Source organism: Lytechinus pictus, chromosome 14, assembly GCF_037042905.1.
Source record: "Lytechinus pictus isolate F3 Inbred chromosome 14, Lp3.0, whole genome shotgun sequence".
NCBI classification, from domain to species: domain Eukaryota; kingdom Metazoa; phylum Echinodermata; class Echinoidea; order Temnopleuroida; family Toxopneustidae; genus Lytechinus; species Lytechinus pictus.
Genome location: NC_087258.1, coordinates 20,854,617 through 20,926,705, shown reverse-complemented (window position 1 = coordinate 20,926,705; position 72,089 = coordinate 20,854,617). Strand labels below are relative to the sequence as shown.

The 72,089-nt window shown below is 36.2% G+C and overlaps 3 protein-coding genes and 1 pseudogene across 4 annotated transcripts; 1 reads left to right on the top strand and 3 right to left on the bottom strand.

Annotated features, from left to right (window-relative positions):
- Nucleotides 1-14,424: 14,424 nt before the first annotated feature.
- Nucleotides 14,425-28,287, bottom strand: LOC135156631 (uncharacterized; annotated as a pseudogene).
- A 2,708-nt stretch (nucleotides 28,288-30,995) lies between these two features.
- On the bottom strand, nucleotides 30,996-41,863 carry LOC135156691 (uncharacterized). 2 transcript variants are annotated; one of them, XM_064109670.1, is made up of 2 exons: nucleotides 41,762-41,863; nucleotides 30,996-37,609 (listed from the first exon to the last, which is right to left on the bottom strand). In XM_064109670.1, exon 2 carries the CDS (start codon nucleotides 37,479-37,481, stop codon nucleotides 33,582-33,584), a length of 3,900 nt encoding a protein of 1,299 aa, XP_063965740.1. In that variant the 5' UTR covers nucleotides 37,482-37,609; nucleotides 41,762-41,863; the 3' UTR covers nucleotides 30,996-33,581. The 2 variants fall into 2 exon arrangements, with proteins under 2 accessions (XP_063965740.1, XP_063965741.1); XM_064109671.1 differs by lacking the exon at nucleotides 41,762-41,863 and adding an exon at nucleotides 38,507-38,564 and having other exon boundaries at nucleotides 30,997-37,609.
- On the bottom strand, nucleotides 32,489-33,553 carry LOC135156592 (uncharacterized). The gene has a single exon (XM_064109157.1). It carries the CDS (start codon nucleotides 33,551-33,553, stop codon nucleotides 32,489-32,491), a length of 1,065 nt encoding a protein of 354 aa, XP_063965227.1.
- Nucleotides 41,864-47,604: 5,741 nt separating the features above from the next.
- On the top strand, nucleotides 47,605-68,694 carry LOC135156591 (uncharacterized). The gene is made up of 11 exons (XM_064109156.1): nucleotides 47,605-47,870; nucleotides 49,148-49,199; nucleotides 56,391-56,582; nucleotides 59,581-59,733; nucleotides 60,098-60,240; nucleotides 61,528-61,615; nucleotides 62,146-62,323; nucleotides 62,775-62,983; nucleotides 63,665-63,824; nucleotides 64,181-64,296; nucleotides 65,480-68,694. Exons 1-11 carry the CDS (start codon nucleotides 47,605-47,607, stop codon nucleotides 65,804-65,806), a joined length of 1,884 nt encoding a protein of 627 aa, XP_063965226.1. The 3' UTR covers nucleotides 65,807-68,694.
- Nucleotides 68,695-72,089: the final 3,395 nt, after the last annotated feature.

Here is a 72,089-nt window from a genome sequence, read left to right as displayed (position 1 = left end):
GCCATGAATTTCACTTAAAAGGGATCTTTTATCAAAGCATGTTTGATAATTTCCTCTTGTAAAATGAATATTTGTTCCTTTTCTCGATCCGTTTTCAGATTGATACTCGAATCCCTTCCCAAAGTAATACAAAGCAATGACATTGGTAGCTAAGCGAATAACAAGTATGTGACAATCATATTGATAAATGGAAACATAATTCAAAACAATTGTTACTAAGAAATGCAATTAGCGTATCATTTCATTTGGGGATTCTCAATTTAGACTGCTGCTCTCTTTGTGCCAAGTTCCTTAATTCTAAAGGCATAAGTTAACGTTATAGACTTGAATTAAAAAAAAAAAAAAAGGAGAGATGAAATATGTACATGGATGCATTTCTATCAACTTAAAAACTCTGAAACCAACAAAAAATCAAAAGAAATGCTTTTGATAAATTTAAAATGAAGATTTTGTGTAATTTCTATCATGCCGATAATAATAGAACACATACGTGTATGTGTTGAAATAAAGATGGTGTTTCCGTTCACTTTATATTTCACTTGTTTGAAGCACAAAATAATGATTTTTGGACGCTATTTATCTCTATTTATTTTTTATTATTTATTTATTTATTTTTATTTTTATTTTTTATTTACTTATTTTTTCATTTTTTTTTTTTTTTGGGGGGGGGGGGTGGCTTCAATTTTGTAACATATCACAGACACAGGTGATAAGTGGGACCTCGCAGCTCAGTTTTTTTTTTTTTTGAAGTCAATACAATGTTAGCGAATGCCTTTCACACAAACCAATGTTTATACCATGGATATGAATCATCAGTGTTTGCTCAGGCATGAGCAAATAAAAAATCAAATATCTGGTGTCACCTGATGGGGAGAACGTTATAATGCCAACCATTATATTTCTAAAAAAAACTGATTTATACTTAGAAATATAAATTTGACACCTTTTCTGAAATGTGACTTTTTGGCATATAAATACACAAATTAAGCAAATCTTCAGACATTACAGGAGAGGAGGGCATCATAGAATTGAACATATATTAAGTTTTAAATCATTTATCTGAAGATTAAATATTCTCCCAATTTCCTTACTACATAATGTTCAATTATCTGTTGTTATGCATTCCTATTGTAACAACCTTTTGCCTAATAATAACAAACCAACATAGATGAACATAATACTAGAAATTTAGCTGATACTCGTGCAATATATGGTCATTATTCTTTCTCAAACAATATATTTTTATGTAGGGGTCCCATTATTATTTGGAATAAGCTCCCTCAAAATATCAAACAGTGCAAAACTGTACAAAGCCTTAAAAGACATTTGGAAATCCATTTAATGCAGAAACTATATTACTAATAGTATACTGATATAGAATCAATTATATTCATGTTATGTTTGTTTGATATGTATTTCCAGTATGCATTTATTTTTATTGTGTTGTTTTGTGTTAATTTCATGATCATTAATTTAAAAGTTTGTTGTCACTTTCTGTGATCCATCGACTATTCTCAAATATTCTTACTTATGTTAAAATGTATTTTATTTGAAATATCCATATATCTTAATTTGTATGTTTTTATGAAGATTTTGGTAAATAAAGTTTCCATTTAAAGTGAATACTAAAGCGTGACTGATATTTTGATATCATCATGTTCATATTGAAGAAAAAAACACATAATGTGACATAGTGTGAACATGAAAATGAAAATGTACAAATTTTATGTTAAAGGTATTGTTTAACTTTGTGAGCAGCCGATTTAAAAAATTCTTAAACCAAGATGAAACATGTGTACAAGTGCATGTATTAGAACTAATAAACCCTGAAAACAACCATTACTGATAACGAAAAGCTAAAACTACAAGGCAAACCCCGATTTTGTAAATAGGCGTCTTATAGACGCCTAAATAGTACACGTAAGTGTATGGGATGAAATTAGGATGGTGTTTCCGGTCACTTTATATTTCAATTTTTGAAGCACTAAATAATTATTTTCGAATGCATTTCTTTCTGGGCTTCACTTTTGTAACATATCACAGACACAAGTGACAAGTGTGACCTTCTAGCTGAGATTTTTTTAAAGTCAAACCAATGTTAACCAATCACTTTAAGCAAAGTGATTTTATATTTTGATCTTCCTCATAGGAAGAAAAAAAAAATAATAATAATGATCTATACTTACAAACAAGTGAATATATCCGAATCTAAAGGCAAATCAACTCAACGAATAGCAGCAGACGATATGCACCGACGATAAACTTCACGTGGCTGGGATAAATTGTCACTCGTTCTGTTAGATATAATTTCTACCTCATTATTTTGACAAAATTACGAAACTCGGGGAATTATTTATCTATATAAAAATATAATAACACCTCGTACTATTTTTAGATTACGATAAAATCTTTTTTGAAGCAAAAAGTTGAGGTAAATTAAAATTAGATGTAAAAGATCATCCCCAACATGCGTAGCTCGTATGTGATTGTAAACAAACCATCACAAACACACATTGCTTGCTCGCCTTGTCTGAGAGAGTAGATGCACGTGTTGCACAGCTCTCAATTGGCATTTTGGATTACAGTTATATCATTATTTTCCTTCTTTAGAGTAAATTTTATTGACAGAAGGAAGAGACTCTGTCTGGATGGTCAGGCTGGAATTCATTTTCATGGATTTATTTTGGCCCGCGGTACATGCAGCTAGCACTAGCAGCTGCATGAGTTGGTAGCGAACCGGCATGCAAGTTGAATTGTCCGACTCATCATCATAGGCGTAATTCCCCTAATTTACCTCCATCCACGTCACTAGAGCTAGAAACTTCATCAATTTTCTCTTCATCTTCAAAATCATCAATTTGAAAATCCAAAATCTAGATTAACTTCTGGGTTTTCTTTCATTTCGTGATCGAAGTATTCAGTGACAGTGTGGAGAAAACGTACCCACGCAACAGGTTTTGCATGCAAGTGGAGCTTGACGTGGGAGAGCCAATCACGTCTCTCGTACACTTATATACGTCATCAAAAAACCCCAATTTCGCGGACGTAATTGTGCGTGTTTGAAGAAGAACTTTAAACTATCAATTAAGTGAGTTTCATCGGTCTCCATTATAAATGATGTACACCATCGTGTTCTTCTTATTTTCCCCTTTAATTTGATATATAATTCTTCATTTTTATGATTTTCAATATATTTCTACTTTAATACTATGGATTTATTGGTTGCTTCATGTTGTTTTTGTTTTGTTTTGTTTATTTGTTCAAATACAGATAGTTATACCAGAGCAGGATGCATCATGTGTGGGTTTACGTGTGTAGATGGATGTGTGAGTTTTGTGACGGGGAAGAGTGGGGGGGGGGGGGGTTGGGGCTGTGGGTGGTGTTGAGTTGAAGTGAGCTTGTGTGAGTGTCTGGGGAGAGAGATGAGGGGGGAGGGGGTATGGGGGTAAGGTGAGTGTGTAGGGACGTTTTAGGATAATAACCTTCCTCTAATTAACCTTTAAAATAATATTTTATCCTTTTTTATTCTTGTACAATTAATACGTTCAAAAGAGATTATTTCTATTCTATTCAGGGGAAAAAGCCATCTCTTACAAAGTATGGGTTTTTTTCCCGATTGATATGGGTCTTCCCCCTCTGTTTTCACATTGTAATAGAAGAGAAATTTGGCAGTTTAACTTCATTTGTAATCATTTTTAAAATATTTGTAATCTCATTGATATTGATATATTTATTTGTTTGATTGTTTATTTATTGTATACATGCAAAGAATCTTTATTTATATGAATTGTGATTGTAAACTTATTGATTTGAAAGAGGAAGAAAAAAAAAATAATAATGATCTAAAAAGCATCGTATCACTTTTTTGTATTACAAACACTGGTAAAAGCACACTATTGTGCAGTAGAAACTTCCTATAAATAGAAGTGGGTATAATAATTATATATTAATAGCATGTGTGGTGCTGGCTCCATGTGATTAGCTGATGACTATGTCATCAGAATTGTTCTTCCACTACAAACTCTTGGCAGTTTTATCTATTACAAAGGTTGATTAGCCAGAATGTAGATATTCCTATTTTCAATTGGTTATCTAAATATTCGAGATTTATCGATCCATGCTGGCCTTGACATTGTTTGACTGAAGCAACACAGCCAAAAAGCTGTTTAAAACCTTTATACATACCACGCTGTTTGCTATATCAACTTTACAGTAGTTGTTTAAACGTTGTTTAAAGTCTTAAACAACAATAATAAAATCAAGCATGTATCTTTAAACCGTTTAACACCTACTGTGAGATTCATAAAGTAAACAGCGTTGTATTAAAAAAAAACCAAACTTTTGATTGGATCGTAGTGTTAGATACTGCACTCTAAAAACAAATCAGTAAAAAATGACTAGTTAATAGGGTCAGCTGGGTTTCAACTGTTATTGTAGTCATATTTGACTATTGTCAAGTCACGTTTTACGATAATATAGTCGATTTTTACTAGAATATATGTCAGAAATGTGACTATCAGCACAACCGCGTAAACAAGATTTCATTTTGGAGGGGGCGGTAAATGCACGCGAAGCGTGCCAACACTTACAAAGCGCACGAAGCGCGCTCCCTAGGGGCTGGGTGCAGAAAGGGGGAGTTTCCCCCTCCCACCAGAGGCGCAAAACTTTTGGTGTTTCATAAATTGAAATGAGAAGGAGCCGTCTCTCTTGTCTCTAATACCCATATCAGCTCCAATTATGTTGACTATATTGTGATTTTAAACCTTGTTTTCAAAAGTGATTGTGAACGTACAAAAAAAAATGGAGGAAATTAAAATGACAATAACCCCGCGCGAATCGCGGAAGCTAAAACGTTTTATCATTTTTTGCCATGAAAAGGGTCCCGAGAAAAGGGCATTCTCAAAGATATATTGAATACTTCCCTTGGAAAGATCAGATTTAAATTACAAAGTATTTAGCGACAGCGCATATCTTTAACTCGCAAAACAGAGGAGAAGAAGACAGTGTAGATGCCGGGATGAAGATATTCCTCCCCGCGCAGAGCAATGAAACTCTGAAATTTCAAAGGGTGGACGTTTCATCAAATTCAGATATCTCTTATACCCCATCGGCTCTCATTCAATTGATTTTCTAGGTTTATTGAACTTCATTACAATTAAATGGTGCGCAAAAGGTTGAAACTTCTGTGACTTATTGAAATTATATTTTAAAAAAGGATGCCTATATTCTTTGACTTATCCTGAAGTGCTTCATTTTGAATTACAAAGAACATAAGTGTCATTCAAAGTTTCAAACTGAGGGTGCAAAACAGGACAGGAGATGAATGTGCGGGGGAATAACATGAAGTTATTTGATAAACAATTCTGTACTTTTTTAATTTAATACGACACGAATTTTATACCTTCCTCTTTTAAAAATAGGAACCCATTTGCCCCAAAACTATGGTTGTTTAGTAATGAGCTGAAAAGAGGGAAAAGTTGACTTTATGGAGATGACGGCAGAAATTGATATAAAAATTTTACCTGCCCGCAGCCGACCCGACCAGAAGTTGCGCGATCAATTAAAAAAAGATAACTTATTATACGAATGTATACATTTGAACTTTAACTGGCAAGAAACACATATACACTCTAAAAAAGGTATACCCAATATTGGGTAAAATGGGAACATGCATGTTGGTTGGGTAGAAGGATACCCAATATGTTGTAAATTTTACGGAATGTTGCTTTGAAATATAGTATCCCGTAATTAGTAACCAACTGGAATAAAATTATTGGAAATGGTTTTTTGACTGATTTGAGTAGGTATGGGTGTCAACATTTACCAAAAAAAAGTTAGGAGGAATACGGGTTGGGGAAAGTGCTTATTTTCCAGGTCAAAGGTCAATGACCTTTTTAAATATACTGTATCATGGTATCTCCCAGATAAAATATTACAGGTTGGTGATCATGGTGTCAAAATGCACAGATTCTTACAAGAAGATCAAATAAAATCAAATCAAGTACCTACAATGCTCATTCATCCATGAAGTTCAAGGTCAAAGCCTTTCAAAGTTCAATGACCATTATTACATTATATACCATATACGGTATAATGGTATCTCTGAGATGAAAAGGTGCAGGTTGGTGATCTAGGTGTCAAAATGCAGAGGTTCTTACAGGAAGATCAAATAAAATAAAATTAATTACCCAGAATGCACATTAAACAATAAAATTCAAGGTCAAAGCCTTTCAAAGGTCAATGACCTTTTTTCTACATTATATACCATATACGGTATAATGCTATCTCTCAGATGAAAAGGCGCAGGTTGGTGATCTTGGTGTCAAAATGCACAGATTCTTACAAGAAGATCAAATGAAATTTAATCAAGTACCTACAATGCTCATTCACCAAATGAATGAAATTCAAGGTCAAAGCTTTCAAAGCTCAATGACCTTTTTTACATTATGTATCATTCTGTATAATAGTATCTCTGAGATGAAACGGCACAGGTTGGTGATCGTTGTATCAAAATTCCCAGATTCTTACAGGAAGGTCAAATAAGATAAAGTTAATCACCTAGAATGCATACTAACCCATAAAGTTCAAGGTCAAAGGTCAGTGACCTTTTTTACATAGGCTATATATCGTATAAAGGTATATCTCTGAGATAAAACGCTGCATGTTGGTGATGTAGATGTCAAAAAGAAATTTTTGCAAGAAGATAAAAAAGACTCAAAATAATCATACAGAATAATCCAATATCCAAAGTCAAAGGTCAAAAGTTGATGAATATTTAAATATCCATGCATGATTCCCCCAAAAAAGAAATTAATCCCTTATATTCACATTTTATTTGTGAATAATAGAAAGAAAGATAACTATTTGTAAATGAACACTTGGAAGTCTAATAATTTCACTCTCAAAGAAACAAGGATAAAAAATGGCCATGGAAAATATATTTAGGAGTTAAAGGTCAATCAACTATGTCAATAGCGTCAGGGAATTTAAGTAAATAGGTCGATATAACGTGATTGTGGCATGTAGGTATAGTGATTCTGATGGGAAAAAGACTGACCTGCGTGGAAAAAGAAGACAAATTTAATAGTTGAATCCTTGACCAATGATGATGTCAAAATACAAGTTCGAGGTAAAATTGGATCAAATAGCACTTTTTCTTATAATATACTGTAATGCATTGACAAAAGTGTTTAAAAAAATCATGTGTGATATAATTTGAAATGGTGACAATGGTGAAGTTACCTAAAGTAGCAGCATTTAGATATGCATTTTATAAATCTAAATCAAGGTACTAATTTCTCTGTAGCAATAGGTCACTAACCTCAAATGCTACAATCAATACTATAACACTATAACTTAATCTGTAAATGAAAAGGATAGGCCCAAGTCTTATGGCAAGCATCATCCGAGAACATTTTCATATAGCCAGGGACAATGACGAAGAATTAAAATAAGGCAATCATTAGAGCTGCAGCTTTTTTTGTCATAGATGAAGTTAAGTGTCTCAACTTCAGCAAAGAGTAATTGAACTCTTGAAAACCTGAAATTTTCAAGACTTTGATCTGGCCCATTCAATGAAAGCCTAACGTTCTGTCAAGGGATATCAGACCAGGATCTATATTATTACTGATAATTGCACAGCTTGATTCTCAAGAACTGGAAGTGGTGCTGTAGGAGTTTTGTTAGGTCGATGGATGTGTACTTGTAAGCTATTATCTCCTTTTGAATTTCATTGTTATATGCCTAATTTGTGCATGATAACAATCAGTTGTTCTGGACCAAAAACATGATCCTTGTACAAACTGATACCTAGTAGAAATAGCATCATGGGTGACGTACGGCAGAGAGCAGATATGAAGTTTTGTCTTGCAGCATTAGCATCACAAGAGATTCTGGCAGCTCGCAATGAACTGATGAAAGGTACTAATAATACGGGAATTCACCTTTGTTGAAGTTGATATATATATATATATATAATTTACTACATGTATATGACAGAAGCTGCAGCTCTAATGATGGCCTTCATTTCAACATCATCATCATCCCTCTGCTGTTTGGAAATACTCTCAGATGATGCTAGCTGTGACATGAGAGTTAGACCTGTCCTATTCATTTTCAGAAGATTAAGCTAATAGTTTATAGTATTTATTATAGCATTGAGGTGAGTGGCCTATCGCTGGAGAGAAAAGACACGACAACCTTGATTTAGATATAATGATGCATTAAATGCTGCTACTTAAGATAAAAATCATTTCAAATTATATACTTGATTTCATTTATTTTTTCAGTGCTTTTGGCAATGCATCGCAGTATATGAAAAAGTGTTATTTGGTTATCAACTTTTTAAACTTAATTTCCACTGATATTTTGGAAAGGGCTCATTGACCTCTGACCCCTAAATACATTCTCCATGGCCTTCATTATTTCAGACCGAAATTATGAAACCTCCATGTTTTCATTACAAATTAGCCATGGTTATTTACATTATTCAGATATAGAATATGAACACAAAAGATATTGTTTTTGGTTATTTTTATATCATATAGATTATATATTTCCTCTGATCTAGGATTTCAAGGGTGAAAGTTTATTCTTTATACTTATTTTAGTGTTGTTTAATCTTCTTGTACAAGTCTTTGGATTTTGGCACCAAGATCACCAACCTGCGGTGTTTTATCTGAGAGATACCATTATTATTATCTAATGTTAAAAAGGACATTGACCTTTGTCCTTGAATTTTATGGGTGAATGTGCATTCTCGATGCTTAATTTTATTTTATCTTCCTGTAAGAATATGCCTGTTTTGACACCAAGAACACCAACCTGCACCGTTTTATCTTTGAGATACAATTATATAATATGGTATATGTAGTATAAAAAGTCATTGACCTTTGACCTTGAATTTTATTGGTGAATGTGCATTCTAGGTACTTAAGTTTATTTTATTTGATCTTCTTGTAAGAATCTGTACATTTTGACACCATGATCACCAGCATGTACCTTATCATCTCAGAGATACCATTATACGGTATGGTATATAATGTAAAAAAAGGTCATTGACCTTTTGAAAAGCTTTGACCTTGAATTTTATAGGTGAATGTGCATTCTAGGTCATTAATTTTATTCTATTTGATATTCTGGTAAGAATTTGTGCATTTTGACACCATTATCATCAACCTGCGCCTTTCCATCTCAAAGATACCATTATACAGTATGTACGAAAAGGTCATTGACCTTTGACCTTGAAAAAAGCACTTTCCCCAACCCGTATTCCTCCTAACTTTTTTTTGGTAAATGTTGACACCCATACCTACTCAAATCAGTCAAAAAACCATTTCCAATAATTTTATTCCAGATTAGCTCTTTTGGGGTCTAATTTAGGGATACTAATAGCCCAATTTCGGGTAAAAAAAATACCCAGCAAACATGCATGTTCCCTTTCTACCCAATTTGGGTAAAATTTTACTCATTGTTTTTAGAGTGTAGCTGAGGTGAAAAAACAGGGTTAGAGAAAGGGTAGGGGAAACAATGGAGAACTTCAATATTGTCATTTGCAGCGCGGAAGCAAAATTCATATATAAATTTAGAGCAGGAGGGAAAAGGTTTCTCTTTTGAGAAAAAAAAAAGAATAAAAAGAAAAAAGCACAAAGCTACCTTTCTTCCTTTTCCTTTTCTCCTCTCTTTTTTCCTTCTTTTTTTTTCTTTTTGGGGACTTTTTTTTGGGGGCGACCGCCCCCACTACCCCCCACCCCCTGGCTACGCGCCTGCATCAGCACGGATCTAATACTAGTAGGTCCATGCGATCAGTGACTGCCATATCAGTGGCACCCAGCGGAATACTGGTCTAGCCAATTTGACTGATTTGTTTTAAGAGTGTGTGTTGGCGCTTTAATTTGTAGTTGAAATCAAACAATATTTCAATATGTAGGGAGTGATCTGGAAAATTGGTAACGTGATAATACCTAGAAAAGACAATCGTTTAAAGGACTGTTTTGGTTAAAAGGTTTTTTTATAGTTTCAATGAGAAAAGGGTAGATTTAAAGAAAGATTTAGCAATTGAAAATGACAGATTCAAAGAAGGCTATAATCTACTTAGTCTTTAAAGCACATAACGTGATATGTAGGAGCTTCGTAAAGAGAGTTACTTGTAGATTAAGGCCCTGGGGTGGCCACGTATATTGGAAGTACGGGGTATTTGCGGCACTTACGGCCTCCTTTTCTTACCTTGTTAGTAGACCCCAAGGGATATCATTATCACCCTTTTTCATTCACCAACCAGCCCCCCCCCCCTCCCTGTTCCTAATCCCCTCATTTCAGGCGTCAGTTAAATGTTAAATTCCAGTTCCCTAGCACCCCCATTTGAAGACGGCAATCTATAGTTCTTAAATCCTTTCCTTTTCGTAATTTCAGTTCTTAATTGCTTAGAGGCGTGTTTTCAGATTTTGCCCCCCCCCCCCGCCCCCGTTGGGGATATTTAGGACGTAAATCATGTATTATTAGTATTAATATTATTATTATTATTATTAATATTATATTGTCATCATTATTATTATCATTATTATTAGTAGTAGTAGTAGTATTTATTATCATTATTATTATTATGAAAATCCATATATCATTGTTCGAAATGGACATGAAATAAAATACTCCGAAAATTTGATTTGCCCAATAAATAGTGGACCCGGCAGCCGCTGTGCAGCGCCAGATCGACGAGACTCCATCTCTTAAATTGTTGAACGCCAAACAGGGTAGCAGCAACTCCCATCTTTAAACTTCTTTTGGTCTGACACGGTCGGGGTTTGAACTCCCGACCTCCCGGTTGTGAGACGGACGCTCTACCAACTGAGCCAACACACCGGTTATTACTATTATTATATATTGTCACACCCAAGTCAACCCAAGAGGACATACAATCAATTCTCGCAACCAATTGTCACACCCAAGTAACTCAAGAGGACATAAAATGAAATAATTACATGAACAATAAAAATACAGTTTAAAGAATTTATTAAAACTGTATTCAGGTTCTTGTAGAACGATAATTCAATGGCTTTGTTTCAGCATACAAATAAAATATAAAATTCAAGTCTTTGGAATAACATACAAAGTAACCCACTTTGAGGTGAAATAATCACTCCAGTTCAATGTTCATTGATACTGACGAATCGTATAACTAGTTACATCATTCAATGATGGATCTGTCTTCCCTCTCTGATTATTGTCCATAGCGGGATTTGACAGTCATAATCATGGTGAAGCCGGAGCCGGGAATGGGACCGGAACGGCTACTGGAACGGCAGTTGGAACCAGACTCAGAACCAGAATTGGAACAACGAGTGGAACGACCAGTGGAACCACGAGTGGAACGCATAGTTTGACATCTGTGATTAAAGGCAGGAAATCATCAGGAAGGCCTCAATTCTCAGCAGTAATGTTCTTGATGCTTTGAAATGGAAAATGCAGCGCTATCTGCCCTAAATTCAAGCCTAAAAACTTCAATTTTCCAACAGCATTTCTGAACCAATAAGATCCATAGGTCCTCCCTGTTTGACTTCTGAGCAGATAGTGAAGCCTAAGTGCTTGGTAAGGCAACACACCCAATTAAAAAATGTTCCACCTGTTAAGCCAGGGAGAGTGCACTGGAGCCTAACAATGCAGTCCCAGGCCTTAATTGTGCATAACAATGGGGATAGCATAGGGGAAGAAGGTTGAATCATTAACAGATGAATTTTGTTGAATTTATTTTCATATTCTGCCCAGGACATCTGAATGATTTAGTACTATTTAGCTATAGATAAAAAACAGTTCCAATTATGTCTCTCATGAAATGAATGATACAAGTGGTTAGTCAACTAAGAGACAAACTTTTTTATATATTATTTTTTTTGCCTCGCCTGCATAGCAGAGCGAAATTATCAATATCAAAATCTTAACTTAAGGTACAGTTTTGAAATGTCATCATAGCTTAAAAAGTACATGTATATAAACCAAGTTAATGAAGCTTAAACAAAAGGGAAAGCAAGTATAACTGAATATCCTGCCCGAGTTTGAGGTCACATTACCAGGGTCAAAGGTCATTTAGGGTCAATGAAAATTGGCCATGTTTGGGTATTTGTTGAAATGCCATCATTTAAAAGTTTATGGATCTAATTCTTGAAACTTGACCATAAGAGTTACCTAGTATCAGTAAACATCCTCCATGAGGTTCAAGTCACATGACCAAGGCCAACGGTCATTTAGGGTCAATGAACTCTGGCCATATTGGGGGCGTTGGTTGATTTGCCATCATAACTATGAAAGTTTATTGGTATATTTCATTAAATGTGGACATATTAATGGTTATCAAGTACCACTGATCATCCTGCACAAGTCTTAGGTGATATGATCAAAATCAGATGTCCGATTTGGGTCAATAAACATAGCATTTTATTGTCATATGAATGGTGTTTTTATGAATAATTATTCTATAGTCGTTTTCAAAGTCAGCATGCATGGTGCTATATTGAACGGCGTACTAATGTAGGCGAGACACTGACAGAGGCGTACTATATTTGTATATTTGTTTAAGTATTACTGTTTTTATGATTCCATAGACATGCCATATCATTCATAAATACTTCCATACAATATACTTACTTTCTCTCTCCTCTCTCCCCCTCTCTCTTTCTTTATATACCCCCCCTCTCTCTCTCTCTCTCTCTCTTCATTTCGTAAACCTACGAGTTCGTATTTAAAGATGAAACAAACTCAATTGAATTTGATTACAATCAGAATTTAATGAAATCTTGATATCAATAGAATCAATTCAACATGATAAATTTAAACTTCGTAAGTATGCGATTTACATGAATACTGATCAATCGTTTTGTTAGCAAGCTCTCTCACTGTCTCTCTTCTCCTAAACAAATGATAAAATCACTTGACTTTATGATATCAATTATGCAGCTGTAGCTATTGTAGTGGTAATATCGGATTGATCAGTATTTCTACATTATTGTTTGGTTTGGTTGGGTTGGGTTTATTATCAGAATAACACCAAGATAATATAGAGTGTACATGAAGAATTACAAATGTGAATGTTATTCAGAGTCATTCATAATGATGCTGTTCTTCCTATAGAGGTATAATCACAGTAATGAGAGCAATAATGTGACAATATACATGACTAAATGAATAAAACGTATTTGGGTATACATTTAAAAGCAAAATAAGCATAACACATGAACGCGTGATAAACAAAGCATGGGAATAACTTACCGTAAGCCCCTCTTTACCCATTAATAAATAAAATCATTCTAAAAATAAAATATATGTACATGACACATACTTATGTGACATATATACATAATAACGTTGAAAGACTAAATTGCCAATTCAAAGAATAACTCGACTGCATGTATTTCCCCTCCAAAAATATTTACACAGAAGAAAAGCTCATTTAGGACAGATACGTACAAGAGTGATCCTTTAATTTCATGCAGGAAATGCAGTATGGAACCAAAATGAAAGTTCTATTAAAATGTCACCTACTTTTGCAAAGTTTTAAACATACCCCCAAAATATACGTTTTCTGCAGATGAGGTGTAAAATAATTCCGAGGAAATACATGAATATTCAACTTTTAATGGTGCATGCGACCATGTATGATTGTTGTGAATTTTTGCTTAAAAGGGATCTTTTTATCAAAGCATGCTTAATAATTTCCTCTTGCATAATGAATATTACTTTATTTTCTCGATCCGTTTTCAGATTCATACTCGAATCCCTTCCCCAATCAACACAATCAATGCTATTCAGCTAAGCGAAAACAGGTATTATACAGTCATAATAAAAAAATGCTTGTCTCAGTAACGTGACCATGTCCTGGGCTCTCTTCTGTTCTGAAAATGTATATGTATTGTCATTCTTATATTGTTCCTTTATTGCTTTTCGCACAATAAAGTGATGCAAAGCAAGTTACTAAGAAATGCAATGAGCGTATCATTTCATTTGGGGATTTTCAATTTAGACTGCTGCTCTCATTGTGCCCGATTCCTTAATTTTAAAGGCATAAGTTAACATTATAAACATGTTATTAAAAATAAAGATGAAATATATACATGGATGCCTTTCTACCAACTTAACAACTCTGAAACCAACAAACAAATCGAAAGAAACGCTTTTGATACATTAAAATCGAAGATTTTGTGAAATTTCTATCGTACCGATAATAGTAGAACACATAAGTGTATGTGATGAAACTAAAATGGTGTTTCCGTTCACTTTATATTTCACTTGTTTGAAGCACAAAATAATGATTTTCGGACGCTATTTATCTTTATTTATTTATTTTTTAAAATTATTTATTTACTTTTTTTTTTTTTTTTTTTTTTTTTTTTGGGGGGGGGGCTTAATTTTTGTAACATATCAGAGACACAGGTGATAAGTGGGACCTCGCAGCTCAGATATTTTTTTTTTTAAGTCAATACAATGTTAGCAAATGCCTTTCACACAAACCAATGTTTATACCATGGATATGAATCATCAGTGTTTGATCAGGCATGAGCAAATAAAAATAAAATAACTGGTGTCACCTGATGGGGAGAACGTTATAATGCCAACCATTGTCAAGTGGAACGCCTCTGGCAGTCTCGCCTGCATTACGCGATTCATAGCAACAGTGCTTCCTTTGAAAAACAGCTAATGAATAATTTTTCACAGAAGAAAAGACTAATAAGATAATAAAATATTATGTTCATTGACCCAAAATGACCTTTGACCATGATCATGTGACCTAAGGATTGTGCAAAACTATCATTCATACTTGATTACCCTTATGTCGACGTTTCATGAGCAAGTACCATAAACTTCCTAAGTTATGATGCCAATTCAACACATACTCCCAACACGGCCAGAGTTCATTGACCTTTAAATGACCTTTGACCTTGGCCATGTTCCTGAAACACACACAGGGTATTCAGGGATACATTGGTGCTCTTATGTCCAAGTTTCAAGAACTAAATCCATAGACTTTTAAAGTTATGATGACAATTCCACAAATAACCCCAACATTACCAAAGTTTGTTGACGCTAAATGACCTTTGACCTTGGTCATGTGACCTGAAAATAGCACAGGATGTATAAGGATACTTGATTGTTCTTATGGCTAAGTTTCATGAACTAGATCCATAAAAAAAAATTTATGATGACAATTCCTCCAATACCCCCAATATAGTCAAAGTTCATTGACCCTATTCAGTTCAGTGACCTTTGACCTTGGTCATGTGACCCGAAACTTGCACATGATATTCAGGGATACATGGTTGCTCTTATGTTAAAGTTTCATGAACTGGATTCATAAACTTATAAAGTTATGATGACAATTCCTCAAATAACCCCAACATGGCCAAACTTTGTTGACCCTAAGTGACCTTTGACCTTAATCATGTGACATGAAACTCAGGAAGGACATTCAGTGATACACTATTACCCTTGCGTCTAAGAACTAGGTCCATATACTTTTGAAGTTATGACAACATTTCAAAAACTTAACCTTGGTTAAGATTTCGATATTGATTCACCCAACATGGTTTAGTTTATTGACCCTATATGACCTTTGACCTTGATCATGTGACTTGAAACTCGGGCAGGATATTCAGTAACACTTGATTACCCCTATATGTCCAAGTTTCATGAACTAGGTCAATATACTTTCTAAGTAATGATGGCATTCACAAAACTAAACTTTGGTTAAGATTTCAATGTTGACGACGCCGCCGTCGCCGTCGGAAAAGCGGCGCTTATAGTCTCGCTCTGCTATGCAGCCGAGACAAAAAAAAACGTATTTATACTTAGAAATATAAATTTGACACCTTTTCTGAAATGTGAATTTTTGGCATATATATACACAATTTAAGCAAGTCTTCAGACATTACAGGAGAGGAGGGCATCATAGAGTTGAGCATATATTCAGTTTTATATCATTTATCTCAAGATTAAATATTCTCCAAATTTCCTTACTACATAATGTTCAATTATCTGTTTTTATGCATTCCTATTGTAACAACCTTTTGCCTAATAATTTTGATATTTCTTTCAAACCAACATAGATAAACATAATACTAGAAATTTAGCTGATACTCGTGCAATATATGGTCATTATTCTTTCTCAAACAATATTTGTATTTATATACATGTAGGGGTCCCATTATTTGGAATAAGCTCCCTCAAAATATCAAACAGTGCAAAACTGTACAAAGCCTTAAAAGACATTTGAAAATCTATTTAATGCAGAAATTATATTACTAATAGTATACTGATATAGAATCAATTATATTCATGTTATGTTTGTTTGTTCTGTATTTCCAGACTTCATTTGTTTTTATTGTGTTGTTTTGTGTTAATTTCATGATAATTAATTTAAAAGTTCTTCGTTACTTTCTGTGATCCTTCGACTATTCTCAAATATTCTTTCTTACATTGTATGTTAAAATGTATTTTATTTGAAATATCCATATTTCTTGATTTGTATGTTTTTATGAAGATTTTGGTAAATAAAGTTTCGATTTCAATTTAAAGTGAATAATAAATCGTGACTGATATTTTGATATCATCATGTTCATATTGGAAAAAAAACATAATGTGACATAGTGTGAACATGAAAATGTACAAATTTTATGTTAAGCAAAGTGATTTTATATTTTGATCTTCTTCATAGGAGACAACAGAATATACTCTACATAGATTTATAGCTTATCATATCTCATATAGGCTTATGATCAAATTCAGAAACTAATAGAAAAGTTCGCTATGCCAACAATTGATTATATATTTATATACAGCTTATCATATCTCATATAGGCTTATGATCAAATTCAGAAACTAATAGAAAAGTTCGCTATGCCAACAATTACGGCACATATATACAGCTTATCATATCTCATATAGGCTTATGATCAAATTCCAAAACTAACAGAAAAATTCGCTGAGCCAAACATTTATGACTCATCGCTTGAATAGTCATTAACTGATAAATAACATTTTTTTAAATATGGTAATGGATATGAACATTCTACGATAACTATTAGAATATGAAATATATATATGTATACAATGTATCGATTAATTCATTAAAATTCATTTTTCCTGACCATCGCTATCAGAATAACAGCCAATGTGACACATGTAACAGTATCCCGTTTATGTGATTTGTTCAACTGATAACCTATAATGTATATTCAGTTAGAGGGCGCACTCATGCTGAGTAATAAAATACCCTTCCTACCTGTAAAAAATATCTAACTACTCTCTGTTGTTCGAGTCAAGTAAAACCACTTAACAACCCAACCATAACATGAAACAACAGAGAGTGAACATAATCAAAATGTACAAATTTTACACAGTCACTAAGCAGTAAAAAAGTACATTGTTTAAGTCTGTCACTCTAACAACAAGCTGTTTAAATTTGTATGTAATTGTTTAAACTTTATAAACAACTTCTTTAAAAAAATTTAAACGATAGTTATTTGAGTGATGGGCTTAAACAACGTGCTTACAATTTGAAACAGCGTTTTTTTTTTTACAGCAGTATGTCATTTTGGAGCTTTTTTACAAAGTGATTACACGTTCACATTGTATTTACAAAGTGATTACACCTTCACATTGCATTATTCATTATTAGTAGGAGATAACAAGGGGTCATCATCATATGCATTATAATGATCAAATTCAATAGAAAAGTTCGTTGCGCCTAACAACCTATTAAATTATGAAGTCATATTATTTGATGAAATAGACATGAGAACTAAATATCCGACGCTTTAAGGAAATATGTTGATGTCCATATACTGTACATTACTGTACACGATAACTACGAGAATATGAACAAAACAAATTTGAATCAGATACATGGCTATGCCTCAAGGATATGGTTGCTTACAAACACACATACATGAAATCGTTGGCCTATGTTGGTCTCTCAATCCGGTGGAGTGGGTTAGATGACAAGTCAGAGCGCTAGTGCCCTTTTATACGATATTATTATCAGGTCCCTCGGAGAGGACCTTAAGCCGTCGGTTCACTGGTTGATTACTAACAACCAACCAATCGCACTTTCTCCACAGTCCAGTATAAAAATCCTCACCAACATGTTTTGTATATATACACCCAAAATTATTTACAAAATATAGATCAATACAGTAATGAAGGGGTACTCAGGCTGAGAGTGACAAACAAAAAACTGAAAATTTTATCAGCATTGCGTTACTTTGGTGACACTGTTATAAGATTGGTTACTGCTTTGACGGTAATATCATCATTGTTGAAACATATTTTACACACATACATTGTGATGTCCGTTAATGAAATAAGAAAAGGGAAAGTTGGGACCACACATCATCAGCCCACCTATCACTGGCCATTGCATGAATAGAGCTGTTTTCACAGAACATCGATAAACTAACATATTGATTAGTTGTTTTATCAGATTTTGATGAAATTTTCAGCGTTTTTGCCATTTTATACTATGGAGTATATCATAATATATATTCTGATTTTACTATTTTCAGCCAGGAGAACCCATTTTTAAAGGAATTTTACTGATAGTTCTATAGCATGCGTGACTAGTCTGTGTATTCCTACGAATGTCACATGATGGATCCTACCATTGGAATAAGATATCATGAAATTAGAATAAACAATAGAATATTGAAGCATGGAGGTAAAACAGGGTAACTGGGTGAATACATGTTACACAATATTGGACTGTGATGCTATATGGTGTGAGACAATCTGGATTACAGTGATACCTTGATGAAATATAACTTATAAGCACAAGCGAAGGCGAGCATGTCTGGGGAGAGGGAAACCAAGTAACACCAACTAATATCCAATGTCATATTAAGTGCATTGAATTCAACTCTTTCCTTCAGGTTCAGACCATCAAGATCATAGAGCCTGATCACAACGCTACTATTATCCTCATCAACACTCGCTACATACACCCTGTCCTGCTCATCCACGGCAGCATACAGGTAGATATCCTCTGGAGCTTGTAGAGACTCACCAGCATTCCCATCCCTGTCATAGACCGTCAACACGCTTGGATCCTCCCAACATGAACTCGTGACGATCAAACCCGTCCTGGTGATAGATGCCTGGCACGTATCGTGCTTTGTTTGAACAGTGTGTTTAAGAGTGGATCCTGTCGGGTCATAGATATAGACTTGTTTTCCATAGTTAGTAATGATGATTTCATCTGTTGGACTCCTGTTAACTCCGAGATAATATCCATTGTCTCTCACGTGGATTGTAGCTTTCCTGGAGCCAAGGGGAGAGTAGATGTGGGCTTCTGTTTTACCAGTAGACATGCATAGCGTCCCGTCCCGTTGCAACACCAGATCACTACATCTCATGCCACTTAAAGGTGTGTTTCTATACTGCTGCTTCCCACCATTTGAATCAATGATATCAATACCTCGTGCATAATCCCCATACCCGATAGCGACAGTGCTATTGGAGTGCTGTGCCATACCATACATCACTCCCCGTAGATCAACACACTGAATGACTTCCATCTTGGGATCTGATCCTAAGATGCTCCCGAGGTCAAGACGAGTATCGTCTGCTGGTTTGAACCTCTTCTCTTGTGCTTTCTTCGTTATGGCTGCCTTAGATGGATGATCAGTAAATTCTGATATTCTCCCGAGGTCAAGACGAGTATAATCTGCTGGTTTGAACCTCTTCTCCTGTGCCTTCTTCCTAATAGCTTCCACAGAAGTGCGATCAGTAACCTCCTTCAGCATGGCATCCAGCTCCTTACAGAGCAAGATATGAGCAGATAGAGTGTCTGTCTCAAGATGACCCAGTCTGTCATTATCTACCAGTGTTATTGAACTACAAATACTCTTGATTCTCTGTCGATATTTTGACTTCAAGACGTCGAGGTCGTCATCAAAACTATGCTTTAAGGCATGTATTTGCTCGGTGAGATTTCGAAGATTTTCTTCCAGCTCCTTGGCCTTGATGATGTAGGCTTGCTTGACATCATCTAGAAGTGTCTGCACTGCAGTGTGTACCTCATGACGTTGTATTTCTATGTTCTGAATGTTCTTCTCCAGCTCTGCTTTCTTGTCGGCACATCGCTGGGCAAGGTCCTTCACCTACGAATTGAAAGTGTGATAAATAAAAACAACGAATTTGGAAATATTGAATTAAGGTGAAAATAACAAATATCATTAAAGGACAAGTCCACCCCAACAAACAGTTGGTTTTAATAAAAAGAGCAAAATCCAACAAGGATAACGCTGCAATTTTTTATCACATTCGGATGTAAAATAAGTTGTGACATTTTTAAGTTTCGCTTAATTTTATAAAACAGTTATATGCACATACCGGTTGGTATGCAAATGAGGGAACTGATGGTATATCACTCACTCACTTCTTCTTTTGTATTTTATTACATCAAATATGAAATATTTTAATTTTCTCCCCTCTGTTCTGTGAAACAAAGTTTTATTTCTCCCTGAACATGTGGAATTACCATTGTTTAACATTTTATGGCTCAGTCAAGTTTGTCCTTATTTTCAAATCTGTAAAAATTGAAATATTGTATAGGTAAAACAATTAAAAAAAAACACACAAGAAATAGTGACCGATGGACATCATCGATTTTCTTATTAATTTTGCACGTGACTAATTAAAGTGTGCATATAACTATTTTGTAAAAATAAACAAATCTTCAAAATGTCATAACTTTCTTATTTCACATCCGATTTTGGTGGAACTTTCGGCATTATGCTTGTCTGGTTTTGCTATATTGATTCAAATCAATATTTTTCTGAGGTGGATTTGACCTTTAAAAATAATGACATACGATAATCTGAATAAGCTTGAAAGAGACCACAAACATTTATAAAAACAAAATTTCATTTCAAATTGTGACAATAATGATTATAATCGTCATTGTAATTCAACATTAAGAATAAAAAACAAATGAATTAGATGCAACAATATCTATAACATTGATAATGGTATTACAAATTAAAAGCATCATTATTATTGTGCATTCATCAGCATCCAGTAGTTGTAATAGTAGTAGTAGTAGTAGGGGTGGTAGTCGTGGTAGTAGTGGTGGTGGTGGTAGTAGTAGTAGTAGTAGTGGTGGCAGTAGAGGTAGTAGTGGTAGTAATGGTGGTACTACTACTACTAGTAGTAGCAGAAGTAGTAATAGTAGTAGTAGTAATGGTAGTAGTAGTAGTAGTAGTAGTAGTAGTAGTAGTAGTAGAAGAAGTAGTAGTAGTAGTAGTAGTAGTATATTAGTAGTAGTAGTAGTAGCAGCAGCAGTAGTAGTAGTAGTAGTAGTAGTAGTAGTAGTACCAGCAGCAGCAGCAGCAGCAATAGTAGTAGTAGTTGTAGTAGTAGTAGTGTGTGTGTTGCTAAACTTCGAGTCTCGAGTTTCGAGTTTCGAGTATCGAGTTTCGAGTCTCGAGTATCGAGTTTCGAGTCTCGAGTATCGAGTTTCGAGTTTCGAGTCTCGAGTTTCGAGTCTCGAGTTTTGAGTCTCGAGTTTCCAAAATTTCATTGGAATTGGTCATTAAAGACCCTCGCTTTAATTGCTTTTAAGACGCTATTATCCACATATTAGCGAAATCGAGCACGTAAAACACTTTTACTCTGGTGCCGCTAAAATCTTCTAAGGACATAAAAGGAAATAAAGTTGACACGTTGCAAGATTGTAATTTCATTAAGGCAAAATATGCTTTATCTGTTTTTCAGGTACTCGAAGCGAGCTATGCAGTAGAAAACGATTTAAATTCTCGTTTGGACGATTATAAAAAGATATGCAGTTCAAGGCTAGAGAGTACAAGTATGTAGCCTCCCATGATTAATATAGAAATTATAGCTAAAAACACTATGAATAAATCTAATTTTAAAAAGGCTCTATAATGACATAAACAAAAATCGTTAAATACACATTTCCACCATTTATAGGAAAAATCATTTTGATGGCTTTGTAAAAACAATTTCAAGGCCTATCTACTACTATTAACAACATATTATAATTCGGATGAAAAAGGCGAGACTCGAATTTTTCCAAAATTCGAGTTAAAAGCGCTGCCCTTTAATACTAATGGTAGGAACAATAAATTTGATTGATTTATAAATAGAATGTCAAAGCCTATCTACTACTATAAACAAAATATTATAATTCGGATGAGAAAGGCGAGACTCGAATTTTTCCAAAATTCGAGTTAAAAGCGCTGTCCTTTAATACTAATAGTAGGAGCAATAAATTTGATTGATTTATGAATAGAATGTCAAGGCCTATCTACTACTATTAACAAAATATTATAATTCGGATGAGAAAGGCGAGACTCGAATTTTTCCAAAATTCGAGTTTAAAGTGATGTCCTTTAATACTAATAGTAGGAGCAATAAATTTGATTGATTTATAAATAGAATGTCAAAGCCTATCTACTACTATAAACAAAATATTATAATTCGGATGAGAAAGGCGAGACTCGTATTTCTTCAAAAATTCGAGTTAAAAGCGCTGTCCTTTAATAGTAATAGTAGGGGAGCAATACATTTGATTGATTTGTAAATATAATGTAAAGGCCTATCTACTTCTATTAACAAAATATTATAAAAATTCCAGTCTCGCCTTTCTCATTCGAATCATAATATTTTTTTAATAGAAGTAGATAGGCCTTGACACTCTATTTACAAATTAATCAAATTTATTGCTCCTACTATTAGTATTAAAGGACAGCGCTTTTAACTCGAATTTCGGAAAAATTCGAGTCTCGCCTTTCTCATCCGAATTATAATATTTTGTTTATAGTAGTAGATAGGCTTTGACATTATATTTATAAATCAAACAAATTTATTGTTCCTACCATTAGTATTAAAGGGCAGCGCTTTTAACTCGAATTTTTGATGAATTCGAGTCTCACCTTTCTCATCCGAATTATGATATTTTGTTTATAGTAGTAGATAGGCTTTGACATTATATTTATAAATCAAACAAATTTATTGTTCCTACCATTAGTATTAAAGGGCAGCGCTTTTAACTCGAATTTTTGATGAATTCAAGTCTCACCTTTCTCATCCGAATTATGATATTTTGTTAATAGTAGTAGATAGGCCTTGAAATTGTTTTTACAAAGCCATCAAAATGAGTTTTCCTACTAATCGTTGAAATGTGTATTTAACGATATATGTTTATGTCATTATAGAGCATTTGTTAAATAATATTTATTCATAGTGTTTTTAGCTATAATTTATATATTAATCGCGGGAGGCTGCATACTTGTACTCTCTAGCCTTGAACTGCATATCTTTTTATATTCGTCCATGCAATCGAGAATTTAAATCGTTTTCCACTGCATAGCTCGCTTCGATTACCTGAAAAAAGATAAAACAAATTTTGCCTCAATGGAAATTACAAGCTTGCAACGTGTCAACTTCATTTCCTTTTATGTCCTTAGAAGATTTTAGCGGCACCAGAGTAAAAGTGTTTTACATGCATGATTTCGCTAATATGTGGATAACAGCGGCTTCAAAGCAATCAAAAGCGAGGGTCTGTAATGACCGATTCCAATGAAATTTTGGAAACTCGAGACTCGAAACTCGAAACTCGAGACTCGAAACTCGAAACTAGAAACTCGAGACTCGAAACTCGAGACTCGAAGTTTAGCAACACACAGTAGTAGTAGTAGTAGTAGTAGTAGTAGTAGTGGTGGTGGTAGTAGTAGTAGTAGTAGTGGTGGTAGTAGTAGTAGTAGTAGTAGTAGTAGTAGTAGTAGTAGTAGTAGTAGTAGTAATAGTAGTAGTAGTAGTAGGAGTATAGTGGTAGTAGTGGTAATAGTAGTAGTAGTAGTAGTAGTAGTAGTAGTACATGTAGCAGCAGCAGCAGTAGTAGTAGTAGAAGTAGTAGTAGTAGTAGTAGTAATGGTAGTAGAAGTAGTAGTAGAAGTAGTAGTAGTAGTAGTAGTAGTAGTAGTAGCAGCAGCAGCAGCAGTAGTAGTAGTAGTAGTAGTAGTAGTAGTAGTAGTAGTAGTAGTAGTAGTAGTAGTAGTAGTAGTAAACTCCAGTTATTATCATTATCGCCCGGGGGGGGGGCACTCGACCAAAAAAGTGGTAGGGGTGTGCCGCGGGCGAGACAAAAAACGGGGGCCTTGGAGCGGGCTCATTGTAAAAAGGAGGGTCCTCGGAACGGGCTTCGGAACTACAAATGTTTGTGAAAACGGGGGTCCTTGGAACGGGTCGCCTGCGTGCGAGTGCGTATGCATCCCTATGGAACGTACATGCAGCTAGCCCGGCGGCACGACTGACGGGCGCGTTAGCGCAGAGGCGATGGTCGGACAGCGAGCTGCGGCCGCTTTTCACCAAAATTGCGACCGGAACGGCGTAACGGAAAATATGCGAAGCCCTGGAGCGGATTTTTTTTTTTCTTCTTTTTTTCTCGAGAAGAAGAAAATGCTATGCTCTGGAGCGGCTTTCTTTGTTCTTTTTTTCAATAAGACAAAAATGCTATGCCTCGGAACGGAAATTTGAGTGTAAAAATGGGGGTCCCCTCCGCGGCACATACCCACTATGCAATATATACTGAGTGCCCCCCCCCCCCGGGAATTATCGTCACCACTATCATAATCATTACCAAATCGCTACCAAAACTGTAATAATCATTGTTGTTTACTCTTTCCGAAATCTTTGATCACCCTTAATATTTAAAGGACAAGTCCACCCCAACAAAATGTTAATATTGATAAAAAGAGAAAGAGAGGGGTGGTAGTCGTGGTAGTAGTAGTGGGAGTAGTGGTAGTAGTAGTGGTAGTAGTGGTGGTGGTGGTAGTAGTAGTAGTAGTAGTAGTAGTAGTAGTAGTAGTAGTAGTAGTAGTGGGTAGTAGTGGTGGCAGTAGAGGTAGTAGTGGTAGTAATGGTGGTATTACTAGTAGTAGTAGTAGTAGTAGTAGTAGTAGTAGTAGTAGTAGTAGTAGTAGTAGTAGTGGTAGTGGTAGTAGTCGTAGTAGTAGTAGTAGTAGTAGTAGTAGTAGTAGTAGTAGTAGTGGTAGTAGTAGTGGTAGTAGTAGTAGTAGTATTAGTAGTAGTAGTAGGAGTAGTAGTGGTAGTAGTATTATTATTATTATTATTATTATTATCATTAGTAGTAGTAGTAGTAGTAGTAGTAGTAGCAGCAGCAGCAGCAGTAGTAGTAATAGTAGCAGCAGCAGCAGCAGCAGTAGTAGTAGTAGTAGAAGTAGTAATGGTAGTAGTAATGGTAGTAGTAGTAGTAGTAGTAGTAGTAGTAGTAGTAGTAGTAGTAGTAGTTGTAGTAATAGTAGTAATAGTGGTGGCAGTAGTGGTAGTAGTGGTAGTAGTGGTGGTATTTAGTAGTAGTAGTAGTAGTAGTAGTAGTAGTAGTAGTAGTAGTAGTAGTAGTAGTAGTAGGAGGAGTAGTAGTGGTAGTAGTAGTAGTAGTAGTAGTAGTAGTAGTAGCAGCAGCAGCAGCAGCAGCAGCAGTAGTAGTAGAAGTAGTAGTAGTAGTAGTAGTAGTAGTAGTAGTAGGAGTAGTAGTGGTAGTAGTAGTAGTAGTAGTAGTAGTAGTAGTAGTAGCAGCAGCAGCAGCAGCAGCAACAGCAGTAGTAGTAGTAGTAGTAGTAGTAGTAGTAGTAATGGTAGTAGTAGTAGTAGTAGTAGTAGTAGTAGTAGTAGTAGTAGTAGTAGTAGTAGTGGTGGCAGTAGTGGTAGTAGTGGTAGTAGTGGTGGTATTACTAGTATAGTAGTAGTAGTAGTAGTAGTAGTAGTAGTAGTAGTAGTAGTTGTATTAGTAGTAGTAGTAGTGGTGGTGGTGGTGGTGGTAGTAGTAATAGTAGTAGTAGTAGTAGTGGTGGTGGTGGTGGTGGTGGTGGTAGTAGTAGTAGTAGTAGTAGTAGTAGTAGTAGTAGTAGTAGTAGTAGTAGTAGTAGTAGTAGGAGTATAGTGGTAGTAGTGGTAATAGTAGTAGTAGTAGTAGCAGCAGCAGCAGCAGTAGTAGTAGTAATAGAAGTAGTAGTAGTAGTAGTAGTAGTAGTAGTAGTAATGGTAGTAGTAGTAGTAGTAGTAGTAGTAGTAGTAGTAGTAGTAGTAGTAGTGGCAGTAGTTGTAGTAGTGGTAGTAGTGGTGGTATTACTAGTAATAGTAGTAGTAGTAGTAGTAGTAGTAGTAGTAGTAGTAGTAGTAGTGGTGGTGGTGGTGGTGGTGGTGGTGGTGGTGGTGGTAGTAGTAGTAGTAGTAGTAGTGGTGGTGGTGGTGGTGGTAGTAGTAGTAGTAGTAGTAGTAGTAGTAGTAGTAGTAGTAGTAGCAGCAGCAGCAGCAGCAGCAGTAGTAGTAGTAGAAGTAGTAGTAGTAGAAGCAGTAGTAGTAGTAGTAGTAATAATAGTAGTAGTAGTAGTAGTAGTAGTAGTAGTAGTAGTAGTAGTAGTAGTAGTAGTAGTAGTAGTAGTAAAGTCCAGTTATTATCATTATCGTCACCACTATCATAATCATTACTAAATCGCTACAAAAACTGTAATAATCATTGTTGTTTACTCTTTCCGACATCATTGATCACCCTTAATATTTAAAGGACAAGTCCACCCCAACAAAATGTTAATATTGATAAAAAGAGAAAAATCTAACACGCATAACACTTAACATTTTATCAAAATTTGATGTAAAATAAGAAAATTATGACATTTTTAAATTTCGCTTAATTTCACAAAACAGTTATATGCCGATCCTGGTCGGTATGCAAATGAGAGGACTGGTGACATCACCCAATCACTATTTCTTTTGTTTTTTTTTATTATAAGAAATATTAAATATTTAAATTTTTCTCATTTGCCTGTGAAATAAAGTTTTACTTCTACCTGAACATGTGTAATGACCACTGCTTAACACTTTATGGGATAGTCAAGTTGGTCTTATTGTTAAACATGTAAATATTGAAATATTGTATAATTCAATAAAAAAAGAAATAGTGAGTGAGGGACATCTCTTTTGCATATGACTAAATTGTGTATACATTATTATTTTGTGAAAAATAAGCGAAAGTTAAGATGTCATACCTTTCTCATTTTACATCCGATTTTGATGAGATTTTCAGCATTATGCTTGTCCGATTTTTCTCTCTTGATTCAAATCAACATGTTTATAAGCAAGACTAATAATCATCAAAAACTGTAATGATCATTGATGTTTGTTCTTATCGACATCAATGATCAACCTCAATATCTGTATCAGTGTCTAACCATGCTAACCTACCTACCGTACGCAGTGAAAATGCTGTTAAAAATGTATATGGAACGCTGTTTAACCTTACCGCAGTAGTTCAAAGTTTTAACAAGTCTTTAAACTCTTAGACAGGAAAGTTTGATTTTAGCTTATAATTGTCAATGTAAGGTTTAAATAGAAAACATCGTTATATTGAATTTATGTTTAAAATGCTGTTTACTTTTCATAAGAGACTGTTTAACAGCATTTTTAAAAAAATATTTCAAACAAGTTTTCAAACTCCCAAAATCACTGTTTGATTTTTACTATTTGATTTTCAAAGAAATTTCTTAAACTTTTTAATTAAAGATTCAATAGTAAACAGCATTATATGTATTTTTAAATAGCGTTTTTACTGTGATAATTATGAATAAATTTACCTTCTGTCGCAACTCCTGCTCAAAGTTAACCTGGTTCTTGATTTTGTGATATTGATGATCAACGAGTACGCACTTGTGAGAGACATGGACCTTACAATCCTCACAAAACATGTCCTTGTTCTCTTGTTTGTGGATGGAGCACTTCTCGAATAAATGACCAATGCTGACCTTCCCTTCGGTGACATCATCCATGGATACGATCTCATGACCGTCAAAGAACATGGTAAGATGTTGATGGCAATGTAAGCACTCATCACACATATAACAACTACATGTTCTGCAGAATGATACAGCGTCTTTCAGAGACTTGCAAGTGGTGCATTTCTGACACATCTCGAGGACAGCATTCATCCCTCCACACTTGGCGTGGTAATCGTCTACGCATCCGTTGATGGAGACATTGAGGCGGAGATCATCGACACGGCTGGTGGACAACTTGGTGATCTCCCTGCAGAGAGGACAGACCATGTGATCAAGGTCCTGGTGGGTTACACTGTAGGTCGTATTTCTTGAGACATCGCCTACAAAATGTGTGTCCACATGAAGTTAAGATTGTCGCCTCGACAAATATATCAAGACATAATGGACAAATCAGGTTCGGTGAAGAGCTTGATGATCCACACTTCTCAGCCATCGCTAAATTAATTTACAAACACGAGATCTAAATTCCAACGAATATAAAACATATATGTCTATCAGGACTTATGTATATTGAAACGTCAAGTTCGTGATACAACGCAATGGTTCAGCTTAATACTATTGCTGTACTTCAATACAAATTCAACTACAAGTCAAACACACCCACTTTGAACATCCTATAACAATAGAACTGGGTATTCCCACCTACCTTTGAACTTGACTGCGTGTTATGTATTTATTCATCGATAGAGGGGGTGTCATTATCAAATTAGGCATTTTGTCTTCATGTGCAAAATCCCCACAATGGATGATTTTATCTTTCATATTGTATGCATGCAAGTCTATTTCTCTATCAAGAAGATATTTTATTCTGCTACCTTACTTGAATTTTCGAATTTTCCTTTATTAAAAGAGAGTATGCCTTTCCAGTGTAACTCATTTACAGATATTATTATGCAAAAAACAAAAGAGTCAATTTTCCGTGTTTTTCCCTTCATATGCATAAATCCCAGAATGTATGGTTTGATATTTCCAATGTTTTATGCATCTCTTTTTCTCTATCAAGAAAATATTTCATTAGGTTACCTGACTTCAATGTTCCAATTTTCCATACAGACAGAATCTGTTTTCATCATTTAGATATCTGATTATGTAAAAAAGTAGGTAATTTTTCCACAATTTTTGTCTTCTTGTGTAAAAATCTCAGCATGGATGATTTGATATTTTCAATATTGTAATGCATCTCTATTTCTCTATCAAGAAGAGATTCTGTTGTGGTACCTGACCAAATGTTCCATATTTTGAGAGATCTTTATTCGGTAACAAGAACAAAAATCTTTAAAGGAAAGTTCTGAGTCTATATGTTGATATTGTTTTGTGACATTGTGGTTTTATGCTCTCTTTTTTTTTTAATTGTTTGAGTAAAAGAAAATCAGTCAGTAATGTTTTTAATGTGATTCTATTTTTAAAAAATAGTATCTTTCTCTCATCTCTGATTCTCGCTCGGGTTTCATCTCATGTACTCCTGATCCACTCTTCTCATATTCTCTCCCAACTCCCACCCCCTCACCCCCTCCCCCACTCTCTCCACCTTTTTATTTCTTTCTGTGTTTATTTGTCTTTGTTTGTGTATTTTTCTTTTTTTTCATTCTGTTTTATTATAGGAAAGATATTTTTCTCAATGTTTATTGTTGTCACTCATGGTTGTTCCTTCTTTCCTTTTAAAGTTTTTGCTATGTCCGTTCGGGGGGGGGGGGGTAGTACTTTCTTTGTATATTTTTCTAGCTTTATTTCTTAATACCTTAGTAAAAGTGGCTCCCGTTCCTTGTCCACTATTCCTTCTCAAAGGTTAGTGAACCCCACCACAAAATGCATTTCTTCATGCCGAGTGTTGAAAATAGACAACAACACTACAATACGCAGCGAGCCCAGAGAAACAAACTTTATTGAATTTGAAAGTTTATCAAATTAATTCATTATTAGATATCTAAAAGAAATGGCAGGACTTGAACATTCTAAATACATTTCATGTTTATTTTTGGTAGGATTCACTGACTTTGGAGCTTCACTGTAACATTGTCAAGATAAATGACAAAGATTCTCATTAACATGGTCAAGAGATGAATAGAATCACTACTTAACTGTTGCTATAGTAGGCCCTATCAGTATCCGAGTAATTGTGATTTATTGTCAATTATCTTAATACGATTCCATGATGAAAAAAAAAACTTAAATCACCAAGAACATATTACGCACATAGTGTACCCGAAGTAATGCCGCCGTTTAAGAAGTTGGAATAGCGCCATCATACACAGTTTTGAAACCAGTCTTACTTTCTTGAAAATTATTTCGAAAAACCGATATTATTGTTGTGATGTTTTTTTCCTACTCTTCTTTTAATTTTTGCTCCATTATTTTTCTAATTTCTTACCTTTTTTCTTTAATTCTTTCTCCCTTTCTTTCACCCCCCCCCCCCTCTCTCTCTCTCTCTCCCATTCTATTTCTTTCCTTTCTCCCTCTGGGTGTTCGTACATGACCCATTTTTAATAATTATTTATAAATCAGTGTCCCCCAAGAGTTCTTCCTTATCTTAAATGTTCAGTTAATTTTGATGATATTTTTAATAAAGGTTATTTCATGCGCATGTCAGTCGAGATAAATGTGCTGTTTTGAATATATGTATATAGATCAAGGAAAACATTATAATCTTATTTCATTTTCATTGTGATCATCGCGTGCGTTCAAAAGCAATTTATATTTCAATTATCCTTCAAATCTTTCTCTGCTTATCATCACCATACTTATTAACGATGGTTATGCCTTAACAAATATTATCATCACCGTCATCATCATCATCATCATTACCATCATCACCAACATCGTCGTCGTCATCACCATCTTGACCACCACCATATGCCACCTTCGACATCATCATCGTATTCGTCATCATCACCATCATCATCTTCGTCGTCATCATCATCATCAGCAGCATCATCATTATCCTAAACTCTATCAACACCACCATCATCATCATTACATCGTCACCATCGCTATCATCTTCACCACCACTATTATTATCATTATCAACATAAATACCACCACGACAACACTACCTTCATAATGATAGTAATAATAATCATCGTCATTGCAACCACCACCCCTATCTGGATAGTACAGAACAAGCCGAGATGTGAACCATGGAATTGAGATATTTCTACAGTGTTGATTTGTAGATTTTATTCAATCTGAAATGATAAAACAAAACAGCATATTTTGAGTCATCTCATCCTGAATTAAAACATGCACTTAAATATGAATATCTTGTGTAACCTGGTCTTGATGCATTTACATTTGTCCATCAAAGTATTACTTAATATTCTGACCAAGATTGACTTTCATTGTTTATAGTAAAAGCATGGATTAAGACTAATATAAACCAACTGAAAGTCTGAATGTAGCAGACAATATTATTTTCTATCAAAATCACTCCTTATATAAAAGGCATAAAAAATCAATGCCCAATTTTGGCAGGGCGCCATCAACGCATAGTTGAGTCCAACTATGCCGAAACAAATCCCTAATAGCTTTTAAAACTGCTTTTCTCTAAATTAAATGTATATGCAATTATTCATGAACTAAACTAGTTTTGCCAGAAACTTATTTCTACCTCTTCAAAATACACTTCATGAATTCACCAAATGTTCATGTATCAGACTCATGAACATGTTTTTGTATCCTTTTGTATAGATCTATATTTATGCACTTTCACCTCACAATGAACAACTTGTCTTAAGCATAGATATGCTTTAAAAATACAATATAATCTTTGTAATATGAAAATAACCCAGATATTTTGTCTCTTCATTCTCACAAAAAAAGAAGTCTTGTATTTTCATGCTTTTGCTTAGATTATGAATCCAAACCGAACTAAACTTCCTGGAAATGTTTATATTCACATTTTCCAACATAACCAGTTGCTTCCAAAAAACTAAACAAAGCTTTCAACTGAAGCTTTTCATTAATTAAATATTCAGATTTTAGACATCTTGAAACTTTTACTTTATAACACAAATTTCAGTTATATGCATTTAAGACAATTGTGATTAGATTTCACACGAGCCTTTTGAGCCAAAAAATTGTCTTCTAACTTCAACCTCTTTTCACGTGTATATTTATAATGAATTTTTACTTCTGTTTTTCGTCAATAACTCTCTTTGAGTTTCTTGTCATAATTATATAATCAACACATTATCTCCCCTATTATCTGATTAATCTACGAAACTTACTTCTATGACGGGACACAAATTAACATTGCTGAAATTTGGACATAAAAGGTGACGAACTGCAGCACCTCCGTAAACTCATGAACGTGAAAAATCTGATGCTGAAGATAGCGCACTGCTATAAATTGACGTGTTGACAAATTTGATATGGTATCTTTGAGGTAGATCATTAAAGCAAACGTTATAATAATTATATGGCGTTTAATCCAAAACAAATCACTTTTTTCCAAAGTTTAATCTTCTCTCCAATTTAGCCTTTCTGAAGGATTAAATTTTCTCATATATTCAGCTTCTTACCAAAACATCCTCCCCGCCCAATGAGGGGGTTGTCCTCATTACAAATCGAAACAAAAAAAAAAAACAGCCAAATTCGCGCTACAGATAAATTGTTTCAAAACTTACAGTCCTTATGTACTAATCTTCGTATCCCTCAACAGGGTAGATTACTGCTAACTTGGTTACTGGGCGACGATATTCAGAGTTCATAGTCTTTACTTTCACATTCCGCACTTTACCGTCGTCACCTGGGTAAACTTCAATCACGCGAGCGATTGTCCACTTGCTGCGTATAGAGTTCATGTCGGCGAGCATTACTACATCCCCAATGCAGACATTGCGTCGATGAACATTCCACTTCCTTCTTGGAGCTAACAGTGGCAAAACATCCCTTGTCCACCGTTGCCAGAAAGAATCTACAATGCGCTGAACCAGTTCCACTCTGTGTCTTGGATTTCGCGTCTTCAAGAATGGGCCTTGCGCTACGCTCCCCGAAGCTCGTCCTAGAAGCATGTCGTTCGGTGAGATATAGCTGCCATCGTCTGGATCAGTTGGAAGTCGGCCGATAGGTCTTTGGTTGACAAGATTCGATACCTCCACTAAGCATGTATACAGTTCAAAAGGCGACAACACTTGATCACCTATCGCCCTTTTCAATGCATGCTTGCAGCTCTTGACCAAAGATTCGGCGCACCCGTTTTGATGTGGTGCCCCTGGAGTTACAAACTTCCATGTAGTGCCTCTCTCTGCACAAAAGTCCTTCAGCTCGTTGTCAGACATTCCTTCCGTCATCTTCCTTAGTTCTCGTTCTGCACCTATGAACTGGGTACCATTGTCGCTCATGATCATCGTTGGTTGTCCTCTGATAGAGAAGAAACGTCTTAGCACCTGTATGAATTCCATCGTACTACAATCCACTGCCAGTTCCAGATGAACAGCACGAGTGTTCAAGCAGGTGAATATCACACCATAATATTTTGATGTCTTGTTACGTCCCACTTTCACCGTTAGCGGCCCGAAATAATCACATGAAGTGAAGTGGAATGGTGGTGTACTTGGGGCCAATCTCTCTTTTGGTAGGTCTGACATCTGTTGGGTCTCTGTCTTGTGCTGAAACACTCTGCACCTGGTACATCTATACTTAACTGTCTTGGCAAGTTTGTGACCATGAAGAATCCAGTATTTCAGTCTTATCTTTGCCATGGTTGCAGCTACTCCACTGTGACTCGTCTCATGTACATGACGAGTAATCAGTCTTGAAACATGATGTCCATATGGAAGCAGGGCAGGATGCTTCTGCTCGAATGCCTCCAACCCGTATGATACCGTAGTCATCAATGAATGGACTCAAAAAAGACTTCAGCTCTCCTTTCTTGATCCGAGACTCCATGCCATTTTGTACATCTCTGATGATGTACTTTTCTCCGTCATCTAGTTCTGTGGGCGTAATCTTTGTACTGGTCTCTTTTTCCTGATTCTGCCGTCTGGCCTTGAGTTTCTTTACAAACTTTATCACCAATGCTGCTACTCTGACCAGTTTCCTCCAGTTAGAGAACCTCTCGTAATGAATCAGATGATGACTCTGAGACACATTTAGAACTGTCTTCTCGTTACGCCTCTCCTTCTCAACATCAGGAAGGTCCTCACAAACCTTAACTTCGTCGGACCAATCAGATGCTGACTTTTGAAGAAAGTCTGGACCCCGTTGCCATGACCCCACCAGCTCACTTGCCTTCAGTCCTCTTGATAACACATCTGCTATGTTGCTTTCTCCAGAGATGTGTCTCCATTTGCAGGGGTCTGTGCTGGTCTGGATTTCTCCCACTTTTGTTGTAACAAACGTCTTGAAGGTTTTCGCCCTACCTCTAATCCACGAGAGGGCGATCGTACTGTCTGTCATTAAAATGACATCCTCAATTTCAATCCTCAGCTCCTCCAATATCGTCTTAAATAACCTACTCGCAAGAACTGCAGCCTGAAGCTCAAGGCGTGGAACTGTTAGTGGCTTGAGTGGTGCCACTCGTGATTTTGCTGCCACAAATCTAGTCATGTAGCCTCCACCATCCATTTCCCACCTCAGGTATGCACACGCTCCAAAGGCATGCATCGAAGCATCACTGAAGATACAGAGCAGCGGCTTACCCACTGCCTCTTTCGGAGTCAGACATCTTTCAAATGTTACCTCCTTGAGCTCTTCCATTTCTTGAAAGAATCTTTTCCATTCCATTTGACATTCATCTGGAAGAACTGCATCCCAGTCATAGCCATTTTCCCATAGTTGCTGTAGTCCAATTTTTGCCCGGATGACAAATGGTGCTGTATAGCCAATCGGATCGAAGATTCGGGCAACATGACTGAGGATGATTCTCTTGGTTAGTCTCTTATCTATGAACTTGTCAACTTTCACTCTGTAAGAGAACTCATCCTTCTCTCTATCCCAGAAGACTCCTAGCACCTTCTCCTCTGCTAGACTTTCCATCATAGTTTTCTCCATTTCGTTTGCCTCTGGACCTTTTAGCTGTATGTTGGAAGTCCAGCCTTTCACCTTAAACCCACCATCAGCAAGAATCATGTCAATGTCCTTGGTTAAGGCTTTAGCTTGCTCTATCGTATCTGTAGATGTGCAGATGTCATCCATGTATGTATCTCTTTTCAATACATCTGCAGCCTCTGGAGACTGAGCACGGCCTTCTTCTGCAGTGAGTCTCAGTGCTGTCTGCGCCATTGCTGGAGCCGGCTTATCTCCAAACGTCACGACTTGCATCACATACGTATCAGGCTTTCTGTTCACTTGCAAATCTCTCCATAAAAACCTGTGTACGTGCTGATCAGACTCGGGTATCAGCACCCTGTGGTACATTTTTGAGATATCTGCACAAACTGCTACTGACCTCTCCCGGAAACGTAGGATGACTCCAAACAAGTTATTTAAGAGGTCAGGGCCTTTCATCCAGAAGTCGTTGAGACACTTGCCAGCATACACTGAAGAGGAATTGAAGACAATTCTTATCGGTGTGCTCTTCTTTTCCGGTCGCAACACTGCATGATGAGGAATATAATGCACAGGGCCCTCATACGACTCCATTTCCTCATTTGTCATTTTCCTTGCGAAACCCATCTGTACCATTTCTTTGATTTGATTATCATAGGCTTTGGCATGCTCGGCATCCTTCAGCAACCTTTTCTCTGTAGCACAGAGCATTTTTTCCACCAGTACCTTGTTGTCTGGCAGTTCCTTTGGGTTTCTCTGCCATGGATATGGAACCAGCCACTGTCGTCCTTTCTTCTGACAAGCCTTGATGATAAACTTCTGTTCATCTACCTCTTTATCTGGACAGGCCACTCCCATAGACTCTGTCGTCCAAAAATCCTGCAGATCAATGGGATTCCTGATTACTTGTACATTGAGTACGTTTCCACCCTTCTGGCCTGGTTTACCACCAAACACCACCCAGCCTAGTGGCGTTCGCTTAGCAACTAGATGTCCTCTCTCTCTTGGCTTTCCATTCCCAAGATGAAGTTTTGCATAGTCGGCACCGATGAGTAGATCAATTGGTCCAGAACCTCTGTAGAGTTTGTCAAGATGGAAAATCCTTGCTAACTCTCTAACATTAACACCTGTGATGTTATCGTTGATGACATCTAGTCCGATAGCTTGTACCACAATGACTTTATGGGTATCCAAAGACTCAAGCTTAACCCGATATAACTTGGAATCAGCAGTCTCTCTGTCTCCGCCAACTTTTGTGATCACGACTTGGATTGGATCACCCTCGAGATTAAGTGTCTTTGCAATCTCCGTCCTGATGAGTGTCACTTGAGACCCAGAGTCCAACAAACAGTTACCAATGACCGCTCCCTTCGTACCTCGAACCTTGACTGACAGTATTGGTAACAGAGTCTCACTTGATCCGATACTTGCCACGTCCACTGTAGACTCCCTTTTTTCTATTGTTGAATGTAGCAAAGGATGATGATATGACGGGCATTGGTCGCACTTCCTTCTTCGTCTACATGTGGTCATGCGGTGTTCCTTGCTGGCCCGCTTCAGACAGCTAAAGCACGCTCTGTTCGCCTTCATCAAGTCGTACCTTTCTGGTTGGCTCATTCTGATAATCATTTGACACTTATCAATCCAGTGATCATTGGATTTACAGTGCCAACACTTAAAGTCCTGCTTACGAACCACATCATTGCCTTCGTCTTGGTTCATAACTTGGTGTATGGATGCACCTTGCTTGGTCCTGTTATCTGACCTTCCTTCTCGAATGGATGCAGTCGCCCGAATGCGAGTCTGTAGTTCCTCGCTCATCCAGTCCATCAAGCCCTTTAAAGTGGGTGACCTCTGCAGACGTAACCAAATCTTACGATCTTCATTTGTAAGCTTCCGTTCTATCAACGCCAACATATGAGAATTGTTCATATCCTCTTCCTTATTTATCTGTTTCAGAGTGTTGTAACTCCTCCTAACTAATCCGGCAAACTCGATGAACCTTGCATCCTCACCGTCCTTCAAGTTCTTGAACTTTGTGATATCAGATATGATAGCATCGGCTAGATTCCTCGGATCACCGTACATGATATCAAGTTGCTCCCACGCTGCTTGATAGTCGGTTCCTATCCCTTGAATTATTTCCAGTGGTTTCCCTTGCAGGCTAGTACGCATAATTGTTATGCAATCCCTTTCGGCATATCTGGTTTCAATGAGATGCTTGAAGTCGGACTTAAAAGTTTGATATTCTCTAATATCTCCTGAAAACCTGGGTAACTTAGGTTTTTCAACCTGCACCTTACATTGAGTTGCATTTCTTACTCCTCCAGAGCTGATATTTCCAATGCTATTGTTTTCGAGGTAGTCACAAACCTTTGCTTTCACTTGCATGAAGTTATTCATGCAATCTTCTATCCATGCCTGCTCTGATTCATATGCCGAATCATCAAGAAGCTCACAGTATACGTCATGCTTCTCTTCCAGATCTTTGTAGCATTTCTGACATTCCTGAAAACCCTCATCAACCTCTTTGCTGGATCTTTCACTGTCCATCAGGGCCTGAACTTGATTCAAAGTCCTTGTGAACTTCCCCTTTGCCGACCTCCGCTTCACCTTCAGTTCGCCTGCTCTTTCAGCCATCTTGTCCTTCTTGTACTATTCCCGGAGTATGCGAAGAAATTGAATTTATGGATAGTACAGAACAAGCCGAGATGTGAACCATGGAATTGAGATATTTCTACAGTGTTGATTTGTAGATTTTATTCAATCTGAAATGATAAAACAAAACAGCATATTTTGAGTCATCTCATCCTGAATTAAAACATGCACTTAAATATGAATATCTTGTGTAACCTGGTCTTGATGCATTTACATTTGTCCATCAAAGTATTACTTAATATTCTGACCAAGATTGACTTTCATTGTTTATAGTAAAAGCATGGATTAAGACTAATATAAACCAACTGAAAGTCTGAATGTAGCAGACAATATTATTTTCTATCAAAATCACTCCTTATATAAAAGGCATAAAAAATCAATGCCCAATTTTGGCAGGGCGCCATCAACGCATAGTTGAGTCCAACTATGCCGAAACAAATCCCTAATAGCTTTTAAAACTGCTTTTCTCTAAATTAAATGTATATGCAATTATTCATGAACTAAACTAGTTTTGCCAGAAACTTATTTCTACCTCTTCAAAATACACTTCATGAATTCACCAAATGTTCATGTATCAGACTCATGAACATGTTTTTGTATCCTTTTGTATAGATCTATATTTATGCACTTTCACCTCACAATGAACAACTTGTCTTAAGCATAGATATGCTTTAAAAATACAATATAATCTTTGTAATATGAAAATAACCCAGATATTTTGTCTCTTCATTCTCACAAAAAAAGAAGTCTTGTATTTTCATGCTTTTGCTTAGATTATGAATCCAAACCGAACTCACTCACACAACATGCGAGGTTAGTATACTAACCTCGCACAACACATGTGATTTCATAGTGCATTTTGACGTTTTCATCCATCACACGAATGTGAGGGACTAAACTACGCTAAACCTTTCAATATTTGTCCACTATGTTTATCTTGATCGTATGATCAAGTTTATTGCAAAAAGCAATCATAAATTATTTATTAAAGTGTTTTTATCGCTTACCTCCAAATCTCAACCAGGATACTTCGCTCGGTCCGTCCTTAGTCATCCTTCGTACTGCGGTGGAAATTACGCAAACAACAATCGAAATGCGAAATTTTCCTATCGAACATTCTCGATTCAAGTCGTCGGCGCATAATAGGAAATTGTACCAAAAATCAACATAGTTCTCTATTTATTCAAACAATTTTTTCTGGGGTGCACTTGACCTTTAAGAGATTTTCCGATGAAAATATTACATGGAACTTGGAAATACAAATCATAATTTGGTTGAACAAAATGTTTTCTGTTAAAGTATAAAACAGAAGAGGAACATATATCCTTCACGTATTTTTATATCCAAAATATGTTGCCTTAGTATGGAATAATCACAATGACATAAAATGAAAATGGGTAAAGTACCTTTCTAATGATCATTGAGATTTCGCCTGTGGAATCATTGTTTGATAATTTTCAAAGCTTTAAATAGATGAAAATGTTCATTGAGAAAATATACATATATATGTATGAACAAAATGATAATGTCCCGATTGTTTCGCATTACGTGTGTTAGATTGCGGGCGTTTGTGTGTGTGTGTAGGAAGCAAGATGTTCGTGTTAATGTTTGCACAAAAAAGGAGAGGGAAAGGGAAAGGAAAAGGGAGGGGGAAAGGTAGAGGAGAGAGAGGGAAAAGGATACCATAAAATAGAAAGAAAACAAAGGAAAGGAAGAGGGGAAGGGAGAGGGAAAGAAAAATGGAAAGAGCGAGAAAAGAGTATATAGGGGAGGGAGAAAGGAAAGAAAAGAAGGGAAAGGAAAAAGCGAGAAAGGGAATGGAGGGGGCGGGAAAGGAAAGGAGAGACAATAAAAGACAGATCAGGGGAGGGGGAAAAGTAGAGGAGAGAGAGGGAAAAGGAGACCATAAAATAGAAAGAAAACAAAAGAAAGGAAGAGGGGAAGGGAGAGGGAAAGAAAAATGGAAAGAGCGAGAAAAGAGTAGGGGAGGGAGAAAGGAAAGAAAAGAAGGGAAAGGAAAAGCGAAAAAGGGAAGGGAAAGGGAGAGAAGAAAAGAAGGGAGAACGAAAATGGGGAAAGGGAGAAGGAGAGGGGATAATGAAGGGGATAGGAAAATGTCAAGTTTGAAGATCTGAATATTAACACTAAAACAAAATTAGACTCCCATGTTTTATTTATAAAAATACCATCTTTTTCATGATTATAAAGGTTCAACGTCCCTGTTCTAGGTCTAAACTTCAACATAAATCTACTGGCGCTTCGCGCTTGAATTCTGGAGGTCATTCCTCTTTTAAAAGTATAGGTAATCTGTCGGACTTTTCAAATCCCAAATTTAAATCTTAAGCGCAAATGCCCTCGCATTATTTTTCATTTAGATACAGTCCTGTCATCAATATCAAAAACTCTAAGCGCGAGCTTCGCGCTGGCATCATTTTTGTAAGTGACATTTATGATGTTGTTCATATTTAAAAAATGTCCATTTGTTGAGGTTTAAATGTCCAAAAGTTCAGCGCTCGCATAATTTGTAAGGTAAATAGACCTACCCTTTTAATTGTTATACAAAGGCGCTTATACAACGTCCAGAATGCAGTTCGGAATATTGAAAATAACTATTGGTCCCGCTATTTCTGCCCGTGCGACAAGCATTTATCATTTTGAATCATGAGATTCACCTTTAAAATATGATGAAAAAGTATCGTTAAGACTGAATTAAGAAAAAAAGAAGCTTATATACGTTTCACGCTCACATTTTAATTGATCCGTTAGCTTGTGATGATAATGGTGACTTCGTTAATATATCTTAGCGGACATGTCCACCTTTTGGTGCTTCAAGAAAAATAAACACAACACACAAATAATAATAGAAAACGAACAAGAATAGAATAGATAGTTACCTATCCCACTCATGAATTCTTATTTAACAGTCCCCAAAACGTATTTTTTTCGTGTTAGCTTATTTCATATACATATATATATATATAAATATATATATATATATATATATATATAGGCGTAAATAAATCAAGCATTTTATATATATATATATATATATATATATATATATATATATATATATATATATATATATCTTTCACACAATATTTAAATAAAAGAGTTGCCAAAGCTGTAGTACACGTATAACTTCACACACATATATATATATATATATATATATATATATATATATATATATATAGGTCTCCTCATCATGGTTATAAAAAGTGCTCAGAATGTTTTATTTTCAAGTCCTTGTATCAGAATCTTCAGCTCGGGCAGCTCTATCGCATTTTGATTACTATCCTGTTGATTTATTTACTTGAACAAAATATTTAAAATGTCCAGCTTTTAGAACATCTATATCAAAAAAAGGTATTCACCTTTGATCATAGATGAGGAAGAAGAAAAAAGTGAAAAAAAATAGGAAACAAACTAACGAATTAATGTGACATAATTTTTCTTCATTTCAAGGCGACTCTTTACATTTCATCATCGCTGATGGCGCTACAATAGAAAATACCGCTTGACAGCAAAAAAAAAACAGAAAGAGGAAAATAATGCTGAGCGTCTAAAATGCAGCTAGCAGTACAAGCTGCAGAACCGTAAACAAACATCTTGTGAATAATATCGCGCGCCCTCTTTAAGCAAAAGTTTACAACCACAATTACCCTGCGGTATCTACGTGAAGATCACGAGAAAATGAATTTTTTTTCTTAAAAACACACCAAAGAGAAGACAAGAAACGATCCATATGGTTCGGTAAGTGTCATAGCACAATTAGAAACATTATTTTAAAAGGAATGGCTTAGTTATTTTAGTAAAAAGGGTGTGAAAAATTCGCGTGCACCATGTGCATATGAATCCTTCGCACGCGAGATGCATTGATCCCATGATGAGTGAACCGAACTAAACTTCCTGGAAATGTTTATATTCACATTTTCCAACATAACCAGTTGCTTCCAAAAAACTAAACAAAGCTTTCAACTGAAGCTTTTCATTAATTAAATATTCAGATTTTAGACATCTTGAAACTTTTACTTTATAACACAAATTTCAGTTATATGCATTTAAGACAATTGTGATTAGATTTCACACGAGCCTTTTGAGCCAAAAAATTGTCTTCTAACTTCAACCTCTTTTCACGTGTATATTTATAATGAATTTTTACTTCTGTTTTTCGTCAATAACTCTCTTTGAGTTTCTTGTCATAATTATATAATCAACACATTATCTCCCCTATTATCTGATTAATCTACGAAACTTACTTCTATGACGGGACACAAATTAACATTGCTGAAATTTGGACATAAAAGGTGACGAACTGCAGCACCTCCGTAAACTCATGAACGTGAAAAATCTGATGCTGAAGATAGCGCACTGCTATAAATTGACGTGTTGACAAATTTGATATGGTATCTTTGAGGTAGATCATTAAAGCAAACGTTATAATAATTATATGGCGTTTAATCCAAAACAAATCACTTTTTTCCAAAGTTTAATCTTCTCTCCAATTTAGCCTTTCTGAAGGATTAAATTTTCTCATATATTCAGCTTCTTACCAAAACACCTATCATCACCACCACCACCATCATCATCACCACCATCATCCTCATAGTCACCGTCGTTACCATCCCCACCACCCCTATCACCACCACGGCTACCATCATTTGAATAATCTTCATCACCACCATCATCATCATCTATCATAGTAATCATTACGATCATCATTATCATCACTATCATCACCATCATCAACATATATCGTCATAATCATTGTCATCATTATCATTATTATCATCATCATCACCATCATCATCATTACCATCATCATCATCTTCATCATCATCATCATCATGTATCGTCATAATCATTGCCATCATTATTATCATCATCATCATCATCATCATCGTTACCATCATCATCATCATCATCATCATTACCATCATCATCATCATCATCATCATTACCATCATTATCTTCATCACTATCACCATCATCATATATCGTCATAATCAATGCCATCATCATCATTACCTATACCATCATCATCATCATCATTATCATCATCATCACCATCATCACATTGTCTATCATAATCACCATCACATTCGTCGCTATGACGCTTATATCACATACCCATGTACCGTAAGCCGTCATTAGCAAATTTAACACAATGTTTTTCTAGCTTTGTTTAAATATATATATATATATATATATATATATATATATATATATATATATATATATATATATGTATATATACACCTTAGTAATAGTGACTCCCGTCCCTTGTCCACTATTCATTCTCAAAAGTTAGTGAACCCCACCAAAAATGCATGTTTTCATGCTGAGTGTTGAATATACACATCAGCACTACAATCTAAATACATATTATGTTCTTTTTGGAGGGGTTCACTAACTTTGGAGTTCCACTGTAACACTGGCTACAGCGCTTCTCAACTTGTTTTTACTTGAGGACCACTGTGATTCTCAGAATTTTTTCGAGGCCCACCAACCAAAATTTGTAGAAAACGTCAATTTTGATGAAAAAAAAATGTTTCGTGAAATTTGAACACAAATCTCTAAAGCACATTCGAAACAAACAGTTTGAGAACTAATCTGTATCGCAAATGTCCGGTGAATGGGCGACAATTAACTACATTCACAAAATGCATGCACACGAGGTTCACATCAAGGTTATATCTAAACCATCATAGTGTGCATGTGTAGGCTTTGGAACATACATGATACCTAAGCGTGTTTTAGTTTTGTTTGACCCACGTAGACCGATCGGACCATGGAAGTAGTTTTCTAACTCCATGATCGGGCATATGTTCGGACTCGTCTGTGAAATATAGGCCCTTCTATAGTTTTCCCCTATTTTTCCCCCTCCATCTTAAGTTTCTCGCGGCCCATCGGTTGAGAAGCGCTGGTCTGTCAGTGAATAGATGACAAAGATTCTCATTAACATGGTCAAGAGATGAATAGAATTTTTACTAAATTTTTTGCTATAGTAGGCCCTATCAGTATCCGAGTAATTATGATTTATTTTCAATTATCTTATTACAATTCGATAATGAAAAAAATTTAATCATCAAGAACAGATATCGCACTCTCAATCATAAACGACCTTGTATTAAGTGTACCCGAAGTAATGTCGCCGTTCAAGAAGTTTGAATAGCGCCATCATACACAGTTTTGAAACCAGTCTTTCTTTCTTGATAATTATTTCGAAAAACCGATATTATCGTTTTGTTGTTTCTTTCCTACACTTCTTTTAATCTTTGCTCCTTTATTTTTCTGATTTCTTATCTTTTTTTTCTTTAATTCTTTCTCCCTTTTATCCCTTTCTTTCACCCCCCCCCCCCCTTCTCTCTCTCTCTCCCATTCTATTTATTTCCTTTCTCCCTCTGGGTGTTTGTACATGGCCCATTTTAATAATAATTTCTAAATCAAAATGTCCACCTAAAGTTCTTCCTTATCTTGAATATTTATCTCTTCCATTTTAATTTCCCGTACATGTCAGGTCATTCGAGATAAATGTGCTCTTTTGAATATATGTATAGATCAAGGAAAACATTATAATCTTATTTTATTTTCATTCTGATTATCGTGTGCGTCAAAAAACAATTTTTATCTCAATTATCCTCCTTCAAATCTATATCTGCTTATCATCACCATGTGTATTAACGATGGTTATTCCGTTATAACTATCATCATCACCTCATCATTTCCACTATCATCATCATCATCATCGTCGTCATCATTATCTTTACCACCATCTTCATCACCACGTGCCACTATCATCGTCGTCGTCGGCATCACCACCATCATCATTAATACTTTCATCATCGTTACATCATCATCGCTATCATCTTCACCACCATCATTATTAAAATTATCCCCATTAATACCACCAGGACCAACACTACCTTCATCATCATCATCATCATATTCATCATCGTCACCATCACCACCGCCACGGCTACCATCATTTGAATAATCTTCATCACAATCATCATCATCATCATCATCATCTATCATAATAATTACCATCACATTCGTCGCTATGACGCTTATATCACATACCCATGTACCGTAAGCCGTCACTAGCAAATTTAACACAAATGCATTTGAGATGACACCCCCCCCCTTTCCTCAACCCCTTTTTATTACTAGAAACTCTCAGAATTCGTGTTAATGTCTCAGTGATTATTTATTAGAACTATTCTACCAGAATATGACAGTGTTGACTATACATGTAATTTTTTCCAACCGAAATTAGTGATAAGCAGTTCTTGGTTTTTAAGTAAATCATCTTCATATTCCACTCTCTTCTCGCTCGTTCTAAATATAGGTCATAACTATACACAAGAGCATCTCATATAACCTCTGAGAGAGAGCAGTAACTCGATAACATGCATTTCTAAAATATAAATCGAGATATTTACACAAGAAAAAACAATCATTTATAAATCAAATTCAAAGTACAATGAAATTTTATTAAAGAAAATAGCCACAGATCGACCTGCATGGAGTTGTCCATCTACGTTAATTTTATCTCGAATTAGTGTGTAATTTTTTTTAGCACGGTTGAACTCCCAATCGAAAATAATTCTTCGTTTGGGGCTTGTACTAATAAAAGCTAGCTGTTATTTTTATTTTTCCAGATCAATGTTTACAATTATCTATTTTACTTGATTAAACTTCCATTTTGAATTTCGAAATAAGGGGTGGTTTAGTTTTGTTATTTGTTTTACACCAATTTGTTGGGTGCAAATTCGGGGTAACGATTGCAGAAAAGACTTTTAAAACTGCTAATATTTAGCAGTTTTAATGGGTGTCAAATTCTGGTATCTGAAGCGATCGTGGTTACATACTTGAATGTAGAGAGAGAACACCGGGTAATAAAAACTTGAGTACACGAGTCGAATAGCAATCGTTTACTTAAGGACGTTCCACAGTTAAAGTGAAATCCATGTCATTTTCACCAAACTTTGCTCATAGATATTTTAGAACCTTAATATTCGAAATATGCAAAAATTAACATAGGTCCATGTGCTTGATTTTTTGCTACAGAGCTTCAAAGTTCACCCAAATTGATGTTCTTAAGAATCGCGCATTCAAAAGAATTTGGCATTTTTAGACCGCCCAAGATTACTACAATCAGTTTAAACCTTTATTACTCAGTCAAAATACATGAAAAAGTCATCAAATTTCGCAAGAGAGTTAATAATTGTATCTTTAGAATGGAAAATCTATTTATAGTGCTGTTTGTTTGCATTTTTAAGTTTAACAGCACTGCCAGTTCTTAAAAATGGCGTAAAAGATAACAAAATCCCAATCTAAAAAATGTGAAATTTCAGTAACAAACTACAAACGTACAATATATGCTGCACTTTATTCAAAATCCATGTCATTTTCACCAAAGTTTGCAGAGTTGTAGAGGAAGGTATACCTAAGAGTTACAAACACTAAAAAATAGGGGTTCATGTGCTTGTTTTTAAACTATCAGCATTTTTATAAGAGCAAATGTGCTTTTTAAAACACAAAAAATGCGCCGAATGCTTTGTATCTATGTGAAGAAAAAATCAAAACCACTCTACCATTTATTCAAACTCGGGGTAATATTCGTGATTCTTGGCAGCACTGCAGAGTAAAGTATTTTGAAATTGTAGAGAATTTTTTTTGAATGGTCCATGGAATAATTCAATTTTTTAGTTTCATAAAATAACTCATAGGATCTGCAGTTAAAGTGCAGAAGATGAGAAAAATCAGCTCAAACCTGCAGCTAATTAATCACCTGTTCATTCATTGTGATGCCAGCGCGCAGAGTGTAAACTATGCGCAGATCATAATGCGCACAAACATAACTGTGGGACGTCCTTAATCTAAAATTAAAGATAGTGGAATCTATCTGTATGAATTTTCTCTAAAAATAATATATCTTTTCAAAATGGACAATTTTTTGTTCATTTTTGCCCAAAATTTAAATTTTGTTGACCTTGTCAATTTCCTTGTGAAAAACATGGCAATTGCCATAGCAAAAATAAATGCATAGAATTTATATGATTATTCTGTGCATTATTCATTATCATATCATCATTATTAATTTTCAACAGCATTTACCCTTAAAAAAGGGCTTATTTTCTCAAGCACCATGACCAACAATTCTTTCATTGTCGTCCATTCACCTCATTCACAACAACATCATTATTTTCTTATTTTTCACTACTATGCCAGTGTTAACTTCAATCTTTCATAATTTTGTACCATTAACCTCACAATCTATGCTCTTTCACCGTTCTCTGCTTTTTTATATTCTAATTATATCCTATCATACCTGTTCACATCTGAATACAACAGGGCATCCAAACACATCTCAAACCACTTTCACACTGGAAAAATAATAAGAAATTTAGTAATGTGAAATAGAAGGTAAGGGACTATTTAATAACATCATTGCAGAGCATCACAATGTAAAAATAAAACTGACACATAGTACAAAGTGGTTGACCTTTGCATAATATCATAAAATTATTTTCATTCGGACAATATTATCTAAAGATAAAACACAGCTTCGGACAATATTATCTGAATAGACACAGGCTTCGGATAGGATCATCCGAATAGAAACACAGCTTCGGGCAACAGTGTCCGAAGAAAACGTGACTTTGGATAAGATTATCTGAACGGAAACACAGCTTCAGATATTATCCAAAGGTAACACAGCTTCAGATAATATTGTCCGAATAGAAACACAGCTTCGGATAAGATTATACGAATAGAAACACAGCTTTGGATAACATTATCCGAACGGAATCACAGTTTCAGATAATATTGTCCGAATAGAAACACAGCTTCGGATAATATTATCCAAAGGTATTATCCAAATGGTGTTGTCGTCAACCCAAACAAGTGCGTTTTTGGCCGATCGGAGCTAGAATTTCTAGGTCACCGTATCAACCGCGATGGAGTCAGTCCACTCCCGGACAAAGTGGATGCGATTCGGAACTGCAGTGTCCCCACAACACTGAAGCAGTTGCGAGGATTTCTCGGCTTAGTGAACTTTTACCGTAGATTTATTCCTAACTGCGCGCATATCCTCATGCCTCTCACCGACCTCCTGCGCAATCGTAAGAAGCGATCCAAGAAACCGCTAGATTGGTCGCCTGCTTGTACGGCCGCTTTCGTTGAAGTCAAAGAGAAACTAGCGCAGATTACGGTATTGGCCTATCCAAATTCAGATTATCCTCTGAGTTTGATGGTCGACGCATCAGACCGTGCTATTGGTGGAGTTATTCAGCAACTCCACGACAATGCATGGGAGCCGATTGCATTCTTCTCGCGGAAATTGCTACCTGCTGAAACAAGGTATAGCGCATTTGGGCGAGAGTTGCTGGCCATTAATACTTGGCAATTAAAAATTTTCGGTACATGCTAGAAGGTCGTCCTTTCTGCGTTTATACCGACCATAAACCTTTAACATACGCATTAAACGCCAAGCCAGATCGTCATAGCCCCCGCGAAATCCGGCATTTGGATTTCATATCGCAGTTCACCACAGACATCAGATATGTCAAAGGTCAAGACAATGTGGTGGCTGACACCTATCTCGACCCGATATCAGCGCCTTGCATACCGAATCTCGGATAGATTTCACGGATATTGCGGAAGCACAAGAAACCGATTCAGAATTGCAAGCGTATCTCAATTCCGAGATCAATTCTAGTCTGGTGCTCAAAAAAGTACCAAGGCTCACCACTGGTGGCTCAATCGTATGCGATACTTCTCACGGACTCACCCGTCCTTTCGTCCCGAAGATTCATAGGAGGGCAGTTTTCAATGCTATCCATGGACTCTCTCATCCAGGAGTCCGAGCAACACAGCGTGCGATTACCGCTCGTTACGTATGGCCCGGGATTAATAAGGATGTGTGCAAATGGGCCCGAGAATGTCTACCGTGTCAGAGGTCAAAGACTAATAGACATGTACAAAGCCCCACAAGGGACTTTTAGTATCCCAGACGCGCGTTTCGCACACGTTCATCTGGATCTCGTTGGTCCGTTGCCCCATTCGAATGGTTATACATATCTACTTACGTGTATAGACCGTTTTACCAGATGGCCGGAAGCCATCCCGATAACCGATATCCGCGCAGAAACAGTTGCCAAAACCTTCGTAGAAAGGTGGGTTGCCATGTTTGGTGCACCCAGCTCTGTCACCACCGATCGTGGTAGGCAATTTGATCACGCCTTTTCGCGGAACTGACTAAGTTGTTAGGTACAACCCGCATCCGAACAACCGCCTATCATCCTGCGGCAAATGGGATGGTAGAGAGATTTCACCGTCAACTCAAGGCTGCCTTGAAGGCTTACGAAGATCCTTCTCGATTGAGTGAACAATTACCTTTGACACTCCTGGGTATCCGTTCTACCATTAAAGCAGATTTGTCATGCTCATCAGCAGAGCTAGTTTTCGGGACAACCCGGACAGTTCGTTACGGCTGAGCGAACTGATGTAGATCCGAGTGACTACATTTCCCGGTTACGTAGACACATGGCGTCATGTACTCTTATCCCTACTAGAGCGAAGCAAGGATCGACGCATGTTCCTAGAGATCTTTTTTCGTGCTCGTATGTGTTTGTTAGGGTAGATTCCGTGCGCAAACCGCTACAACAGCCATACAAAGGACCTTATAAGGTGCTAAAGCGCAAAGACCGATTTTTCACGCTTGACATTAATGGCAAACGCGATCAGATTAGCATAGATCGTTTGAAAGTGGCATACGTTGAAAATCAAGAAAGTCTGGAAGAAAGCCTACCAAAATCGAAAAGTATCGTTAAAGGCAGAATTCCAAGCTCTGTGGAAAAGAGTGCAGTGCAGAGTTCGCACACGAGTACACCCACTGCACCTATCCGAAAAACTCGATCTGGACGATATGTTCGATTTCCAGAACGTTATATTGCAGTTTGTTAATTAATTATCATAATTATGTATGACTATTATACTGTGTAGTTCTGTTGATAGTAAATAGCTTGTCGTAAGTAGACATATTCATGACTTCCTTACTAGGAGGGGATTTTATGTAGTGACAATTTCTGAGTTTATTTTAGGATATCAAAGAATCAAAAGCACTTTTATGTGATACTGTGTAAAACAAGAATCAAAAGCACTTTTATGTGATACTGTGTAAAAAAAAAAAGAATCAAATGCAATTTGGATTTTTTTTAGTTGGACGCAAAGAAATTTCCACCTGTTATTATTAAAGACAGTATTTCCGGAACAGCAGGTGAATTTCAAAAGAAAGCATTCCCAATACGTGTTGAACCCTAAGAGACACGGACTTAGTAATAATATGTAAATAATGTTTTTCTTGGTTACGAAAAATGACCAATTAGATCTCGCCCTGTAAAGGCGGTTTCGTGCGTTCTTAATTAACGATACGGGGACTCTTACAAAAAACCCGGTTGCTGATACTTCAGCAGAGTCGTCGGTGTTTAATTTTGGTTACATCTTTTTCTATGGGGATTTGAACCAATATCTCCCCGAGATCGTCGGCTTAGCTTCCCAACAGCGTATACCTCACTGATGCTGTCTGGGCTCTTCATTTTGTAAAGGAGAAATGGACTCCTGTTTTAGCTGACTTTTTACTTCTTTTTCCTGATATTTATCGGGTTCCACTGAGACCCTCACCATAGACGAATTTTTGTCCTGCATGATATCGATCGATGATTCATCGAGACCGGTTTTCCACTCTCCGTTGTATACGACAGGCCTAGCTACGTATTTCACCATTCCAAGTTCAGGTCGGACAACTCAATTCGCCAAGTAGATCGAACTGTCAACTTCTCAACGCTTTGGCCTATTTTGGAGTTTATATCCTATTTTATTACATAATCAATTGCTCTGTTATAATTCCTTTGAATATTCGACATAACTTTATTTACTGTCTTTAATTATTGGATATATCATACAGGCATTTCTTTGAGTTGTAAATTTGTCAAAGAAAACATTCGAATCATTTTTAATTATAAATCGAAGTCATCGAACTGTAATTATTTTGTCAAGTGCTTATTTTTCTTGAATGATCACGTTTAGCTAAAAAGTTGGGGTGTTTGAGTCGCCGTGCTTGTTGCTTGTTTAGTTTTTTTCCCCCTTTTTTTTCCTAGTCTGATTGATTGGTGTGTTTGATTTGTCTTTGTTTTTAAAGATAAACATAACATTTTCTCCACCAAATTCATAAATACTCAGATCCGTCCCAACACACTCTAAAAACGTGACTATCAGTGATTGCCATATCAGTTGCACCCAGCTGACTACTGGTCTAGTCAATTTGACTGATTTGTTTAAAGAGTATTGGCGCAAATCAAACAATATTTCTATATAGAATGTGATCTGGAAAATTGGTCACGTGATAATACCTGGAAAAGAAGATCTTTTAAAATGATTGTTTTGGTTGAAAGGTTCTTTAATAGTTTCAATGAGAAAAAGGGTAGATTTAAAGAATCATTTACCTATTAAAAATGACAAATTCAAAGAAGGCTATAATCTAATCAGTCTTTAAAGCACATAGCGTGATATGTAGGAGCTTAGTAATGTTTTCCTCATATTTTTTTAAAGGGAGTTACTTGTAGATTAATAGGCCGTAGGGTATAGTCACATATATAGTGGAAGGACGGGTAATTTCTTTCGGCCCCCTTTTCTTGCTACGGCAGCAGATCCCAAGGGATATCATTATCACCTTTATTCATTCACCAACCAGTAACCCCCCCCCCCACCTCACGTTGCCTAATCCCCTCATTTCAGGCAACGTTTAAATATTAAATTCCAGTTCCCTAGCACCCCCCCCCCTTGAAGAGGACTATATAGTTCTTAAATACTTTCCTTTTCATATTAACTTCAATTCTTAATTGCTTAGAGACATGGTTTCAGATTGTGGGGCCGCAATTATTCATTCATGTTTGATTTGTGATATTTCTAAAGATTTTTTTTTCTGTCTATCTTCCTCTCATCTAACCCTACGCAACCATTGATGGAGACATTTGAGGCAGAGATCATCGACACGGTTGGGGGACAGTTGGGGGACGTTAATAGAAAATAATCAGTTATTATTTGTGATAGATCTAAAGATTTCTCTCCTTATCCTCTTCTCTTTGATTCTAGCTCTGGTTTAATCCCATGCACCCCTGAGCCACTCCTCCCATATTCACCCCCCCCTCTCTCTCTTCCTCCCTTTACCCCCCCCCCTTCTACTCCCCATGTCTCTCCCTTTCCCTCTCCCTCTCTTTCTCTCACTATCTCCCTCTCTCCCACCCTTTTAATTCGCATTCAAAGTTTGAACAGACTCGATTCAAAATTATGATATTCAGAGTTTAATTAAAACTGAGAAACACATAGGTTCATTTAAAAAAAAAAAAAAAAAAAAAAAAACCTCCATAATTATGTGCTCGATCTATGTTGGTGTTAATGTTCTTAATTGGTAGCTTTTAGAGAGCAACTCCTAGGTCTCGTAACACAAAGGTTAGCAATTAATCGCACGCTCGATTTTCACCATTGATTGTACATTATAGTCAATGCAATCAATCGAAGAAAAATGTTCTATGATCATTGCTACGCTTTGTGATACGGGGCCCCGGTAGACTTCCCCTCGTTTGCTGGGTTCACTTTTATAAAGAAGCTACTTTTCATCTCTCATAAAAGCAATCGTAAATCCATTTGTTTTCATTTGTTCTCTTTTGTTTTGATAGAGCTTCTCTACTACACATGGAAGTCTACGTTATAGCGAATGAAATGATCTAACATTAAAATGTATTGATAATGTTAAACGGATTTAAGTTTTTACAAATATTAATTTTACAGATTTAAATCAGTCAGCCTATTGATAACATATTTTCAATATTTTCATGCTATAAAGTTGGTACAAATCAACGTTGCAATTGCTTCTACACTCTTAAAAATATTGGGTAAACTCCACTGGGTAAATGGAAATTGGGCAAAGGTTGGGTAAAATTTTCCCAGCCTTTTTACTACACGCATTTACCCTACATAGGGCAAAAGAAAAATGCCTACATACTGGGCAATCAGCACTGGGAAAATACAAATATACCTACAACTGGGTCAAACTTCCCCAACTACTTTCCCAAGGGATATCATTATCACCTTTATTCATTCACCAACCAGTAACCCCCCCCCCCCCCCACCTCACGTTGCCTAATCCCCTCATTTCAGGCAACGTTTAAATATTAAATTCCAGTTCCCTAGCACCCCCCCCCCCCCCTTGAAGAGGACTATATAGTTCTTAAATACTTTCCTTTTCATATTAACTTCAATTCTTAATTGCTTAGAGACATGGTTTCAGATTGTGGGGCCGCAATTATTCATTCATGTTTGATTTGTGATATTTCTAAAGATTTTTTTTTCTGTCTATCTTCCTCTCATCTAACCCTACGCAACCATTGATGGAGACATTTGAGGCAGAGATCATCGACACGGTTGGGGGACAGTTGGGGGACGTTAATAGAAAATAATCAGTTATTATTTGTGATAGATCTAAAGATTTCTCTCCTTATCCTCTTCTCTTTGATTCTAGCTCTGGTTTAATCCCATGCACCCCTGAGCCACTCCTCCCATATTCACCCCCCCTCTCTCTCTTCCTCCCTTTACCCCCCCCCCCCCCTTCTACTCCCCATGTCTCTCCCTTTCCCTCTCCCTCTCTTTCTCTCACTATCTCCCTCTCTCCCACCCTTTTAATTCGCATTCAAAGTTTGAACAGACTCGATTCAAAATTATGATATTCAGAGTTTAATTAAAACTGAGAAACACATAGGTTCATTTAAAAAAAAAAAAAAAAAAAAAAAAACCTCCATAATTATGTGCTCGATCTATGTTGGTGTTAATGTTCTTAATTGGTAGCTTTTAGAGAGCAACTCCTAGGTCTCGTAACACAAAGGTTAGCAATTAATCGCACGCTCGATTTTCACCATTGATTGTACATTATAGTCAATGCAATCAATCGAAGAAAAATGTTCTATGATCATTGCTACGCTTTGTGATACGGGGCCCCGGTAGACTTCCCCTCGTTTGCTGGGTTCACTTTTATAAAGAAGCTACTTTTCATCTCTCATAAAAGCAATCGTAAATCCATTTGTTTTCATTTGTTCTCTTTTGTTTTGATAGAGCTTCTCTACTACACATGGAAGTCTACGTTATAGCGAATGAAATGATCTAACATTAAAATGTATTGATAATGTTAAACGGATTTAAGTTTTTACAAATATTAATTTTACAGATTTAAATCAGTCAGCCTATTGATAACATATTTTCAATATTTTCATGCTATAAAGTTGGTACAAATCAACGTTGCAATTGCTTCTACACTCTTAAAAATATTGGGTAAACTCCACTGGGTAAATGGAAATTGGGCAAAGGTTGGGTAAAATTTTCCCAGCCTTTTTACTACACGCATTTACCCTACATAGGGCAAAAGAAAAATGCCTACATACTGGGCAATCAGCACTGGGAAAATACAAATATACCTACAACTGGGTCAAACTTCCCCAACTACAGTGCATTTACTCATCATGGAAACAAAACATAATGCCTATATACTGGGTAAACACCAAATACCAACGGGTAAAAACAAATTGGCCATTATTAACCTACAGCTATGTGGGTAACTATATACCCAACATAACAAAACGTAAGGCATGCCCACACGTAATGAGTTTATAACAATTAAGCACTGGGTAAATGAAAATTGGGCATATCTAAAGGCTTACCACATTGGGTATATTCGTTCCCAACTTTTGAAAGTAGCTAGGCCTAAGCATAAATCCAACATTGTGTCAAAAACCATGCCTATATATAATATCGACCTGATTCTGGGTAACTATAATGTTAATAGCCTGAATATGGTATTGTTTTATAGTCACTGCATGCATATAGATTGCCGACTCATTATGATTATCCTCGGCCCCCTACTTTGCTATAGGCATTCTTGCAAAACACATCCCACAAAAAAAGAAATTCAGACCCCCCCCCCCCCCTCCCGTCGACGGGTGCGGGCTGCACAATGGAACCACTTATGTCGCCCAGTGTTGGGGAAGTTTTACCAGGTGTACTTGTACTTGTAGGTATAATGCCCAATTTCATCCATTGGTGTTTACCCAGTATGTACAGTATAGGCATAATTTTGGCGCAATTAGCAAAGGGGCGCAAAATACTTATGGCTCAAAAATTCACTACTGAATGCAAATACCGGTAATTAAAAACAAATAACAACAACAGCATATCGGCGCGAACACAGTTATGTCACGTTGCGCGCGCTAGCGCTAGCTAGCTACGTACCGTTGCAATACTGGTGCACGATGGCCAGCTGAAACCACGTTTCGCCCATCATGAGCATTTATTTCACCATTACTGGGCATGTTACGCCCATATGATGGCATATATATGCACGAGGCGATGTCGCACACAATATCACTCGCATGCACGTACCCGGTACGTATCGAGTCGGCCAGATTAAAAGGGGATCATCATTATCATAATCATCCGCTGGAAGTTAGAAACTGATTACATATGATATCATGGACCTTGAATATGATCTGGACGATGATGTGGACATGGACAATCCTGCCCTGGACCTAGAGGCCTTGTTACAAAAAAATGGGGCGTTCCTGAGCTGTTGAACACGTTCAAAGGTCAGTCATAGCTATTATTCGCTATCACTTTTTAACAGTAGGCCTAGGCCTATGCGCTAGTATGCATGCCTACTAGTACTATAGCCTAGGCTTTACTGCGGCAGCCCGAACACTAAAGACGTCGTGTCGAGGTTCCCGGGGCAAGCCTAGGCTATACCTAACGTTAGACAGAAATAACAGTCTGGTCTGGTATGGGTCATTCTTTCATCTTTGTCTGGTATGGGTCATTCTTTGTCATTTGACAACATCATTCGCCATACACAGACGGTAACCCGTCCGGCTCGCACAACGGGGTGAGATTGAGCCGATTTTGTACCACTTTTGGTACAAAAACGTTCTCCCCCGTTTTTCTTTATTTAAGGTTAGGCCTAACGTTAGATCTAACAAAAGTTAAGTTAATTGTCTGATCCATAAATCAGACATAAGAATTTTGTATAGAATCTAACAAGTTAGGCCTAACAGTTTAGACCTATTTCTTACTTAGGCCCTAGGCCTACATAAAATTCTTTAAATTTAATTGCAATAGCGAAATTTTTGAAAATAAGATGGAATGTAATATTGCAGCCAAAGTGGATATATGAAGACGTAAAGAGTTAAAAAACTCGCATCTTCATTCGTCTCGCGGTCCGGCCGAACCGATCCATTCCTTCCAGTTCCACACACTACCCCATATGCCGTACTTCAGTCTATGTACAGGACTACAGAGGAGCCAGATGTATAATCTCAGCGGAACAACCGTCGGTCTAGCCCATACCATGCAGCATGACCATGCACTAGGTATATGCTGGGGTCAAAGGTCAAAGTGAAGTTTTTGGGTAAGAGTCTATTAGGGTCAATAACTTTCCAACCGTGGATCTGTTTGTAACCAAACATGATTGGTAGATGCCCTATATTGGCCTTTATGATATGCTGGGATCAAAGGTCACATATGTAGGTCAAAGGTCAAATGAGGGTCAATGTGAAGTTTTGGGGGTAAGAGGGTCAATAACTTTCCAACCCTGCATCTGTTTGTAACCAAACTTGATTGGTAGATGCCCTATACTGACCTCAATGATATGCTTTGGTCAAAGGTAAAATGGGACACGCTGTATAGCTGGAATACTTTTGATTGTTCACAGAAATTTGAATATCACTCTTTAATAATTAATCAGATGATAAATATTTCACATAAGTTATTGGTAAGTAAGACTAGCTTATCAATTTAGACATTTATATATTTCCCCTCTCATACAACTTCTTTTTGTTTTCTTTTTTTCTCATTTTCTTGCCTCCAGACAATGATATTGACATCCATCTTCTACCAGACCTCAATGAAGATAGCATCAAGGAGCTAATTCCAAAGATTGGAAAAAGAATCAAATTTACCAAAGGATGGAGAGAAGAGGTACACGTATGTCTTTTAAATGCTTTAAATGCTTGAAATCTTTTGGAGGAATCCAATCCCTGTTCTTTCATTTTAAACATTCCCATCAAATTCGCTATGGGCGCAGAGTGCATGTAACATGTTTTCAAAAGCAGTGTAGAAGCCATTTCAACACATTAGGTGGGTTCAAAAAACATTTGATATCTAAGCACTCACGAGAAAGAAATAATGATGGACAAACAAATGTAGATTATCAAACACTCTATGAAGAAGAAGCCACGCATCACAGTGAAGAACAGGACACCGAAGAGATTGTGATTGAAGGAGGAGATAAGGGGGAAAAAACACCACATGCCAACGAAGCTGCTCTGTTGATAGCAAAATTAAGAAATTCATCTCGTGTGCCTACGTCATTTGTGGAAGAAGTTCTCGAAAATGTGGAGGAAATTTTTGATAATTTTGTAGATCATGTACAAGAAAAGATTACCAAAGTTGCAGAAAATGTTACAGATGAAGCCGCAAAGGTAGAATTGGAGCAACTGTTGAATGAAACATCAAATCCTTTCAGTGATTTGAAAACTGAACATCAGAAGAGAGCATATTTCAAAAAATGTGGTGCTTTCATTTCTCCTGAAGAGAAAATCCTTGGGCATTATTTCAAAGCAACTATCGATTCGTCTAGTGGGACATCTCTGCAAGTTCGTCACGAAGAAACATTTCAATACATTCCAGTCTCACAGTCACTCAAACAACATTTGGAGCAGCCAGGTGTTCTGGAAGCTATTCATTCTGCCCAAGAGTCTGGAGATCAGGTTTTGGAATCATATCGTGATGGAGATCACTTTAAAGAGAAATACTCACATGAAGAGTCACTTGTTATTCCGTTGTTACTCTACTCTGACGACTTCGAAACTGCCAATCCACTTGGATCAAAGAGAGGAAAGCACAAAATCTGTGCATTTTATATGAGTGTACTTTCACTCCCACCTGTGTACCAGGCCAGACTTGATAACATTTTGTTGGTAGCACTTGCTACAACAAAGTCTTGCACCAAGTATGGAATGGACAGCATTTTGAAAACCGTATGTTCAGATTTGAAGGATTTGTCAGACAATGGATTACACATCAACCATGATGGTCGCACAGTCAAGGTGAAACCAGTGTTGTTTCAAGTGACTGGGGATAATTTGGGAATCAATTCAATGCTTGGATACACATCAAGTTTCAGTGCAAACTACTACTGTAGACTTTGCAAGGGGCATCGTGCTGTGCTTCAGTCACGAACAGCGGAGGATAAGGATCTCTTAAGGACAAGAGAAAGCTATGAGGAGGATATTGGTAAACCATTGTCAGACACCGGTATTAGCAGGAGGAGCATTCTGAATGATTTAGACAACTATCATGTGACACTTAACCTCTGCGTTGATGTGATGCATGACTTTGCCGAAGCCATAATACCACTAGAAATGTATCTTGTCTTGGGCAGACTTATTGAAGAAAGATGTTTCACTCTAGAGGAATTGAATGCAAGAATTCAGTCCTACAACTATGGATTCGCAAACAGAAAGAATCGTCCAAGTCCAGTCAAACTCTCTGTAATTACTAATCCAAGTGGCCCCAGTGGGCAGAGTGCAGCCCAAATGATGTGTTTGGCATATCATCTCCCCTTGATTATAGGGGATAAGGTCCCAGAAGACTCTGAAGAATGGGAATTGTATCTCCAGCTCATTAATATACTGAAGACAGTGATGGCTCCAAGTATAAGCAAAGCAGCCACATTTGCACTAAAGGCTCTCATTTGTGAGCATCATAGACAGTTCTTGAGATTGTTTCCTGAGAGAAATCTCACACCAAAGCAGCATTTCCTCACACATTATCCTAGGGTTCTGAGAGCCCTGGGTCCTCTGTGTCAGTACTCTTCAATTCGATTTGAAGGGAAGCATAAAGTCTTCAAGGCGATTGCTAATTCTTCATGTAATTTCAAGAATATTGCCAAGACACTCTCGGAAAAACATCAAATGGCAAGGTGCTATGCATTCCTGTCAGAACAGTCAATACAGTGCAAAGACTTGGAACTTTCCCAGCAGCTGGATATCAACCTGTCATGGCTTGCCCTCGGGAACAAAATATCTGATGTGTTAACATGTGACAAGGATATCATTGTATCGACATCAAAAATGGCAGTGATACATGGATATGAGTACAGGGCAGGAACATGTGTAATCACCCAATGGACAGAAGATGGACCTACATTTGGAAAGGTTCTGCATGTCCTTCTGATGAACAGTGAGGTGCTTCTTGTTCTGAAAATGTTTGAGACGGTTAACTTCAGTTCGCACTTTCAAGCATATGCTGTACACGAAGATGGCGACAAGCAGTCAAAGATTGCAGTTGTGAAGCCATGCAAATTATTTGACTACCATCCTCTGACGGCTACACAGATTCATAAAGTGCATTTTGAAGAGGACACACGGTACATAGCAGTGCGTTTCAACTTTTTGTAGGTATGCTAAAATGTGTTTTAACTTTCAAATTCTTTTACTTTTGTAAAAGAAAATAAAATTTGTCATATACATGTCATGCTTGTCCGAGCTTTGGCGTATTCATGATCGATACGGTACAGCAGTTCACAAAGGGTAATTGTGCGCGAACAACAGAGTACAAATGTCATGCGCCCTCTGTACCAAAACTGTACTACCCCAGACCACTCAGAATTAGTTGACTGAAGTAATTCCACGACCTCAAACAAGCATGAAGCTAACTGAACATTTATCAGTGGTCCAATTATGTGTCTCGTTGCCCATATTTTAATTTTTAGTCACTTATAGCAAAGTTCAGGTGTCAAAATTTACTTATCATGCAGAAAATTTTGCACACAATGTTCGGCAGTACTGTATATCATTATCTGATAATATTATCTGATAATATTATGTCAACCTGGATGAATTGGTATTCTCTTTGCTAACAATCCATTATATATTTGATGACCCCCACCTCCTATTCTCTTACTCCTTTGTAGTTCAAACAACCTGCTACATCCCCAGCATCTACAGTGAGTTTGGGTGAGGGTTTTGAACTGTCAGACAGTGCAGACACTTCTTCGGACCAACATGACTGGCAGGCAGATGATCACATAGCACCACAACGGAAAGGGACAAAGACGGTCACATATGTGCGTTGAGTATTATTTGCTATAATAATTTACTTGTTACATATCTCATTTTGTGCCTAATTTGCCTAATATTTGAATAGGGCCAAAATATCAGATCATTGTAGGTTTTTGTCCAGAATTACACGTTATTTCAACTGGAATGCATATTTACCTAGTTGCTTTGTTATAATTTTTAATCATTCAGACCTGATCTATTTAGGCTCAGGCCAGTGTATGCATCTGAATTCGTTTGGACGTATGCATATGTGTGCAGTTCATGCTATCACAAGGGATCACAACTAACTTGCATATCTTTGAAGATAATACATAAATTGATACTTTTGGATAGAAACAAATAATTTAGTTAATTTGCATTTACTTTCAGTTTTTGAGGCCCATCCTATCTTCTGTCAAGGGTGGCCCCAGAATTATAAAGGATATTGACAAGCACAAGTTTTGCAGCAAACCCAACAGAAGGATTCTTGTGGACATCTGCACGCAGTACGTGATGCAGCATCATGGAGAAAAGTAATACATTGTTTTCTTCCTTTTCTGTTTTATACATTGTCTGTTTGTCTTTTTAGGCGCATGATATTTGTATTAAATATTTTATTTGTGTGTTTCATTCTTTTTCCTTGTTTTTGTCGAGCCCACCATAGGTGGAGGGAGACTAAGGGATCCAAATTGCGTCCATCTGTCTGTCTGTCCGTCTGTCCTTGACGCTTACAAAAATTTGAATAACCTTCCAACCGTGCATCTGTTTATTACCAAACTTCATTGGTAGATGCCCTATATACAGGGTGGCCCCCCAAAAAACGGAACGGGGCACTTCCCAAAATATAGTAACAAAATGATTGGGTCCGCCGGATAGAGTGTCCTTTCAAATGAAAAACAATATTGTAGGACGTCTTTAGTGAGACCATGTCAGGTTCCCATTTTTGCCATTTTTTACCAAGTCTCGATCTGCCTAATAAATCACACTTTCTGTCTGTCATATCATCGAGCAACTGTGCCCATTCTCTCGGCACACAGCTGAATGCACACTAACAAAAGCGCGTATTGCTCGTTGTTCGCGACGCTATAATGGGCAGTAAGTGCAATTTATTACACACTGACTTGGTAAAAAAATGACCAAAAAGGGAACCTGACATGGTGTCACTCAAAGCGCACTAAAACAAAAACTACACAACCAAAATTACTATTCTTGGTATCGTTTTTCATTGGAAAAGACACCCTATCCGATGGATATAATAATTTTGTTACAGTCAAACCTGTCTATAGCGACAACTCAAAGGACCAGCGAAAAGGGGTCGCTGTATACAGGTGGTCGCATTAGACAAGTTGGCGGCCATTTTGAATTCATTGTCGCACACTGTGCCTATATGTGTAAATAATTTGCATCTGTTTGCACGCACGTCTTCATAGTTTCATTTAGCAATAACCACAACACAAATTAAAATTATATATTAGCATTATATTTTGAATTATATTGAAAGTTTGTGTTATCCTTTTTAATGAAATTGCAAAATGTGCCATGTATTTACTCAATAAAAATCCTTTTTACTGAGGGTTCCATGTCAATTATACGCCATGATACAAACCTTAGTTTAGGTTAGCTTTTGTTTAAACGATACAAAACCTACTTCAGGGTATTGGGGGGGGGGGGGAGGGAGCATGCACAGGCATTGACCCCTAATAATTCTGGTAGATTATGCTAATGTTATGTAAAAGTCAACTTTTCGTGAAATTGTACGTTTCTGGATGTTGGATGAGCAAGTCAATGCAGTTTAAAAAAAAAACATTATTGCTTTACAGACCTTCTTCTGGAGTGAAGGCCGCTATGGCTAGTGCCATAATTACAGCTTTTCCATGCTTGCGTGATCCTGACTCTCCATATGGCTATGTAAGTATTAATTTAGAATGCAAGTATGACAATTGCTTGGTTCATAAGTATCCATACAGTGATATTGTATTTAGTTGGCAAGCAATTATAAGGGTTTGTTAATAATCAGTGTAATCTGTTTAAGCTAGTGTAAAATGTCTCTCTAATGCCCAACTTACACATGTATACACGACGCACTGCCCGCTCACAGAAAATTATAAAGAAAATAATAAACAAATTCTGTCAGTATCTGTCAGAATAGCTCTGCAAGCATCCCCAAAACATCAAAGGTCACATCTTTAGTCAATCTACCAGAAAACAAATTGATGGTGATTAAAACTTTGGAAAAGTCATACATGTTGAAGTTCATCCAATTCCTTGAAGATATTATTGATATTATTCTTTAATTTGTCTGAATTTAAGCAATTTGTTGGCTGGGGTTTTGGTTTCCTTTAATTGCTTTATATGTCAATCATATGTAGTGACTACCAAATAGATTGTCATTTGCCTGAAGGATATATAATAACAATACCGTGTTGTGCCATTTGAAGGAAGCCTGGTACTGCCAAGGAGCCAAGGGGCGTCCAGCAACGGGATACCTCGAGGAGCACCTAAGGTATTTGAGAAAGAGGACTGGTCGCCTGAAGAAGACTGAAAGTGCGGAAAATGTTGCTTCCTCAGCAGAAAAGCAGATCGTCAAACCAATGCCAACCGAAACTCAGTCATCAGGTATCAATAATATAAAATAGGTTGATTTTAAAGACATTTGGTTAATTGTCTCCTGCTTGCTTTAAATAACAGCTAGTCTGTACTTTTAAATAGTTACGCCAGTCAGTCACCTGATAAGATTTTGGGTTTGATTTTTATGAGGTCAAAGGAGAGCCAATTCACATAAATTCTTGGTTACAGTATACATTCTTCTCCATTTCTAAATGCATATATACATGTTGAACAAAACTAATTCATTTGACTTAATGCTGTGGAATTGTTTTTATTTATAGAAATTTATATTTGCATTGTGAGATTATTAAACAAATACTTTTATTTTTTTATGGTAGACAGTATATTTTATAATGACTTTAAAAAGTCATAAGAAGCAGCTGAAGGTAGCAGACGCCTGTGTAAGAAAATCAAGAATGTCATGCAATTATGTTTCCTGTATATTGCATGTTTACTCCAGAACCTTCGGCAGAGGATCAGGGGCCTCCAGAAGTTGATAAAGATACTGCAGCTAAAATTGAATGGCTCAAGCATAACAAGCAGCCTCGAGAACAGGTTGTTGCCTACATGAAGGAAACAGTAATGCACCGACAGAAGTGGATAAAAGCTCATCGGGACAATATCAGCACCATCCTGGCAGAGTATCCTCACATGATGCAAGCAGAAATGGTAAAGACCTGACTTTTTGACAAGGTTTTAATATTCTACCTAAGAGCACCCTAAAGAATTATACTGAATTGTGTTAAATGGAATATTTTTTTCTGCAGAAGATAATACAAATCAATTTCATCATCATTTTGTTTAGTGATACAAAGAGCTTTTTCAATTGTTTTAAGAAGATACATTTTGTTTGTGCTTTTAAGTTCCTGACAGCTACATAATTCTGAATTGTTTCTTATCCCTACCTCAGTTTTGGCGATGAAATTAAATTAAATAACATATGTCTGGCGAGAAGCAAATGCATTTTTGTAGAAAACCTCTGTACTCTTGGAATTTGACATCCTTTGTATACTTTTAAAGCCTGATTTGCACACCCACCTCAATTTATTGGTAGAATCTCTTTGGCGTGAAAATTACTCCGATCAAATTTTGGAGCAAACGGACCAGGGTTTTGGAAACAAGACGTAAGAGATTTCTTTAATTTTCTTTGTTTTTTTCATGGTGCGTGGTGGCCAGTTTTTTAACTCGAAGAAAATAAAAAGATCTGTTCAGTTCTTGTGGAAAAACTACTGTTCTCAAATTTGAACAAGTATATTCTCTTAGCCTTCTACCCATGGAATGTTTTTAAAAAAAACCTTGATCATCAGGAATTAGTAAAAGATGACTAATTTTTATTGTTGTATCTCACAGGTTGAGCAAGACTTCAAGACATTCCATGAAGGCAAAGAGAACGGCTTGTACATAAAGTGGCCACAGTATAAGGAGCAGATTATCCAATACGCCAACCGTTCCGTACTGTGGAAGGCAGCACTACATCTTGATGGAATAGATGCAGAGAGGCTGAACCCTGGTGAGATTTTATATGCATTGATCTTGTTTCATGACACTAAGGCATGATGTTTGGGGGTTATAGTCAATAATAATAGTAGCACATGATTTGCCTTTGAATTTGCAAAATTATGTTTCATGTGATTCTTTAGATAAGATATCAAGGCTAACAAGTGTTCATGTCCGGTATGCTGATGTCCAGTTCCCATGCAGTGCGGGCTTTTTTAAGGATTGTAACATCTGTGCAAGTAATTGGCCAGCATGCTGCCATTCTGTAAAGCCCTACAGTGTCAGATTTATGTTCATCAGTCCGTCTATACACAGTTATAAATGTTGGCTAACTGAAACATTCCTTTTTTTTTAAATTCCCCTTCACAGAAGAGAAGACAAACCTTGCCTTGGTCCTCCTACCGGCTATTCTACGTGGAAGAAAAGCTAAGGGTGGTGTGTGCACTGTGCAGGAGACGCTCGACTCTTTCATAGATGTTCAGCCCGTAAGTATGTCGTAAATTAAATCAACAGCTATACTCTAATACAAACCATGCAAGTTGTATAGGTTGCAGATGGAAACAGGCGTATACTTTATACGGTGAAGAAATAGTCTGATCATGCATAATTTTGTTTTGCCCGTTATCACTTGGTCAAAGTGAGAGGCTAATTGACCTAATGAACTTTCACAGGTGTGGCAGTATAATGAGCATCAAAAGAAACTTACCAGAGTTGTTTAGAAATCCTCAATTTAAAAACACATTTAAACACATGCAGCTATATGTCATTCAGTAATCTCTACTAATATAACATGTCAACATAGAAGAGGTTGCAGATTTTGCACACACAAAAAAACACAGTTTAGTTAGCAATGAACACCACAAGGGGTGACTCAACAAATATCACAGCACAACACAAAGCCATACTGTCAAATCCAAATGTCACTAGAATGGGCATGGCTTTTTGTTGCTGTGCTGTGTCATTTGTTGCAGAATCCTTTGTGGTGTTCATGCTCTGTGCCTAATTGTGTGTGATTGTGCAACGTCTCGTTTAATATCAACATTTGCTTAGTAAAGATTACTGAAGGTTAGGGTTCAAATACTTGTATTTTGCTGTTAATTGTATAATAGAGGGTGAAGTCACTGTAAAGCCCCACATAATTTTCCTGTATCTTAGTTCTTGCTGTATAAAGGTGCAAATGTGAGTGTTTTGATTCGGTATTGGCAGAGAAGATTACAGAAACCGCCATGCATATTATCGCTGCAATATGATTTTTTAGAAAACTTTGGTTTCGTGCAGCCAGCCATATAATGTACTTAGGCATTTTGTTTTTATTATCAAAGAACAACAGTTATATCTGGCAGAAGCAGCAGTATTATTATTGGGATTTTAAATGTTTGTATATTTAGAACTTTCATCAAGTTAAAGTAGTATGTTGCTCCGCGTGAGGAGTTTGAAATTATGTTATTTGATGCTCATGTAATTGTCCCTTCACTAAAAGTTAAATTGAAAGAAATTAACAAAATTGATTGTATCACATTAGATCATGGTATGCAGGGAAACCTACATATTTTTTCCGAGCAAAGTTCGCTATGAGCCTACTAATTGCATGTAATCCTAAAAAGATAACAATTGAAACAATCATAAGTACAGGGGGAATTTTTTTTCTCTGTTTCTATTGCAAAACAGGAGGTGGTGAACATTGAGGAATTCATGAAGTCGATCGACGGCCAGCAGCGCTCCCAACCGTTCATAATGGCCAGGGGGAGCAAGATCAATCCTGCACAGACATACGTGATAGTCGAGAGGCACGCCATCGAGACAGCAAGCCTGCTTGCTGCTGTAGATGTAGCGTTCAAGAGTACTTTTGTATTCGATGTTGACTACCAGCGGCAATGTTGCCAAGTCTGGCATTTCTTGCAGAGTGTCGTGTATGGTATGGGTGATGTAGGTGCCAATATTACACCTAAAATTCGTGATCTGAGGGCATTTCTTGCAACTAAGGACATCAGTTGAAGCTAAAGCTATATGATATCGCACAAACTTTTCCCTTCTAAAGTTTTGGGAGCCCAACTAATTTGATGGCAAATTAGAGATCCAAGTGAAACATCGATTGAAAAACCCACCTCAGGATTCACACTTTTATAATGTTAATCTATTAGCCCAGCTCTATAGTGATGTATAATTTCCTATGTTTTAGTTTGCATCGCATAGCTACTTTAAGTTGTATGGGAAAAAATATCATTAAACAATCATTTCGGCAAGGATTTAAACCAAAAAAATGTGTTTTAAGATGAATATCGATAAAAGAATATCAAATTTGAATATTCCTTGTACAGCAAACATTTAAATTCTGTATTTTTTCATTGATATCATGTGTTTATGGTGTTTGGAATAGATAAATTATGAACAGATCTGAAGCCATTATCTCATGTATCAGAATTGTGTGTACAATTGCATAATCATTTCCAGAAATAATGCCTACAAATAAGAATAGGTATAATATTACACGTATAATTAAACATTAATTTACAAGTTGTAGTTGTTTTCTTGACTTTCCTGATTTGTAGTCTGATCTATTTCCACATGCACTATTTCAGTCAATGTGTTGTGATGTACAACTATATCAAGCTCTTTCGGATTTTTGTTATGTCGATATTCAGAACGTCGCAGCACTTTTGAAGAGAAAGAAAATTATTTTGTTTTATTTAAGGTTGGTGAAAAATTAGAGGGTTTGGATTGCATATTTTTAAAAGTGTTGAATTACAAAAATAGGTATACATGTTGAAAAAGATATGCAACAAATCAAAATTGTACACAGCCATTTTTTTTTCTTGCACTGATGCTCATTATGTATTTTTTATAATTATATGCACTACATTCTCACAAGATGGAGATGTGTTTACAGGAGTACGCTTTAATCGTTATACTTCACTTTGTTGTTGTTATATCTTTCAATAAGTACGAGTATTAAATAAACCAATGCATGTTTTGATTTTGTTTGGAATTGATAAGTATATGAAAAGAACTCAAACCATTTTGTATCAGAATCGTGTGTGATTGCATAATCATTTCCAGTAATAAGGCCTACAAATAAGGATAGGTATGATATTGCACTGTAATTAAACATTAATTTACAAGTTGTACATGTAGTTGTTTTCCTGACTTCTCTGATTTCTAGTCCGATCTTCTTCAGTCAGTATACAAATTATTTATAAAGGTATATGATGCCATTATACATCAAACTTTAATTGTTATATTTATTTTGTTGTTTATTGTATTTTTGTTTTGTTGAAGAATATATATACACTCTGTTCATAACAGGCAATTGTTCTCATCTGTTATATTTGTAGTTATATTGTCCGTATATAACATGCTGTACTTTGCCCTTGCAGTTTATCCTTCTTGGATCCCCCATATTGCCCATTTACTGTCAGTTACATGCATTGGATTCAATGCTGAGTAAAATGTACATCAAGCTGAGTAAAAAAAGAGGAAAGATTGCCCAGTAGTTTCTTTTGATATTTTTACCCATTTTGTTTTTGCCCAACGTGGCCTTGGATCCATATGAACCCTCATGCTGGGTAAGAGTTGGGTAAAGGTTGGTAAAACAGGAGGTTGGGTAAATGTATGGGCAATGTCTAACTGGGCAATGGAATTGGGTAATGAATATTGACCAACCGTTTTGCCCAATTATTGCTTTTCCATGTACTAGGTGGGTAATAATTGGGCAATATTCCTGGTCAATTCGTTGGGTAAATGATTTACCCAACTCAATTACCCAGTCTATTTCCTAGGTGGGTAATAATTGGGCAATATTCCTGGTCAATTCGTTGGGTAAATGATTTGCCCAACTCAATTACCCAGTCTATTTCCTAGGTGGGTAATAATTGGGCAATATTCCTGGTCAATTCGTTGGGTAAATGATTTGCCCAACTCAATTACCCAGTCTTTATATTTATACCCAATAGTATGGTAATAGTTGGGTAAACTATGTTGGGTAATATGGTTGGGTAATCTTAAGATGGGTAATTAGATGGGCATTTAAGTTTGCCCTAAAGTGGGTAAATTACGAAAAGGGCAAAGTTTACCCAAAAGTTGGTTGGACTCATAACTGCCCTCATGTTGGGTAAATTTTGGGTAAAATTTTGCCCAATATTTTTAAGAGTGTACTACTACATAACTACTATTGTACAACTATGCTACCTCTTCCTTATACTGTATAAAACTGGGCCTGAATATTAAAGTGAATGAAACAATCAGGGAAAATGTTTTATTTTATATAAATTATTTGCGGCTGTATCGATTGTATTTGCGATATTGGATTTAAGTAACAAAAAAATCTATATTTTACAGAATGGTGGAAATCTATCAGCAGAAGAGATTTCTCTTTACTTTAATACTATAATGTTGGCGTAATAAATCTATCTGTATGAATGTTCTCTAATAATTCGTAGAAAGCCTCTCACCATGATATAAACATAATGTAAGATTTGTAATTATACTTTGCACCGTTTACAATTCATTTCTATATGCAATATCGTGTATACAATAAATGAGATCAAGTTTATATTTACACGCATATATTGGCAAATTAATGTAGATTATATATTCATATCTCCACCTGTTCATTAAGTACTATTACATTGCTTCAATTCCTTTTCAGAGGGACTTATGATGAATTCAAGGAAGAAAAATAAACTGGTTCTTAAGATGTCTTATAAACATTCTTAAAACAAAGAAAATCAGAACAGTATACTTGTCAAACAAGTTATTGTCAAACAATACCTAGTTATTGTCAAACAATACCTATACAAAAAGACCATTTTTACCAGCAAATATTTTATTTTTCGAATAAAATGGTAATAAGCGGTTAGCATCTTCCCCTTGGAGGAGATCACATAATTGTCGAAAAAAAAATATGCAGGAAATTGTCTTCAAGACGGTTAAAAAGAAAGCATTTTATCATTCAATCATCCACGATGATTTAAAGGGGAATCCAACCCAAATAAAAACTTGCTTTAAGAGGTGAAAGGAAAATCAGACAAGTTGATAGGTGAAATTTTGAACATATCGGACAAACAATATCAAAGTTATGAAATTTTAAGAGTTGTTAATAATAATAATCCGCTTTTATATAGCGCTTAACACATCGGAACGACGTGTCTAAGCGCTTACAGATATATTATTACCCTTTCATCGGATTCGTTCATTCATTCCCGCACAAACTGTGTGCACATCCTCCACTCCCTGGGGATTATTCCAGTCACTCGCCAGTGAGGCGCACATAGTACTGGACAAGCTACAATGACTTTCACATCCTACCGGGTACCCATTTAGCAACTGGGTCGAGTGTGGCAAAGTGTGTATTAACGCCTTGTCAAAGGACGCCAGACCGCGGTGGAATTCGCACACACAATCCTCTATTTACAAGGCGAGAGTCAGAACCACTACACCACGGCTCCTCCACACTATAACATTTTCATTAATTTACTTTTAAAGAACTCTTTCCCTTTGGATAAACAGCATTGGTGTCGATCCATGACGTCATACTATTCAAGTGGGGGATGAAACAATAGACCACCCCCCCCCCCCTTGAACAATAGATTCACAGCACAAATCGACACCCATGATACACAGAATCGTTCTAAACAAGGTACTAGATAACTATACACAAGATAATCTCATTGACTAACCTCTGAGAGAGCAGTTACTCGATAGCATGAATTTCTAAAATATAAATCGTGATATTTACATGAGTCAAAAACAGCCGTTTTAACATTGTTTGTACCAGCTGTGATTTGAATATACAATTAGATAAAACGGCTGTTTTCGACTCGCCGTACGGCGGCCGTAGTGGAAATGTGACTGCAACATCTTAAACTTCTCTGTACCATAATACTATAGAGATATTGTAAGCCTGGTATTTTATACCTAAATATATTTCGTATATGCAGTATTATGATCTTCGATATCTTGCATATAATAATTAAGATTAATTAAGACATTTATATCTAAATGTATCTATTCACAAAATGAATGTGCGTCTATTCATATCTCTGTTCACTAATATACAAAATACCATTATATTGCTTTCATTCATATTCAGAGGGAATTATGACAATTTCAAAGAAGACTGAAAACAATGTTATTCTTCAGATGTCTTGTATACATTCTTAAAACAAAGAAATGCAAAATAGTATATTTTGAACACTATTCTGAAACGGTACCTACAAAAAAAGTCTTTACCAGCAAATATTTCTTTTTTCAAATAAATGGTTAATAGGTTATCAGCGGTTGGGATATCTTTCCCTCTTGGAGAAGATCACATAATTATCAAAAATAAATAGCGAATAGGCATGAGAATGATGGTACGAATACTTCGCATGATGTGAAAGCAAAATGGTATAATACTGTAGAGGGTAGTCTTTCTGCTTATGTTACGTTTATACCCCTTATGCACTGTAAATATATTCATTAGTATGTATCATAGTAATTCTCTTGATATATTTTTAATAATGTTTGCTGATTACTTTGTTATATTTTCAATAAATGCTTAGTTATATTTCGGTTTTTAAGTTACTAATTTTGCTATCACTTGATAATTACAATAATAAGCACGGTATGCCTGTGTTTGTTGCAGACGAAATTGTATATTCAATACTCGGAAAATTGGTGCAAATTAACGTACGAATGTTATACTTCATTAATTGATTCATTTTATCTATCACTTTTATCATCGAATATTGTCGAAATTAATATCAAAATTTACATGTTTTAGCCAGCTTCTGGTTGCGACACATGTACCCCTTACCCCTTATATGTACTGTAAATATTTTCATTAGTATGTTTTATAATAATTCTCTTGATTTATTTTTAACTACATTTGCTGATTATTTAGTTATATTTTCAATAACTTGAAATTTTTACATAGATTTTGGTTTTTACGTTATTAATTTTTCTATCACTTGATAATTACAATAATAGCATGATAGGCCTTCTATCACTTGATAATTACAATGATAGCATGATAAGCCTTCTATCACTTGATAATTACAATAATAGCATGATAGGCCTTCTATCACTTGATAATTACAATGATAGCATGATAGGCCTTCTATCACTTGATAATTACAATGATAGCATGATAGGCCTTCTATCACTTGATAATTACAATGATAGCATGATAGGCCTTCTATCACTTGATAATTACAATAATAGCATGATAAGCCTTCTATCACTTGATAATTACAATAATAGCATGATAGGCCTTCTATCACTTGATAATTACAATGATAGCATGATAGGCCTTCTATCACTTGATAATTACAATGATAGCATGATAGGCCTTCTATCACTTGATAATTACAATGATAGCATGATAGGCCTTCTATCACTTGATAATTACAATGATAGCATGATAGGCCTTCTATCACTTGATAATTACAATGATAGCATGATAGGCCTTCTATCACTTGATAATTACAATGATAGCATGATAGGCCTTCTATCACTTGATAATTACAATGATAGCATGATAAGCCTTCTATCACTTGATAATTACAATAATAGCATGATAGGCCTTCTATCACTTGATAATTACAATAATAGCATGATAGGCCTTCTATCACTTGATAATTACAATGATAGCATGATAAGCCTTCTATCACTTGATAATTACAATAATAGCATGATAGGCCTTCTATCACTTGATAATTACAATGATAGCATGATAGGCCTTCTATCACTTGATAATTACAATGATAGCATGATAGGCCTTCTATCACTTGATAATTACAATGATAGCATGATAGGCCTTCTATCACTTGATAATTACAATAATAGCATGATAAGCCTTCTATCACTTGATAATTACAATGATAGCATGATAGGCCTTCTATCACTTGATAATTACAATGATAGCATGATAAGCCTTCTATCACTTGATAATTACAATGATAGCATGATAGGCCTTCTATCACTTGATAATTACAATGATAGCATGATAGGCCTTCTATCACTTGATAATTACAATGATAGCATGATAGGCCTTCTATCACTTGATAATTACAATGATAGCATGATAGGCCTTCTATCACTTGATAATTACAATAATAGCATGATAGGCCTTCTATCACTTGATAATTACAATGATAGCATGATAGGCCTTCTATCACTTGATAATTACAATGATAGCATGATAGGCCTTCTATCACTTGATAATTACAATAATAGCATGATAGGCCTTCTATCACTTGATAATTACAATGATAGCATGATAGGCCTTCTATCACTTGAT

Bases quoted from the DNA above. Each gene is read 5' to 3' on its own strand.
- LOC135156592 (XM_064109157.1), bottom strand. From the start codon at position 33,553: ATGGCAAAGATAAGACTGAAATACTGGATTCTTCATGGTCACAAACTT.
- LOC135156691 (XM_064109670.1), bottom strand. From the start codon at position 37,481: ATGGCTGAAAGAGCAGGCGAACTGAAGGTGAAGCGGAGGTCGGCAAAG.
- LOC135156591 (XM_064109156.1), top strand. From the start codon at position 47,605: ATGCCTCTCACCGACCTCCTGCGCAATCGTAAGAAGCGATCCAAGAAA. The intron at 61,616-62,145 runs GTAAGTATTAAT...TGCCATTTGAAG, and splicing joins CTGACTCTCCATATGGCTAT to GAAGCCTGGTACTGCCAAGG. The intron at 63,825-64,180 runs GTGAGATTTTAT...TCCCCTTCACAG, and splicing joins TGCAGAGAGGCTGAACCCTG to AAGAGAAGACAAACCTTGCC.